This window comes from Camellia sinensis, chromosome 14, assembly GCF_055761805.1.
Source record: "Camellia sinensis isolate YWXY chromosome 14, ASM5576180v1, whole genome shotgun sequence".
In the NCBI taxonomy this organism is placed as follows: Eukaryota; Viridiplantae; Streptophyta; class Magnoliopsida; order Ericales; family Theaceae; genus Camellia; species Camellia sinensis.
In genome coordinates, this window is record NC_138974.1 from 13,908,475 (window position 1) to 13,980,563 (window position 72,089).

At 35.5% G+C, this 72,089-nt stretch overlaps 1 protein-coding gene and 1 long non-coding RNA gene across 7 annotated transcripts; both read left to right on the plus strand.

Annotated features, from left to right (window-relative positions):
- Positions 1–3,025: 3,025 nt before the first annotated feature.
- On the plus strand, positions 3,026–10,058 carry LOC145807450 (uncharacterized). 4 transcript variants are annotated; one of them, XR_014350560.1, is made up of 5 exons: positions 4,228–4,359; positions 4,806–4,976; positions 6,743–7,192; positions 9,081–9,119; positions 9,718–10,058. It is a non-coding gene; the product is annotated as an uncharacterized LOC145807450 (long non-coding RNA). The 4 variants fall into 4 exon arrangements; XR_014350562.1 differs by lacking the exons at positions 9,081–9,119; positions 9,718–10,058 and adding an exon at positions 3,027–3,164 and having other exon boundaries at positions 4,262–4,359; positions 6,743–7,455; XR_014350561.1 differs by lacking the exons at positions 9,081–9,119; positions 9,718–10,058 and adding an exon at positions 3,040–3,164 and having other exon boundaries at positions 4,036–4,359; positions 6,743–7,455.
- Positions 10,059–22,703: 12,645 nt separating this feature from the next.
- LOC114271619 (E3 ubiquitin-protein ligase RHF2A) lies at positions 22,704–36,919 on the plus strand. Of its 3 annotated transcripts, none has more exons than XM_082904452.1 (9): positions 22,704–23,085; positions 25,998–26,138; positions 26,220–26,266; positions 31,306–31,368; positions 31,460–31,568; positions 31,684–32,069; positions 32,252–32,359; positions 32,450–32,786; positions 36,593–36,919. In XM_082904452.1, the coding sequence occupies exons 2-8, from the start codon at positions 26,007–26,009 to the stop codon at positions 32,760–32,762; spliced, it is 1,158 nt and encodes a 385-aa protein (XP_082760578.1). In that variant the 5' UTR covers positions 22,704–23,085; positions 25,998–26,006; the 3' UTR covers positions 32,763–32,786; positions 36,593–36,919. The 3 variants fall into 3 exon arrangements, with proteins under 3 accessions (XP_082760578.1, XP_082760579.1, XP_082760580.1); XM_082904453.1 differs by having other exon boundaries at positions 22,897–23,085; positions 36,597–36,919; XM_082904454.1 differs by lacking the exon at positions 26,220–26,266 and having other exon boundaries at positions 22,909–23,085; positions 25,998–26,173.
- The last annotated feature ends 35,170 nt before the right edge of the window (positions 36,920–72,089 follow it).

A 72,089-nucleotide genomic window follows, 5' to 3' on the forward strand; every position in this document is an offset into this window, starting at 1 on the left:
ACATATTTTCTCCCTCAAGAACCCAAAAACCCAAAAACAAAAATCAAAAACCCTTAAAGAAAAAATAAAAAATATACGTATTATTGAAGATTTTGATTGGATTAAATGATGGATGCATCTGACAATATTGGTTTGGAACAATAGAGCAAGGAAAAGATTCAGTGTGTTTGGTTTGAGTTTTCTGGATTAAGTTTTTTGAAAATTGAATTTTTTGGTTTTCATATTCTTTTGTTTTTAGTGAAATTTTTTAAAATTTTAAACATTTTTTTTACATTTTTAGATGCACCTTAGTTAGATGTATCTAAAAAGTAAAAAATTTGTGAAAAAATATTTTAAAAAATTAATAAATACATAAAAATACAAAAAATGTACTGAATTATTGTATTTTCTTTGTATTTTTGGTATTTAGTGAATTTTTACAATTTTTTTGCTTTTTAGGTGTATTTGTGTTAGATGTGTTTAAAAAGTAAAAAAATTGCTTAAAATATTAAAAAAATTCAATAAAAACAAAAAAACACGAAAAATAAGAAAGTAGAATTTTATGAAAAGTGTTTTTCTGAAAAATGAAAACAAGCAAGCTTAGTTTTTCATTTTTTTTCGTTTTCATGTACTTGCTGAGTGGTAAACCGTTTGTATTCGTTTGGATACCCAAATTTGAACAATGTACTCATGTTCAACTATCTAAAACCAAATAAGTTCTAATTATTCGATTTTCTGGTGTCAAATATAGTCCACATGTTCGGTTAATAAGTTCTGAACTTATAGCATTTGTTTAGTTTTTAATAGTCGATCTTTTCAACTTAGCTCAACTCTGTATTTCCAAACACTTAAAACATTTTTTTTTTTTGGTTTTTCCAGAACTGTACATCCATAGAGGGGGGCGTGAACCAGAGGAAAATGGAATGAAGTCGTCTTCAGCACGAATAGAGATCGGTTTAGACTGGTTTCTAAACCTCTGTGATGACAATGAAACAGAGAATGGAGGGGGACGTTGTGTGTGTTTTTGAAGTGGAGGTATAGAATATGAAAGATTAAAGATTGTGGATGGGGTGTGTGAGTAAGTAAGGGTAAAGATGAAAGATTGTGGATGAGGTGTGTGAATGAGGGTAAAGATGGAAGATTGTGGTATGCATTGAGCAAATTTCTTATTTATCAAATTACTAGAGGTGTGCACTGAGTAATGGAGTGCCTTGAGATGAATGTGGTGTGTAAATAGAGGCACCTAATTAGAAGGGAATGGTTATTTGGATATAATGTCTATTTTCATGTTTGGTTCATTAGAAAAATTGATAAAAATATATTACAAATGAAATCATTATGGGTGATTCTATTTATGCACCTTTAATACTTTCGGTACATATTATTAGGAGATTAAATTCATATTCCAATAATATCCTTTAATGAAATGACCATTAAGGACAACATGGGGTGTATTTTACCCATTCAAAAATTTTGTATTTAAAAACACAAAATACTTTTCGTACGCCATCATCCTTATAGGGTTTAGGGATTTTTCGCTCGGAACGGCTAACAGAACACCTTGGTGATCTCTGCAAGGGGCGCTGCCTTGGACTTAAGGGAGAGTAGAGAGGATTTTCCTAAAAAAAAAAAAAAAAAAAAACCGTATACTCATGATGTCATTCATCATCAATTAGCTCACTTTATTCTTTTCTCCATTATACTTATTTTTCAAACTCAAAACATTATTATCTTTGAAGATTTATGATTTAAGAATATCGAAATCAATTAATTTTGAAGATTTGCACACCATAGATGACACTGAGATCGTTTAAACAAAGAAAACGTTAATTTGAACATTAAAAAAGTTAATTTACGACTCAGCTTTTTAATTTTTTATTTATCTCATTCGTATGCTAGGTAGATGAGTTTATTCATCGTGTTTGGATAATGAGAGTTGAACTTTCACACAATGTTCGATTATTTATATTTGAACAAAATCACTACAACAAAATGCACTTTCGGCTGCCAAAATTGGGGACCAAAAAAATTTAGTCACCAAAACTTGTGCAATTGGCAACCAAAAATTTTTTTAGTCGATAAAAGTAAAATATTTAGCTACTAATTTTTTTAGTTGGAGTATATTGGTTATTGGCAACTAAAAAAAAAATTAGTCACAAAAAATGCCAAAATTGGCCACAAGAAAGAATTTTAGTCGCCATATATTGAGTTTTGACTACTAAAACCATTTAGTCGCCGAAATGAAAAATAAAAAATTATTTTTTACTTTTGGCGACCAAAAATTTTGGTCACCAAAAGTTTATTTTTAGTGACAAAAAAGAATTTTAGTCTCCTTATCTTGAGTTTTGGCTACTAAAATCATTTAGTCACTGAATAGAAAATAAAAAATTATTTTTTACTTTGGCAATCAAAATTTTGATCACCAAAAATTTATTTTCAATGACAAAAAAAATTTAGCCGCCAAAGAACTAAAATTTTTGAAGGGAGACATTTCAAATATTTTGAAGGTATTTATAAAATACATTCAGCGACTAAAAACGTTTAGTCGCCAATAACGATTTGTATAAAATATCTCCCGCTCTCACCCTCTCCCTCTGTGTCTGAATTTTTTTTGGGTGCAACCGTCCATCTCTTCTCCACATGCCCTTCATCAATCTGCAATCTCTAAGAGCATCTCCAACGGTAGTAGGCATTTTACATATCTAAATATTACTATAAAGTATATATTTTATTTTACCTATCAACTTTACTCCAACCATGCTCTTTATTTTAGCTATTTATCCAAATACTATTAATTTTATAAAATGCCACGTCAACAACAAAGATGGAGGAAAATGATCCTAATGATTGAATACATTTTGCCTAGCGTTGAAGGCTAGCTACATAACAAATTCACAATGCCTTTTCTTCTCAACTCTCACGATTTCTGAACTTTTTCACCAACAGTCAACTCTCCCTCTCTCTCACCCGCATTCTCATGCTTTTGCTGTTATGTTCTTGTTCTCATTCTCAATCGATTGATCTTTCACTCTCACCCTCACTCTATCTCAAACAATCAGATGAGGATCGAGATCATGAGAATCCACTCTCCAATCCTGATCTTCTTTACTCACATCTCAGACGATCTTGATGTGGCGAACTCGATTAAAAGATCTCACATCTCGGTCTTCTTGGACGATCAAAAGGTGATTTCAAACCATTTTTTTTTTTTACTGAATATGTACATTTTTTTAAAAGCCCCAACTTAATAACAGAGGATTTGTTTGCTTGTTTGATTGTTTTTTTTCCTTGCCTTCAAACTGTTTGATAAAATGTCTCTTAGGCTTCTCAAAATTCTAAGCCACAAGCCTAACCCATTAATGGGTTCCATCAATTTTTTTGGTTTTCTATTTCTCTTCTTCTACTTTGAGTTCACTCTGTTTCTTTAGCCCCCAATGAATTGTTGGTTTGGGAAGTTGTTATGGCTTTTCCATTTGGACGTCTTTGGAATGACTTCTTTGATGTGTAGAATATGTGTAAAATCCCAGAATTGGGGATAATTGTGTTAGTTTGAATTGTTCCTTTGCTTTAAATTACTTTACAATGCACTTGTTTAACCTATCAATGGTGTATTACTCAACTAGGTTTGAAGAATCTGCTTTTGTTGAGCCTTAATTGGAACTATTAATTATGTTAATTATGTGATTTAATTATGTGATTAAGTGTTATTGGTTGTTATGAGATTTATTGACTTCTATTGTGTGAATAGATAGATTAGAATGAAAATTAAACCTGTCTGATTCACTAATTTTAACAAGTTAGAATTAAATCATTGGATAGGAATTAGAGCCTAATTCACATTAGTATAATTTAATATAGTGTAATTGAGATTATGAGATTATGAGATATAATTTAATTAGAAATGATTGAGATTATGGATTCCTGTTAAAATGCTTCTCTTTGGGAGTTGCCCAAATCTTTCGACTTGTAATTCCATCCAGGCATCTCAGAAAATTGGAGATTGTGTAATCTTTGACATCAATAGTAAGCCTTGGATTGGATTGGACCACATTGCAGGTCTAAGTTTAAGAATTTCAAGCATTGCTTCCCAACCTGGATCTCCATTATTAAATACTACTTCATTTCCTGATTTTCCATAACGTCCACAACACCGCGTACAAAATTGCATCCCCAAAGGATTTTCACCAAGTTGGAATAGTTATTTATACGCTTCGGCCAAACTCTCCAAGCAAGATCACAATGAAGTAACAAATGCTTGGTTGTTTCCTCATTTGACTTACAGAACACACATTTTACAGCAGCCCGATCCATTCTTTCATGGCAAATACAAGAAGGTATCCAAACAAGCATAGCAAGATGGAGCAACATCAGAATAGCAGAGTTAGTAACCTTATAACTTAAAATTAAAAAAGATTGAATCTTTAATTTCCAACAGCATATCCCAATGGGTTATTTGGAAGTTAAATTAGTGACAATATCGAAGCAAAATTTTGACATGTTACTTATTAAATGGCAAAATATCATTATCTCAATTTTATTCAGAAAAAATCAAATATAAATGTCAATTTGTGGGTTGTGTCATTTTGAAGAACCGCTATCAAATTTTGACTTTAACATGAAGAATAGTGCACCATTGAAGAGCAGATTAGTTGGGCAACCCACTTGAAAGATGAATAGTAGCTCACCCATAATTAAGCCACTTCTACTGAGTAGCAATATATTGTTATTCATATCATCTTGGACTCACTACAACAAAATGCACCTTCCCTCAATATTCATTCATTGCATTTTGAGTTAGCTCATCATCACTAACAGTTGTTTTGCAGCCATAATTTCTGCAAATATAAAGCTTGTGTATTTGAGAAGGAGTTTAGTTCAGGATCTTTTGACAGACCCTGAAACTTTTGAAAGTAAAGTAGTGTGAAGTTTTGTGAAAGTCAAATCTGATCCAAATGACTACTTCCAACAAAATTCTCACCAACTTCTGCAAGTTACAGGTATGTTTTTTGTTACATATAAATGCATTCATTATGAATTGTTTAAGAATTGTGTGTGTTTAAAAATTTGTTTTCCCGAGATTTACTCTTTGAGCACAAAGTTTATACATGTGATCCTTTAGTGGTTAATGAAGCCATATTTGAATATGAAATTGATTTTCATGATTTTTGTAGAGTGTGTGGTCCTTGGTGGCATGGTTATGTTAATAGATGAAATTTTATTCAGTATTTGGATTTATGTTTTTTATATTAGTTTAGCAAAAGGTGATGTAAAGAAAATAATTAATGGAACACATCATGAATGATGATTAACATTCAATGAGATTTTTAGTGATTTTGCAGAAGAATATTTGTGGTCTATTTGTCGGATTCATTAGCAACTAGTGATGCAAGATAGGACTATTATTAGTTTTATAATTTTTTGATAGGAATTGCAATATTAATTGACAATATGGATCAAAACAACGAGCTTCATCATGTCTAGTGGTTATAGAGATATGACCTTATGTTATATAGTATTTGAGATGTTACTATTCAGATTGCTACTGCTTTTGTTTCTTGAGGTTAACTAATTTAGCTGTTACCTTTATTGCTCAATAATAGTGGTTCCTTGCCTTTTGAATTGGAACCTAATTATTTCTTATTTTGTCATATTATTATTACCAGAATAATCAGATTGTTGCCCAGCCTTGGTGATTGTTAAGAAAAACACAAAGTAAACAAATCAGATTTTGTAAACTTTTGGCATGTGGGGAAAAAGTCTTGGGTACTTTTTGAACAGAAATAGATTGAGTTGGGATGTGAAAATTGCTCAAGTTACAAATTACTTGAAGGGGAAATTAACTACATTCACATTAAGAAAATTGGTTGAATGCCCTTATATGTTAAATCTGGCAAGAATGAATTAACAGGATTCAAAAGGCACAAAAACAGGGCGACTTGGGTGTTTATCTTAGGTAGACAACTTGTGAAGCTTTGCTTTGTCTTATCTTTTTAAACTCTCAAGCGACTTGGGTGTTTATCATTTTTGGTGATAAATTCTCTATTGCTAATGTTATATATACTACAACTGTGAGTGGTGTGATGATGATTGATGTCTAAGGTTTTGTTAATAATTATATGGCCTTGGCAATATTTTTTGTTTTCAATTTTTTGGAATTTTTTTTTTCCCCCTATAGGGCAATAGATAGAACTTGCTGTTTGATGTATAGTTAGTGTTGTCTTAGAAGCAAAGGCTTTCTACTATTGGCTTCTTCATGCATGGATCTCACACACTTCGTAATTATAATGTTCTTCTGTATGTGAGTTTTATTTGTAGAGTTGTTATTAAACTATTGATTTTCATGTGCAGAGGCTTAATAAGAAGACTCACTTCTTCCATATCTTAGAGAATCACAAATTAATTCATTTCTTGATTATTTTATTTCATTCTTTGGAGGCTGATGAATACTTTCTTAAACTATTTCTCTACTATGCTTTACCTAACCTAATTTTGCTGCCGAGTGAAAACTTAGGCCTCGTTTGGGAAAAGGTTAATTTAGTAACTTTTTGGCTATTTGGCTAAAAAGGTAGGTAGAAAAAACTTGTATGTTTGGGATGGCTTTTTGGCTAATTACGAAAAGATGTGCAAAAAGTAGAGAGAAAAGAGAATCTTTGACTTTTTGATATGAGTTGTTAGCTTTTTGGCTAATTTAGTAACTTTTTGGCTAATTGGCTAAAAAAGTAAGTCCCCAAACGGGGCCTTATTATGTTATCTCCTTTTTCAGTGCACCATCTCCTCTTTATTGGCTTCAACAGCAGCTATGCAGGTAGAGGAATATAGCCTTAGGTCCCATCTCATACAAATGAAACAATCTTTAAAGAGTGGTCAACAGCTAATGATCGGGAATCGGAACTACTTCATGACTGCACAGATGCTAAGCTAATAACATTTTGCTTTGCCTCTTCACCAAAGACAAATAATAACACTATCTGCGTTCAGTGAAGCTTTGTACATCTCTGCATTTTGTGGTTTCTAGGATTGAACAGATTTTTTGGGATCATCTTCTTGTGAATTTTGGATTCAGCATTACAAGTACATGACTCAGAAAAATGGATGTCAGCTCTATGGGCTGATTTTCTATGGGGTGAATTTCTCATCTGTTTTGCTTTGCTGCTGGTGGCTGTCCAGTGTTGGCTTTGCTCTGCCCTGGTTTTGCTCTGCTCCTGTGAAATTGGTAACATCTGAAAGGGGATTCTGCTATTTATCTGCCTATTATCTGTTCTATTAGTTAGAGCTGGAGCTGCTTCTCAGTTGTTTGTTTTTGTGCTGGATGGGTGTTTATTCAGTTGTTTGTTTTTTGTGTTGTGTTGGTCTCTCACCAACTAGGAGGTTGGAGCTCATTATAGCTCCAAGCTCCTCTTTATTGATGTTGTCTATCATATGTTTTTATATGTGGTTCATCAATAAAGTTTTCTTTTGCTGATCAAAAAAAAAAAACTCATTAAAGGTAATTCAGTTTTCTTTTTATAATTGTTTATAATTTGAAATGTCAATTTTATTGAATAAGTGCTAATAGTTAATTTTTATTTATTTATTATTATTATTATTTTTTTCCAGATTGCTTTTGAGTGGGCTATTGTGGATATTTATTTTTGTGTATGAAGAGCATTTGTTCTGTATATAGAAGACATTTATTTTTCTACAACCCTCTATTTTGGAAATCCAGTGTTTTTGTATGTAATATTTAATTTAGATGGATTATACCTGGTTTGTGTGGATTTATATTATATTTGGAATATGAAGTTACAAGTTAAAGTTTTTGGATAGTTGATAATGAAATGAGTATTATTATAATAACCCAACCCTCTTATATGCTTTCTGGTATGCTTTCAGTCTCTTATTATGTGCACTTATATGGTTAATGTGAAATTCCGTGTGGAATTAAGTCTAATTGTGTGAATTATATGATTATGGGTTTATATCTGTCAATTATGAGAAAAATTTATTACCATGGTGATGTTTGGATCGGTAATTGAAAGCCTTAGAAGCTTGATAACCCGAAATTGACTTTATAATTGTGATAAGCATGATTTTTGGATTATAATATGAATTTTTGTAAAAATTTGGTTTGGAATAATTAAATTGATTAATTTGGGGTCAACTTTTAGATGAACCTTTTAAATTCTTAACTTACCTCCTTCTATCACATAGAAATATCTCTTGAGAGAAGGAGAGAGTATAGAAAGGGAGAGAAAGGAGAGAAGGCTTCAACAAGGAAGAGGATTGAAGAATTGCAAAGATTTGTAGAGATTTGAGCTTAAGGTAGATATAACTCACTTTGAATAACCCTCTCTTAGACTTGAGTAAGAACATCTCTACATTATGTAAGTTAGGGTTTATCATGAAGACCAAGTGTGTGGTAATTGATTCATTGGAAGAATACCTTTTGTGTTTAGTTGATTGGGGTTATGTTGAGCTATAAGGAGGGGAATTACAATTTATTCTTTAGTTTACATGTTTGAACTCATTTATATAGTTAGATGGTTATATATATATATATACATATCTTTCATACATTAAAAATAACCACAAGAAAAAGGGTTATAGTTTAATCAAGCTTGTAATTCAAGCTATTGTGGTATTACAACTTGTGATTCATATTATGGTGATGTTATGTTATAATCTTGAGTTGATTTCCCCATTCCCTTTCTTTGTGATATGGTTGTTTTGTTGGATGTTTGCTTTGAATCAGACTGCACAAAACACGGGCTACGACCGCACGTGTGGGGTTCATGGCCGCACGTGTAGGAAGCACCACCGCACGTGCGGGGCTCATAGCCGCACGTACTGAAAACAGGGGAATTCGAAGTTAAGGTACTGAAATATATGCACGTGCGGGGCGTACGTGCGGCCCACCTTTCCGCACGTGTGGTGAGGGGCTTCCGCACGTGCGGCCCAAGGGGAAATATTTTGTGTATTTCTTTTCTTCTGTTTGACTCTCTGGGATTGCTAAAATGTGTATTTGAAGCCTCTGAAATGCTTGTAATTAAATGAATGTTAAACGAATCGGATATTGCTTAAAAAGGAAAAGGGACTAATGTATGAATTGTATGTGTGTGTAGGTCACCTACAAGAAGGGACTATCACTCCGCCAAAGCACTGTGAGTAATAGTACTGTAGTGATATGTTTATTTGCTACTAATAGTTATCGTCAGCATACTGTTATTCGTGAATGAGCTATGTCTCCGTATAACGAACAATTGAAAAACTCATGTGTGATATTGAGCAATGGTATACTTATGGACCTGAGGTCATTCTGTTTTGTCGTTGTTGGGCCCGAGGCCGTTCAGATATAAGTTACATCTTGATGACAGCCTAAGGCTGAGGGAGGTGATGACATGTCGATGTCTCATCGACCCTAAAATGATTTGAATTGATTATGACTTATGGCCTAAGGTCGAGGGAGGTGGTGTGCATGTCGATGTTCTACCTACCCTCCAATGTTCAAACAGCTGTTGATATGTGGGCCTGAGGCCGTTCGGTATAATATTGGGCCTAAGGCCGTTCTGTATGATAATGGGCCTGAGGCCGTTTTGTATACTATTAGGCCCAATGCCGTTTTGAAAATAAATACAAAACAAGAACAAACACGTGAATAATGTACTTACATACGGTGCGAGTTATGTTTATTCACTTGAATTACCCACTTACTATTATTCACTGAGTCTCGCTCACTCTGTGTTATGTATGTCAATGTAGGTAATCAGCCCGGAGATCAGTCTTAGTCTAGCCTAGCAGTTATTTTTGTCAACCCGCGGTGTCCGATCAATTCAATGAAGTTTATTCATTTTTGTAGACTTTCTTTCATGGCTCATAGTGTTGGTCAGTAGCTCTTTTGTCAATTGTCGATAATCATGTATAACTTCCACCCTTGGATGTTTTAGTTATACCCCCAGTTATGGGGTTGGGTTGTATATATTAACATGTATATAGTTGCCACCCATGTACATGTTTCATTATGCGTTGGGTACTGTGATGAATTGTTTTGTGATCCTGGCAATTAAACACTGGCTCGATGGATGACATTTTAGATTAATAATTGCTTCCGTTCAGGCCCCGTACCATATACGGTATTCATGCTATATGATTGTCTAGTTTTGGGACTCATTGCGGGTCAGTCATTAGGGCTGAGCAAGGAATCTGTAAAATCCATAATCTGATCTGATCCAGTCCAATCCGATAGGTTTGGATTGGTTTTTTGAATCCGTGATTTGGTTCTGGATTGAAAATTTCAAAATTCGTAGGCCACGGATCGGTTCCGGATTGAACCCCACGGTTCTAGATTGGAACCGATCCGGACCATCTAGAATAATCTATATTTATACTATGTACCTTCCCACACAATATAATTTCTTGTCTCCTATAAAAACTAAAATGTAACCTAATTCACACCTCACTCATTCACGCCTTATTCAGCTTATTGTCTCTCACTCTCATCTCATCTATCTCTCTGTTGATGGTGTCTCTCTCTCTCTCTTCTCTTTCTCATCTCACACTCTCATCCATCTCAGATCAGATCGATGTGCAGTCCGTCTCTCTCTAGGTGAGGTGTCTCTTTCTCTCTCTCTCTCTCTCTCTCGGCAACACTATTTTTGTTCCTTTGTTCCCAGATCATCCATCGGTGTGCTCCTCCTCTCTCTCTTTCATGTCATCTACAATGGATTCGGTAAATGTAAGTAAGAGATTTTATTTTTATTTTTTCTATTTTCTATTTTTATCTTTCTATTTTCTTCTTTCCTCTGTTTTCGGTGGTGATGGTGTTTTTTCTTGAGAAAAAGTTGAGAGCTTTATTGGAATATGTTCTTTTCTTGATGTAACTGTTCATGGATTTCTTGCTTTTGGTTTATGGGTTTTTGCTTTTTCTGGGTTTAAGGTTCTATTGGCAATTTTGCAATTTTATGTGTACTTCAGCTCAAGCTGGGTCTCTGGATTCATGTAGTTGTTTGATTTTTATTCTGTGTTTTAAGTTTTGATAATCCTAAACCGACACTTCTGGGTTCTGGGTTTTGGAAATATTTTCTTTATTCCAGCTAATTCTAGGATTTGGATTTGTGGGCTTGTTCTTGGTGTTGAGTTTTGAGTTCCAAGAATCATAGCATTCTAAAATTTATAATCAATTTTGTGGAATTTTCGTACTATTGGGAGAGCAAGAGTTTCGAAGTACTAAGATAAATGAATTTCAATAATCAATTTTGCATTTCAGTTTTGCAATTTGGCTTTGAATTTCAATCTTGGGTGTTACTAAGATCTTGTTTGAATTTAAGTCTTGGGTATTGTTTGAATTGATAAATGAATAGACTTGTGTATATATGTATTAATTATTTAAATCTGTGGTCCTAAACCGATTCAATCCGTGTTTCAACGGATTGGTTCCATAATTTAAACGGATTGGATTGGTTTTAATTTTTCAGGAACCGTAGATAATGGATTGGTCCTGGTTTTCTCTCAATCCGGACCAATCCGGACCATTCTCACCCCTATCAGCCATGCCCAAACTTTTATGGGCGAGTTAGGGGCGTGACAATTATTGATAATGGATTTAGATGATAATTGATAGATATATTATTCTGTATATGCACAGGTTGCATTGATAATGGATAATGCATATAATTTAGAAATTAATGAAAAATATTCAATTTATGCATTTTAAAAAATTTAATAAATAGAGCTTTTAGCGACTAAACATTTAGTAGTCAAAAAATAAATAGGGAACTTGTTGGCGACTAAATAGTTAGTAGCCAAAAAAAATGAAAGTTTTTGGCGACTACAAAATAGATAGCCAAAAAGGAGTGCCACATTTTTAGCGACTTAATATTTTAGTCGTTAAAACAAAAAAACATATTTATTAAAAACTTTGAGCGACTAAATTTCTAGTCCCCAATTGCCCACTTTCGACGACGAAAAAAATTAGTCGCCAATACCTTTCCTATTGACGACTAATTGTTTAGTCACCAATTTAGGACTTTCGGCGACTAAATATTTTTTTGTTGCCAATACTTTCCCCGACAATCTTCTCGCAACCAAGCTGGCAATCAAACTATTTAGTCGGGAAAATTTTTCGGCGACTAAAATCTGAGTCGCCAAAAGTGCAATTTCTTGTAATGTATTAAGATTGATCACATATTAAATGCTCATACATATAAAATTGAACATTTTAAGTTTACTCGATTAAAATAAATTAAAATTTTATTCGTTGATCAAATATAAATTTTTGAACACATTAATTTTGTTCAACTCTATATTTTGGAATATGACTAATTTGATGAATTCTTTAAATTTCTTACGGAATTTTATACACACCCAATGTAGCAATGTTAAAACTAATTGTATTGTTGACTACAAAAGTGAATTTGTTACTAAGGAGGTACACTCGTGTTTCATCATCTTTATCATTAAAATACACTCATGAATCAAGGATGGGAATGGTAATATGAAATGACAATGAGAGACGATAGTTCAACACAATGAAGGTCAAAATCGACGAAGATGGAGTCGAATGAAACACTCTGTCTGCAATTTGAAATGACGAGATAATGAGATGAGACACGACGAGAGTTATGGAGATCAACACCAGCAAAGATGGAAGCCGAATAAAACCTCCACCGGCGATGGAGATCAGGACCGACGAAGATGGTCTCTGTTTTGAAGATTGTGGGGGTTTTTATTGTATGTAGTAGTGAAGATGAAAAATTTTTAGTGTGTGTAATGGTAAATATTCAAATAGTTATTGGTGTGTTAATATAGGGTTAATAATGGAAAGTTAAGGTGTAAAATAAGATATTTTTAAACCCTAAAAATTATTTTATGTATGTACTAAATAATAGTGTCCACTGAGAATATTAGTGGTGTGTAAATAGAATTACCCAATCATTATTTACTATTATTGTAATCGGATGGTTATTCTATGAATTTATACTTTATTAAGTCCTAACTAAGACTTTTTAGACCTTCAAGTCCCATTAAAATTTTAATAGTCATAATTGTCCTTCAAACCATAATTGTTCATCATTTATGATTATTTATAAAAAAAAAAAATGATGATTTGACATTTATTTTAATTTTTAAAACTTTAAAATATTAATTTTCAAATTGACCAAAAAAAATAAAAAAATAAAAAAATTATATGCAAAAAAAAATTGAAAAAATTGAATTATTTTTTTATGCAAAACTAAAAATTTTGTGTCTATAAAAGGCGCAAGATAGTGAAATGTTGATGTGCAAAACTGAAGAAAAAAAATGAAAAAAATGAAAAAAAATTGATAATGTTATTGATTTTATTTAGGGATGGCAATGAATAATCTACCCTGTGGGTATCCATGGAGATCCAACCCAAATACATGGGTTTTTCCCCTTTTTTTTTTATCCATTGGGTAGGGTAGGTGATATTCTTTAAATATCCACAGGGGATGAGTTGGGGATGGGTACCCACTAATTTCCCCATATGTTTTTTTATTTTTAAGATTCACAACCAAAACTAAATATACATTCAATCTTTTTTCTTTTTTTTATTTATTTATTTTTTCAGGTTCACAACCAAATTTTTTATTTTTTTATTTTTTACGATCCACAACCAAAACTAAATATACCTCCAATCTTTTTTTTATTTTATTTTTAAGGTTCACAACCATTTTTTTTTTAATTTTTAAGATTCACAACCAAAGCTAAATATACATTTAATCTTTTTTCTTTTTTTAATTTTTTTTAAGGTTCACAACCAATTTTTTTTTTTTTTTTTAAGATTCACAACCAAAGCTAAATATATATTTAATTTTTTTTTTTTTTAAATTTTTTTTTAAGGTTCACAACCATTTTTTTTTTTTTTGAAGATTCACAACCAAAGCTATACATTCAATCTTATTTTATTTTATTTGGCTCAACAATAAAATCAAATACACATTAATTAACATTGTCACATTATTCTTGTCAAATTTTATGCATATCTAGAATTTTTTAAATTTATTTTAAAAAAATTAAGGACACTGTCTAGTGTAGGTTTCGGTTTGCTTTTCTATGTTATTTTATTTTGTTGTGTATTGTAATTTTCAGAATGGTTTGCTTGTTCTGAAATTTTAATTAACGAGTATGAATCTATTTATTTTATGTTATCACACAATTTATACAACATATATATATATATATATATATATATGTATGAATGTATTTGAAAATAAGGAAATTGTAGAGAATCAAAACAAGCATGAGTTGTGATTGGTTAGAAATGATGGGTACAAAGATTTATTTGCTAGAAAAATAAAAAGGGGATACAAAGTCATACTAAATAATTTTTTTTAAATTAAAAGAATTTTTCTTAGTTATGAACAGATTCAACTGAAATCAACTTGTTTCCCAATGTTATGCTTCATTTATTTAGATAGAAAATATTTTTTAATGAAAAATATTTTTTATAAAAAAAATTCAAAATATATTTTTTTTATATTTGGTGGTGGTGGTGATGGAACGAAGGTGAAAGTAGAAATTGTTACATTGTGGTGGGGTGATGGCGGCAGTGATGATGGTAGTGGCTATGGTGATGGTAGTGTGACAGTGAAAGTGAGAATAGTGGTGACGGTGTTGTGAAATTAGTAAAAATTTAATTGAAAAAATAATTTTTGTTTTTTAAAAGTAACAAACAACAAAATTCGTGGGGGACTAAAGGAAGAAGATGGAGGATGGATTGGGTGTGGTAATGCATAGATATCTTAAAATGAGTGGTTCAGATTTATTAAAGGTATAATTATATTTTGGATAAATTAAAATGAATGGTTCAAATTTGCTAAGAGAAAGATGATTTAATGTCTAAATTGTCCGTGGCTAACAATTCCTTGTTTATGCCCTGATGCAATTTAATATGAGTATTATAACACTTTCTTCAAACAAACTTTTTGATTGTCTCAAAATTATATATTTGATTATTATAAAACAAACTTTTTAATTAATTAATTAATGTGTATTTGATTTTGTTGTTGAACCAAATAAAATAAAATAAGATTGAATGTATATTTAGCTTTTGTTGTGAACCTTAAAAAAATAAAAAAATAAATAAAAAAATAAGTTGTTAACATTAAATATATTAAAAAAGAAAGAAAAAAGATTGAAGGTATATTTAGCTAAAACCTTTATAAAAAAAAGACAAAAGAAAAACAAGAAGGTTGTTAACATGAAATATATTAAAAAAGAAAGAAAAAAGATTGAAGGTATATTTAACTTTTGTTGTGAACCTTAAAAAAAAAAAAAATTGTTAACATTAAATATATTAAAAAAGAAAGAAAAAAGATTGAAGGTAATTTAACTTTTGTTGTGAACCTTAAAAAAAAATAAAAAATAAATAAATAAATAAATAAATAAATAAAATTGTTAACATTAAATATATTAAAAAAGAAAGAAAAAAGATTGAAGGTATATTTAACTTTTGTTGTGAACCTTAAAAAAAAAAAAAATAAATAAAAATAAATTGTTAACATTAAATATATTAAAAAAGAAAGAAAAAAGATTGAAGGTATATTTAGTTTTTGTTGTGAACTTAAAAAAAAAAAAAAAAAAAAAGTGGTTGTTAACATTAAATATAAAAAATATAAAAAAAGGGGATTAAAGTGAGTTGGGGAAAATCCATACCCATTAAAAAATGGGGAGGGTGGTACCCATGGGGAATGGGGAATGGGAAAAATTTATTATAGGGGAATGGGGATGGGGAATTAATATCCACCCCATTGCCCCCATTGCCATTCCTAATTTTATTGGATAGTTGAATCAAATCAATAAGTAGAAAGGTAAAAACGTTTAATCTCATGTTTTTTTTTTATTATCAGTTAGGGAAATAATTATTTGGAACATTATTATGCAAAATTGATAATGCTCTTAGTTTTTTAAATTGGAAAAAAATGATAATATTTTCAATTTTTCTAAATGAGACTTATTAGTTCCAAAAATCTTAGATAAGACCTGGACTACCATAACATTTATAAATAAAATTTTTAAGTAATTAACTCAAAGAATAATCATTTAATTTCATATTATTTTATTTCAATGAAACAAATGATATACATTAATTAGGATATAGATGAACTATAACACATTTAGAATATAAAATTAATTATAAATGCTGCCACGGCACTTTTACCATATTTGGTTAGCGCGGCTTGGAATAAAAGAAGAGAAATTACTTTTGACCACCGGCCTATTGACTTATTTTAGTTATATGATTTTTTTATTTTTTACATATATATATATATATATATATATTTTGTAATAAATTAAAAAGCCTGTTTACAAGTCCCTTTCCAAAACAATCCTATATTAACCACGATGAGGATTAAGTTTCTTTTAAATTCAAATATAAGTTTGACAGAATTGGAGTAATCTATGGAATTCATTAAGAGTCCTGTTTTAATTATTCAAATCGTTCATTTTGTATGACTGTTAGTGCACATCATCTATAACAAAAAAAAAAAGAGACAAATTTCACTTCATCATTTGTACTTTTGCCCATATGCAGATTATCCCAATGTATTTAGAAATAACCACATAACCCTTATGGTTATGAACTGAAGTGTACTATTAGATTTTCTTTAATAGCAAGAGTAAAACATATGCCAGATTTAAATGGGTAACATGTTCATTTTCAAATTTCAAGGAGATAAATTGCACATAGAATAAAATACATAGGTAAAATGCATTTTTCATCACAGACAAATGGCAAAAATATGCCATATTTCATGCACTTAGATGACTTATATATAAGGATATGTTAGTCTTTTTCATTAAAGTTCTGTTTGTTTCAATGTAAAATATTGGGGGTTGCTAATTACATATACCTTAATTCTTTCGACTCCCTATTTTTCATTTTTTTTAATTCCAATTTTATCCAAAGATAAAATTTTATTTCTACCCTCATCTTTAACCCTCTAACTAGGAAAGTAAAAATGGCCCGCGGCTCGTAGGTGGCCCGAAGCCCGCCCGTCACCCTTGGTAGGCCCAACCCGTTTAGGCTCATTTGGGGCCAAGCCTAGCCCGAGCACTTGGGCCTGGGCCTGGGCCTAGGCCTGGGCCTAGGCCATGGCCATCATTTTGAGGTCCGGCCCCGCCCGAGGCTCAATGTCTTTTTTAATGAAAAATAATAAAATTTTAGTAGAAAAAATTAAAAAAAAATCAAAAAAAATGGTCAAGCCTGCCCAAGCTCGGCCCAAGCCTGAGGCCAAGCCAAGGCCCACCGGCTCGCTCAAGGTCTAAATACCCTTTGGCCTAGGGCTCAGACTGGGCCTAATTTTTTGGCCCAGGCTGGCCTGAATTTTGGCAGGAGCCCATGAGACCCGACATGGGATGGACCAGGCCTGGCCAGATTTACACTCCTACCTCTAATCTTAATTTCCCAAACCTTAACCCTAATTCCATCACATCCACCTTCCTCGCCACCACCGCCGGTTGTTTAACTACTGCCATTGTTGTAGCATCGCCATCACCCCCCAACCACCGCCATCATTGCATCACTCTCTCTCTTCCTCCTCCTTATTCTTTTCACCATCGCGGCATTGCCATCATCACCATCGGTCACACATTTTTATTCTTCCTCTTCTCATTTTTCTTTCTTTCTCATCTTCTTCTCATCTTCTCTCGAAACACTAACCCTAATTTTATCACCGCCCACAACCACCACCATCGACCACACCTTTCTTCACCCTCACCACTAGTCGCATATCCTTTTCGCAAGTTCTTTGTGAAACCTTAGTCGCCAAACCCTAGTGAGACAGAAAGATCGAGCACCCGCGCGCGCGCGAGCTCACAAGAGAGAGAGAGAGAGCGATGCGACGTAAAGGGAGATGAGGGAAAGGGATTGGATTTCGCACTTGCGGAGGGTTTCACAACGAGAAGAATAAGAAGAAGGTTGGGTTTTGGGTTCACGATCGATGAGGGAGTTTTCGACGGGATGAGTGATAACTATGGTAGATAGTAGCGACGGAGAATGAGGCTGGGTTAGGGTTTTTACAGGTGAAAAAGAAGAATCAGCTTAGGGGTAGTTGGACTGGCAGCTGGCGAGGAAGGGGTCTGCTTGAAAAAAGAGAGAAGAGAATGAGTGGAAGATTGATAAAGTTGGGATTATGGTAGGGGTGAAAAGAAAAATAGGTAAAATGTAATTTTGGATAGAGAAGGACCAAAGAAATAGAGGGGTGTCTCTATTTATACACCACATTTTATCTCAAGGCAAACCATTACTCAAGGCACACTTTTAATTATTTTGATAGATAAATATTTTGCTCAATACACACCACAATCTTTCATCTTTACCCTTTCTCACACACCACACCCACAATCTACCCACAATCTTCCATCTTTACCCTCACTCTGGTGAGGAATTTGACAGAGATGAGGAAAGCGATGTCGGTGAGGAATCAGGCGAAGAATTCGAAGCCTAATGATCAGCCTCGGTGGCCTGGGAGATCACGGGAAGTGAATTTTCTAGCAAGGAGTTTGGATTGTACTGTTGAGAAGAAAAAATTGGGTGGATCTGGAGGTGTAGTTAGGGCATTGCAACAATCCATGATTATCGAGAGCACCAAAACTTCATTTAGTGGCAATACAGAATCGAACTAAGTGCAGTTGTTTGATTGTTTTTAACCAACGAATAGTGTTTGTTTGATACTTAAAAACCGAATATTTGGAGAAAGTTTGACACTATGAAACTGAACATGTACAATTTGTTCGTTTGTAGGTAGTCGAACATTAATTTATTATTCGACTCTAGATAACCGAACTAATACAAATGGTTTACTACTTAGCAAATAAACCAAAACGAAAAAAAAAAAAAAACCCTTTCCTTGCTCCATTGTTCCGAATGAGTATTGCCAAATGAATATCCAATCAAAATCTTAAATAATACGTATATTTTTGGTTATTTCTTTAAAGGTTTTTAGTTTTTGTATTAGGGTTTTTGGATTATTGAGAGACAAGATACGTAAGTAACACATTTGAGATTGTTGATGTGTATTGTATTTATTATTGTCCTTTATGATAGTTATACAAATAGTGTGTATCATAGATTGTCCTTTATAGTCATTTTACCTAAAGTTAAAAATGTAATAAAAAATAAACTAATTAATGGCGTTTCTTAAGACAAAATATGGTGTGTTTCCAGGAGGAAAGTCTATCTTGTAAATTGGTAGCAGGTCTGTAAAAGTAAGAAGCATAGGGGTTTAGGTATTAGACAAGCCAGAGTCCAGAACTTTGCCCTTATTTCTAAGCTTGGTTGGAAAATTGCCACTAACTCTGAAGAGCTGTGGTGTGAAGTTCTCAAAACTAAGTACCTCAAAACCCATTCTCTGTCCAATTGGCCCACTAGGAGACAAGCCTCACATACTTGGAAAAGCATTATAAAAAACAGAGATGTCTTAGATAGAAATATTAAATAGGATGTTGGGACAGGGGAACATGTATCTCTTTGGACTGACTGGTGGTGTGGTGAACAACCATTATGCATGACAACCTAGGGAATTCACACTGGTGACCTAACCAAAGTAAGTTCCATTCTTGATGACGATAGTAACTGGGACCTCACTTCTATTCATAACCTGTTACCACAACAGACCATAGATACCATTCTTAGAATCTATAGACCCAGGTATGTTATATATAATGACACCCCTCATTGGAAAAGTTCCCCCACTGGTAAGTACTCTACTGCAGCAGCCTATCAAGCTTTATCTAACCAAGAAACAGATGGAGTTAACTGGCAAAGGATTTGGAAATTAAAGGTTCCTCATAAACTGAGAACATTTCTCTGGCTTGTCATGTATGAAAGACTTTTAACTAATCATATGAGGCTCATAAGGAATATGTCAGACACAGATATCTGCCCCTGATGCCATTCATTCAGAGAAGACATGCAACATCTTTTCAAAAGCTGCACTAAAACTCAGGCAATTTGGTTGATTCTGAAGAATTCTACTTGGTGGCAACACAATAACAATGCCATCTTTCAAGATTGGATTAAAACCAATATCCATAGCAAGGACCAAGTCAATAATGTTCACTGGTTTACAGTTTTTTTGACAGCTCTATGGATCATCTGGAAAGAGAGAAACAAAGAAGTGTTCGATAATTTCACACAACCTCCTCACACCAGTGTTAACTCTATACTACAAAAGGCTATGGAAACTCAAGAGGCTTTCCAAGCTATCCTCCACCCAAATTTTAAAGATCCTAAACTAATGCTCTGGTCTTGTTTTATTGCAGGTTAGCTTAAGCTCAACACGGATGGATGTTCCAAGGGTGATCCTGGTCAATCTGGATTTGGAGGGTTGCTCAGAGACGAAGTAGGTACCTGGGTTTGGGGATATTATGGCTACTTAGGTAACTGTACAAGCCTAGAAGCTGAGTTGTAGGGCATATACAGAGGTCTCACCCTAATCATGCAGAAAGGAATGGCCAACATCCAAATCGAAATTGATTCTCAGCTGGCTATGGAACTCATTAAAGACGGAGCTGCTACAAATTCTCCATATCGGGCACTCATTGAAGATGCCAACTTCATCCTCCGAAGATGTCAATGCACTATTGCCACAATTCCCAGGGAAGCAAATCACACTGCAGATGCTATGGCAAATCTAGGAGTAAATCAACAGGAGCACCTCCTTTTCCTAGAATACCCACCCAGTTCTATTTCCTCTTTGTTAGCTACTGACAGGATCAATGTTGGTTTAAGAAGGGATTCTAATATCCCATGACTTTAACCTTGTAATCTGTTTTATCTCTTTAGTTGAATCAAAAAAAGAAAAAAAAGAAATAGAGGGCTCAAAGAAAAAAAGTAGGGACATTTAACAGCTTTCAAAATGTTTTAACCAAAAATATTTTATCCAATTTACAATGTTTGGTTGAACAAAATCCATGTACAAAAATATTTTCCACCGAAGAAGTATAAAACGACTTCGTAAGTCAATTGTTGGTTGTTCAGGTTGGAAAGTTCAAGAGCAGAGAGACTCATGTTACCTTGTCTCAAGATGTTGAGATTTGATTTGAATTTTTTTTTTTTTGAATACCAACCAAATATCTGAAAATAAAATAGATGACTATTTTTTTCATAAAATCCTTTTACATAAAAAATATTTTTTTTTGTAAAACATTTTATGTCAAAACAAACAAAACCTGAATCATTAACAGGCCCACTGATACATTTCAGTCCACAAAGTACAAGAAAATTACGTGGTTATTTCCAAATGAGAGAGGCGTGATCCAAATAAGGTCAAGCCATAAGGAATAAAGTTAAATTTACTCACAAAAAAAAAAAAAAGATCAATCCAATAATCATAACTTTTTTGTTTTATCGCGTTTGTTTATGAAAAAATAAACGATAAATATGTTTCTAAAAATAAGATAGATAGTTGTCCGAGTGGTCTATATAGTTATTTCTTGAGATAGTGAAAATGTCAGAAATTTAAGATTTGAATCGATAGAGTGATTACGGTTATTTCTTTAAAATTTAAACTTGTTAATCATTTATCGTTTGCAAAAATAAAAAATAAATAAAAAAATTATCTATTCATTTGAACACCCTTTTCAAAGATGAAATAGACATAATCGTAATAATTTAAAGAATAAAAGTGAAATTAATCCATGTACAACTAAATGAGAATTGCTTAGCTCCATACCTCTATACCCCATATTCTTCCGAATTTTATTTCGTGGATCTTATCCTGAAATTAAAACAATAATCTAAATTATTCATTTCGGACATCTCGTATTGAATACTATTTGTATACAAAATAAATTTTATTAGATATTGACGGATAAATGAATAAATTACATTTTATTTTATAAAATAAACAGATTAAGGTTTAAATTCATAGTTGCTATCTATTTTTAAAAAACCAAAATACTGCAAATTTTTTTTTTCTTTGGTGCGTGTGTTAAGGCCTATTTTATCAACTAAGGGTTCGTTTGGAACGTAGATTGACTTTTTAATTTTTGGCCTATTTTAGTCTGGGACCTTTGGGATAGACTTTTTAATTTTTTTGATTTTTATGAGAGAAAAAATAAAATAATTATGATTTAGATGTGACATTTTATTTTATTAGATTAAAAAATTTATTTTATCTTTTTGTGACTATTTTAACAAAAAAATCCCCGTTTAACTTATGCCAAATGAGGGTTAAGTTAAAAATCAACTTTTTGGTTTTTTAAGTTTTTAAAATAATATCATTTATTTTTATTTTTTTACATATTTTTTTTTAAAAATTTAAAAATATTAAAAATTTAATTTTTAACCAAAAATATAAGTGATATTTAATGAAACGGTGGTGTTATATGCACTAATTAATGTATATATTAGTGTGCCAATTAGTGTTATATCATTATTATTGACCCATCTATTATACAAATTATAAAGAATAATGCTATATGTACTAATTATTGTATCAATTGATGACGTGACATAATTTAAGAGGTTTTTGATACTTGTAATGTAATTAATGAGCAGAGTCAATAATAATGTCATGACTAGTATTGACACATTAGTTAGTACACTAATTAATGTATGTAACACCAACAAATTATAAATACCTAAATTTTTTAAAATGACTCACATTATCATTGATTAGTATGGTAGTTAATACATATAATATTATTCGTAATAAAATTATATTTTTACATGAACCAGTTTATTATTGTATACGGGATTAATGAGTCCAATCATTACCGACGAAATAGAGTATCTAGGGTGTGGTATTGATGAGAGTGATATGGAGGAAGCCATTTATTGGATTCCTAAAATTTATTACTAATATATTTTCCAATTTTATACGTATAAAATGTCTACAGGAAAGCCACGTGTTGAGACAGTAGTGTTGGAAGACCGACTGTGTCTCTGTGGGCTCAGTCATCGCCAAAAAAGTAAAAAGAGATGAAGAAGACCAAGAAAAACCATTGAGAAAAGTCCACAACTCTCTCTCATATCTTCTTCATCGTTAGGGCTTTCTCAGCCACCTCCTCCTATCATCTATCTCGCCACTGATTACTCTCTCTCTCTCTCTCTCTCTTTCTCTCTCTCTCTCTCTGATCCTACCTCTGATCTGTCCGATTAGCGTAAGATCGCCTTTCAATTTTTCTTCAAGTTGATTTCTTCAAGTCTTTAATTTTACCATTAAAGTTGAAACCTTTGTATATGGGTTTGTGTTTGTTTCTGTGATATGTGTTTAATTTCTCTGAAAATGGGCTGATTTTGAGGGATTTGTTTAATTTAGGTTACTGATTAGGACTTAAGGGGATGGTTGTTTGATTTTTTATACTTCGCTTAAATTTGGGTTTCTATGACTGGGTCTGAAAATTCTAGTACTTTTCACAAGTAAACTTTGTTTTTGGCTCTTTAATGTTATTTGAAAATGAGCTGATATAGGGGATATATATATTTTTTTTTTGGGGGGGGGGGGGGGGGGGGGGGGGCGGGGTGGGGGGTGGGGGTTCCTTCTTCTGAATTATGTCTTGATATTGTAATTATACGGTTAATTTTGGTGTAATTATGAGAAAATTTGCCTCCTTTAATAGTGGGTATCAATTGGATTCTACCTACGTTCCAGAATTAAAATCTTATTCATTTGTTTAATGTCTTGAAGTGTGAACTGATTTTGTGGTTTTCAATGCTATATATATGGTCTAGGCCTCAATTTATTGAGTTTATTGATTTTTTTTTTCCCTTGAAAAGTGAGCTAATTTTCTGAATTGCGCATATCTGTTGCTCAATTGATATTGGTAATTCGTGTGTTAAGTGGTGTGATTGTGTGAAATTTTGCATGTGAACAGCTTGATAAACATGTTGGAACTAAGGGTTCTTATGGGGGTAGGCATGAAGACAAAGGTTTTGGCCTGTTCGTTTACTGGGCCCACTAAAGGTGAACAGTAATTAAGGGCTGATATGGCTGATTTGGTGTAGTTTTTGTATGTTATGGTTGAATGGTAGGAGGAGTAATAGGTTAGCCTTGTAAAACATAGTTTAAAGGCGGGAAAAGTGATGAATCATATATGGTTCAGGGGTTCTATAGGCTAATAAAGTGCAAAAAGGAAAAGAAAAGAAGCAAGTAGAAGTAAAAATCTAGGCATCACTCCCGGATCCATCATAGACATCACACACCTTCCTAACAACTGGGTGACATGAATTGAGGGTATGAATGGCATCCCAAGCCCATCTTGCCTGGTTCCATATTTGGTTCACACGACTAGTATGAAATTTCATTCCTTTTACCCATTGGATGAGGGTATTGGCTGATATTTGCATTCTTATTTTGTGTGGATAAAAAATTGATTTTTATATTTATTGAGTCGATCACTAAATATATATATTTTTTTCAAATATTACTATGATAATAAATTAGTAATTGCAAATAATGCTATTAAAAATTTAAATTTTTGCTTCAAAGTGTCATTTATTTAAATAGCTTTGCACTTGCATCAATGGTTTGGTATTTGAGGTAGTAAAGAAGTAATTTGGAGATAACTTTCGCAAATCTAATATTAGATATTTATGGTATAATAAGATAAATTGTTGGAGTAGTGGGAGAAGAGGAGATATTCTTTGATGAATTTACATGTTGGACTGCAGTAGATTGCACATTTACTTGAATCTCTTTCATTTTTAATTTTAATTTTTTTTTTATTGTATTTGTTGACTTCTTTTTGATTTTCCCCTCTAATGACATCATTCTTGAACTCTGTTTTCATCATCTCTTCTTCCACTAATATAAAGTTTATTTCAATCATAGCTTGTTGAGTGTTTGAGGTGCTTTGGCCCCATTAGTCTGATGTTCTTCATCTTGATAATCTGTTTACTTTGGGTTGATTTTGATTATTGTCATTCAGTTGCAAATCCTAGCTCAAACGATGCTGAACTGTTACATTGAATGATTTTTTGGGATCACCATTTGTTATAGTATTGGAGCTGGTTGGACAAAAGCAACTTTTATGCAAGTTCTGTCTCTCATTAAGATGCTCGAGTGACGACATTGTCCATTCGTTGGATGATATCATGGATTATATAATCTTAGTTGCAATCCGTGTGACTAGGCAAATAGCATATCCCTTTTGTGAGAACATAGGGGCAAAGCCTTGAGCTTTGATACTATACTATGGTCGGACAACATGGTAGTTGGTTTTGTGGGACTGATTTTCGTTAGTTTTAGTTGCTGAGGTTAATAATAAAATTGGGTATTTAGGGTTAGCATGGGGGTAACAGAAGGGTAGACATTGGGGTTATAATTAGGCAAGACTTATGAACTGTAAACAGGGTTAAATTGGTTTACTTTTGCGTGCAAATCATAAGCTAGGCTTGTGAGATGGGGTTTGAAGGTAGGGCAAGCGATGAATAAGGCATGATTATGCATGGTTTCGAAAATTCTCAAAATTTATTGTACTTGGGCTTTGTATGAAGGGTTAATTACCACTGTAGGTCCTATTACATGGACTTCTTTACTCACTAGTCTTGAGTATTTTTTTAAAATTTTAGTTGCCCCTTGTTTTGACAATGAGAAAATTTTGAGACTTTCTAGATGTGTGGTGTTTGTGGAATGATTATTTGGTATTGGTGATTATACTGATAAATTTATCAAAATGATAAATGATTGGGATATTTTGGCTTTTGTTTATGAATTTTGATTTATTTGTGTTAGTTTCTATTGAAATATGATTTGGGAAGTGTAAGTAATTGAATTGTTTTTAAAAAAATAAAATAAAATCACAATGATAAATTTATCACTGAAAATTGGAGTAGAACGTTTTGGTAAATAAGTCCGGTCCACAAGACCTACTCGTAACTACTCCTTGTATGAACTATATCAGTATTATCAGACCCATGTACTACCATTTGAAGCTTTGTACTTTTGTACATTGCTCCGCAAAACCATTGTTGCCAATATCCTTCTATTGTTGTACATATGATTATTTGGAAGTGTGAGTTGCTTGGGATCATTTAAAAGTTTTCTGTAGTAAACTTTGTGTTCTTCTTGAAGGTTGGAAAGATGGAAGAGGGCATAAAGTCTGATAACCATTTAACATCGGCTGCGGCCTTTGTGGAAGGGGGGATTCAAGAAGCTTGTGATGATGCTTGTAGCATATGCCTTGAAGCATTTTGTGAAAGTGATCCTTCAACGGTATATATGTTGGAGATTATATCTCTTTATCATCAGTTGAGTAAGGCTTTCCCCAAAACTAACTGTATCTTTCTCTTACAGGTGACTGGTTGCAAGCATGAGTTTCATCTTCAATGCATTCTTGAATGGTAGTCTTATTTAATTACGGTCTGAGTAATATCTGCATCCAACTTATTTTGTTATAGTAAACTTTTTATTGTAAAGATAGATGGTCAACCATCTGGACTGAAGTGAGACTATCTAATTGGTTTTGTAGCATTACTAGGAAACTAAAATATGGAGTGGTATGGTAAGCTAACACAAGGATTCCACCTAGAGCGAAGTAACAAAGATAATATGACCTATATTAATATTTCCAATGATGAAGTGACCCAGGGCAGACAATTTTTTTCTTCTTCTTATCTTTCTTAGCAATGTAAATAGGTTTTGGATAATAGCAAGCACATATGTCATTCCAACAAATGTTTGATATGCAAATATTTAATAGGATTGTACTATATGGATATTTGTGTTTTAAGCACAAGAAATATGGAATTTATTATTCGTTTTACAAGACATGAAGATTGTAAACTTAATTTTGTTGTGGAATTGTGATGCATGTAGTATTTTATTATGACGTTCCATTGAAGAAAGACAGGGAGATGGACATCATTGCATAGGGGACCATGACAAGGCACTGGCATATGTATTTATCTATTAAAGAATATGAACAAGATGGTGTTACATTATAAAACAATCTAAGAAAGTGGATTGGAATGATAAAACAAACTAATAGTTTGTTTGTTTGTGTTTTTTGTTTATATCAACATATGGTGCAAAATATAAATATCTACAATGCCCTGAATATTTTCTAGAAAAGGAAAAAGCATCTTGGACATATTGAGTTGTTCCTATTTTCTTACATGGCATTTTAGAATTCCAATGAGAGTGTTTTGTGAGGTTTTTATTCTGCTTCATTGGTTTTAGAATTAAGACCTATATTGTGTTGGTATTCATCACTTAGTGTCCCTCCTCATTTTCTTCTTTTTCCCATGTTGTTTGGTGTTTGGAATTCACATGTTTTCTTTTCTTAATTCGTTGGATAAGCAGGGATTTTTCCCTAGAGAATTGTGGAAAATTTCCCTGTTCTTTATGATAAAGTTGGTCAAGAGGAGGGGGGTTGATTAAAATTTTCTTAATAAGCAACAACCAGATATGGTTCTATTTCAAGAGTCAAAATTAATAAGTGTGATAGTCGCTTGATTAGAGGTATTCGGGGACATAGGTTGAGAAAATGGGATATGTTGCGATTGTGTGGCACTTCAGGAGATATTTTGATTATTTGGGATGAGAGAGTTGCTTGTGATTGTTAGATTGTTTCAGGGGAGTTTTCATTGTCAATTGGATTTAGGAATTCTGATAATTGTGAGTGGTGGTTGATCGGCGTTTATGGGTCTAATAGACCTAATATAAGGGTGGAGTGGTGGGATGAGTTGGTTGGGCTCTTTGGGCTGTGTTTCCCAATTGGTTTTTTTTTTTTTGGGGGGGGGGGGGGGTGGGGGGATGGGTTGGGCTCTTTGGGCTGTGTTTCCCAATTGGTTTTTTTTTTTTTTGGCGGGGGGGGGGGGGGGGGTGGTTTAAGCTTTTTGTTCATGAGAAGTTTAATACAACTATGGTAACTAGGGTTATGAGGGATTTTGATGCTTTTATAAGGGAATGTGACTGGATTGATTTCTAATGCTCGTTTTGCATGGTCTAATCTCTAGTCTAATTTGGTGGGCTATAGGTTAAAATAGATTTTTGTTTTCTTTGGGATGGGATATGAGGTTTCAAATATTAGACGAGAGGTGCTTCCAAGAGTTGTATTGGATCACTATCGTGTGTTGGTATTGAGCTCCCCTTTTAAGGGGGGTCCTTCAGTTGTTAGGTTTGAGAATATGTAGGTAGAACATCAATCACTTAAGAAGTTTTTCGAAGAGTGGTGGAGTACAAGTAGGAGTACATGTCATGGATGGGAGGATTTTAAGTTTACAAGGAAATTGAAAATGACTTTAAGGAAAAATTGAGGGTTTAGAGTAGGGAGATATTTGAAAAACTTGAATGGGACAAAGAATGAAATCATTAGAAGAATTGAGGAGTTGGATCAAATTGAGCCTAGGGACAATCTTGATGAGACTTTGAGGTAAACAATAATTGAGTTTGAAACAAATATGGAAGAGATTATATTTAGTGAACATATTTTTTGGGATCCAAAGGCTAAATGAAATGGGTAGAGCAGAGTGATAATAACTCCAAGTTATTTCATAGGGTAGTCGATGGGAAGAGGAAAAAGTTCATCAGACAAAAAAAGAACAAAGAAAAAAGAATGGAGGTAGCTAATGGGTTGTTTGTGGATACATAAGACCAAATAGCTAATGAATTTTTTACTTTTTATTCGACTCTATATTTGAATGGGGAAATTGAGAGGTCAGGTATTGATGGTTTGGATTGGGCTTCAATTGATGAGAATAAATCTAGATGGATGGAAATGCCTTTTAATGAATTTGAAATTAGAGTCATTTTTTTATTACAGGAGAGGTAAATCCCTAGATCTATATGGGTTCTCAATGGTGTTTTTTCAATATTGTTGGGATGTTGTGAAAGGGGATTTGATGAGAGTTTTCACGGAGTTTTTTGAGAATGGAGTGGTGAATGCGTGTACAAATGAATCTTTCATTTGTTTGAATCCTAAAAAAGAGGAGTCTGTGAAGATTGATGATTTCAAACCCATTAGCTTGGTCATATCCTTATACAAAATTTGGGAAAAGTGTTATTAAAAAAAGTTTTAAGGCAGCTTTGGGGGAACCATATTTTTGGCTCAAGAAGCTTTTGTGAAGGGGTTGTCAGATTAGATGTAGTGTTGGTTGTAAATGAGGCAGTTGAAGAATGTAAAGGATTAAATAAGGATGGCTTGATTTTTAGTGTAAATTTTGAGAAATCTTATGGTCATGTCTACTAGTAGTTATTGAATTTTGTGATGCATAGAAAGGGATTTGGGGAAAGATGGAGGAAATGGATATGAGGGTGTTTATCTTCTTTCAATATGTCCGTCATAGTAAATGGTAAGGCAGTGAATAGTTGTAAGGCTTCTAGGGAGGGTTCTTAGACAAGGTGATCCGTTGTCCCCTTTTCTTTTCACTTTGGTGGCAGTTGTCTTGGGTTGGTTGGTTGATAGAGTGGTTGCTTTAGTTGATTTTTTTTTTAATATTATCAGAAGGGATAAGGTTTCTGTCCCACTTGTAGTATGCAGATGATACTATTTTTTTTTCTCTTTTGGGGAAGATTCTAAGGTAGTTAATTTGCTTTCACTATTTAGAATATTTGAGCTTGTTTCAGATCTTAAAGTTGGAGAAGTTTGGTAAGAGGTTGGAATAGAGCCTTGTTTTCTAGAGGAGGTAGGTTCACTTTGGTGCAGTCTATATTGGGTAGTATCCCCATCTCTTACTTGTCTTTATTTAAGATTCTGGCTGGGGTTGCAAATATAATTGAAAAAATGATGAGGGACTTTCTTTGGGAAGGATAGGGTGAAAGGAAAAAAAGATCATTTGGTGAACTGGTGAAATAGTTTCTTTTCACGAAGAGAAAGGGGGACTTGCCATTGAAAACATTGTGGCAAGGAACATTGCTTTACTAGGAAAGTGGTTATGGAGATCTCTTTTTGAGTGCAATTCATTATGGATTTCATTATTGAGAGTAAATATGAGGTTCAAGCTAAATGGTAGGGATTCTTTTATGGTTAATAGAGGTAACTGTAGATTTCCATGGAAATCCATATGTAAAATCTTTTCTATTTTTTCTAGGTTCATAGAAGTGAAAGTGGATAATGGTGATAATGCTCAATTTCGGGAGGATGTTTGGGTGGATGATTCTTCGTTTGGTGTGTTGTTTCTACACTTGTATCGACTGGCTTGCTCCCATTCTGTTTCCATTTCATCTATGGCTCATTCTTATTTGGCTTCCATTTCATGGGATTTCAATTTCTGTAAAAATCCCAATGATTGGGAAACTCTGAGTTGTTGTCTCTGTTGGCCATGCTTTGGTGATTTTTCCTTGAGAACAAATGTTAGTGATAAATGGGTGTGGTCTCTTAATTCTTCTGGGATCTTTTCATGAATGTCTTTTTTTGACAAAATTATTGATAATTCCATTGGTCGTCATCTCTTTCAATATAGAAGAAGTCGGAAAGCTGTTGTCTCTCTTAAATATCATGACTAATGACATTTTTCAAAAAAGGAATCCTAATCACAATCTTTATTCTCAATGGTGCATCATGTGTAAGAGGAATGAGAAATCTTTGGATCATTTATTCTTGCATTGCCCTTTGGTCTTGGTCTCATGGAATCGCTTTTTTTATTGGTGGATATTTTTTAGGTGGCTTTGACTATTTGTGGAATTGTGTAACATTCTCATTTTTTTTGGGTTATGTGGTTGTAACAAAATGCTAAGATTTTTTAGGATAAGTTTGAGGACATTGAGTCGCTATGGGATGGAGTGTGCCATTTGGCATCTTTTTGGGCTTCCATTTCTTCTCCGTTGAAAGGGATTCCGTTTATTTTTTTGATTTTTTTATCTCTAGAGATTGGTGGCTTGTGTGCGATTTGTAGTTTTTCTTCTTTTTTAATAAAATGCCTTTTTGTTGCCGATAAAAAAAGAAAAGAAAAAAAGAGTTGGTCAAAAAAATAAATCTCTTGCTTGTAGTTAATTTTTGAAAATATCATATATTTGATCATTAATCTGTTATTTGTTTCTGTCTTCAACAACATTGAGGTTAGCAGTTAAATGAATTTCATATGGTTATTGTTTTCATTGTTTGCCTTTATGCATCAGGTAAATCTCTTACTTAAGAACTAGTGTATTTTTAAAAACTTTCTGGTTTAAGTTAAACATGTTTCTTATTGTTATTTGGTTTCGTGATCCTTGTTCCGATTGATGGGATTCCTCTCAAACTTGTTAGTGTGTGCATCTTGCCCTCCCCAGACATCACTTGACTGGGAACCTGAGACTCAGGCATTGATTCCCTCTTTTTGGTTTTAGTAATACTCAGGCTGCATAGGACCTAATTATTGCTGCTTCAATTATTTTTGGTTGGTACGAGAGAATTTGGTTGAATAGTGATGGCTGTCCAGTATTAATGTGATTAATGTTGTAGGTGTCAGAGAAGCTCCCAGTGCCCAATGTGTTGCCAATCCATCAGCCTGAAGGATCCCAGCAGGTTAGTTTCTCTTACTCGATCCTTTTTCATGATTTATTTGTGTTGCTTGATACTTGATTTGATGGATTTGTTAATGTGCATGTATTGTCAGCCAGGAATTGCTTGACGCAATAGAACAGGAAAAGAGTATTAGAATGAATCCACCTAGAAATACCACGATATTTCATCATCCAACCCTGGGGGATTTCGAATTACAGCATGTTCGTAATCTTTTATGCTAGTTGGAAGTTTTCCATCTTCTTCTTTCTCATGAACATATGACATGGTGAATGTATCGGAATGATTAATTTAATCCAACTTTCTCTGCCAATACAGTTACCAGTTAGTGCAACCGATGCTGAACTCGAAGAGCGTATTATTCAGCACTTGGCTGCTGCTGCTGCAATGGGGAGGGCACGCCATATTGCCCGGAGGGAAGGTCAGAGGGGTAGATCATCTGCTCAGGGTCGTCCACATTTTCTTGTGTTCTCTACTCATCCCAATGCACCTCCCGTTGCTTCTGTGTCTTCTTCTCAAACTCACAGAGGTGAGGGTGAACCAGTTCCTCCGGTCACAGTAGCTGGGCCGGCTTCTCTTATAACTGTGGGAGAAGACTCTACACAACTGGTTTCTCAACCTTCTAGTCAAGCTGATCAGGTTTCTGAGGCATCTGGATCAAGTGTTCTTGTTGCGACTCATAATGGAACGTCCTCAAACAATCAGTATGTTCGATTCTTGAATTTGATCTTAAAGTGATTCTCGTAGTTAATTAACTTCACAAAAGCAGTTTTGGCAATAAAACACAGGGGTTTCCTCCCTTGGCCCATAACTCTTGCCCTTTTTTGTCTTTCAATATTTTTTTCTTCATATATTTACAGTTCATGATGTAATTGTTGTCATGTAGGAGGTCTCCTCCTCAATCGTCCCCAGCTGGTCAGGATAGAGCAGGACCATCCGAGTTCCAATCATTTTCAGAATCTCTTAAGTCTCGGTTGAATGCAATGTCAATGAGGTACATGGAAAACATGCTATATACTGTAGGTTGGTTATTAAATTGTTGAGTTCTTGTTTTCATTTATTTGTTTTTTTCTCCTTCTTTAAGATACAAAGAGTCAATTACAAAGAGCACAAGGGGTTGGAAGGAGAGATTGTTCTCCCGCAACAATAACATGGCGGATCTTGGTTCTGAAGATAGGATGGATAACAATGCAGGAATTGCTACTGTGACACGTATGATGCAGCATCTTGAAACAAGAGACGATAACAGAACCAATACAGCTTCTGTATCAAATGTTTTGCAGGATAGCTCAGTTCCAGATCAAGGCAACCATCAGATTGCAGAGACTGGTGGTAACAATTCGTTAAATGAGGTTAACACACAAGCTTCATGTGCTACAACCTCTGCTTCAGATTAGCATACACAGCTTTCAGGGTTAAAGGTTAGTCTAGACTTGTAATTGCTACTGCAGTCTGCATCTAGGTGTGTGGATTCAAATTTTGAACTCATTCTGTTGGAATAGTATCTTATTTTTGGCCACAGAATGAGTCATGGGATTTTTCATTGTCTTTTGGAAGTCATGCTATCCTTTTATGTGCTTTCATTTCATATTTTATTATTCTTAGTTCTTAGAGCGTTGCTTGATAAAATTTGTTATTTGTTTCCTTGTTGGGTGTCGGTCACTTCTCCTATTAAGGGGATTCTTTCGTTTTTTTTATCAGTAGAGTATGGAGAGCTGCTTGTGACTTGTAATCTTCTTTTTTTGGTTCTCTTTGTGGACTTCTTGTTCTCTGTATTTTATAAATAAAAATTATTATTTTAAAGGGCACCAAGGGGGTGCAATTCCGTATACAAAAGAAATGCACCACAATCTATGTTACATGGACTCGGGTACAGGTTTTTGGGTGTGGTTGCATATCCGGAGGTCGGACTCATCAAATCTCAAATTTAAGGGTACGCGGACTCGATAATAAAGAGTCATATTTTTATATTTTTAATCTATTATATAAGATAAAATGGTATTATATGTAACATACAACGTCAAAAAAGTGTTTTATAGTAATTACACAACAAATGATACGTGTAAGATAATGTCAAATATAAATATATGAAAATGTCCAATGGAATTATGGAAAGTATCGGACATATATCACACACCCTTGTCCAAGTGCCGGGTGTCCGATACGGGAATTTGATTTATTTTGAAGAGTCCATGTAACATAGATCACAATTGTACATTAAAACCTATTTAAAGGCCAATACAAAATCAAAAAATATTGGTTTGAGGAGAACCACCACCAAAAACCAACTATATAATAAACCAAACCAAACTAAGTCTTAAGTCCTATCAAATGGGGTCGGTTGTATAAAAACCAACTATATAATAAAGACAAAAATCTCTCTAATTTAAAAATGCACTCTTCTCTACCATCAAAAGTTTTTTCTTTTACTTTCTCATCACATCAACACCAAGGTACCGAACACCATGCCTTCCTCATCTGCCTCTCTGCTTGAGTCCCCAACTGTCCAAGGTAACACCCACCCAATACCAAACAAGAGAAGGGGCAAAGACCATCACTCCCTCACCACCTTGTGATAGATGAGAAAATGACTTGCTGACACCCCATATTTTTTACACTTGGAACACCAATTCACATGCACTTGTCTTCTTTTAATCAAATTATCAATGTTGGGAATCTTGTCATGTGTCTGGCAGCAATCAAAGAAAGTCACCTTGGAAGGGGTCTTGGTACCGAAATCCATCTGTCCTAAAAAAGGAACCCCCTATGCTACAAGAGGGCGTCATTGTAAGACTTGACCATAAAATGTCTAATCCATAGGGTGGCATCTCTATCTGCACCGAGATTGGTGGCATGGCATACAATCGATCAAACAAATTCATCATTTCTTCCAATTCCCAATCATCAAGCTCCTTTCTGAAGGTAATATACCAAAATGCATCACAAGCCAATATAAGGTAATCACTAATAGCTTCCTGCCTGGGGTAAGCATCCTCTAGCTTGTCATCACCACGCCATCCATGACTCCAAAACTTTACCCACTTCACAAACTGAACGTGACTAAAGAAATAATCCCAAACATTGCGAATGCCCTTCCATAAACTTAACCCATAAGACAAGAAAATCTTGTCTGAAGTCCAATGATGTAATTTTTTATTTTCCCTCACATTTTTTTAATTATTTTATTTTGATCAGCCACAAGAAAATTATATTAATGATAAAAAAGTGCTGAAATTTTAAATTTCCTTTTCATTAATAAAATTTTATTATGCTTATAAAAATAATAATAAAAAACAAAACAAAAAACCAAAAACCGAAAACCAATGAATCAAATTTTGCCATAATTCAAAGAATTTATTTGGAGTGATAAAGTCTCAATGGTCAGGATTTTGTGCAAGTCATTGGCATCCAGAGATTGGTTAGTAATACAAAATTCAGAAGGATCCTTCTTTGTTTGATTTCATAAACTCTGGTATCTTGGTCATCGTGTTCCTTGGCAATTTGAAAAATTGTAGCGCCCACCCCCCCCCCCCCCCCCCCCCCCCCCCCCAAAGAAAAAAGAAAAGAAAAGAAAAAAAGTATCATCTTGTCAATCTATTTTAAGAACTCCAATAAGAGGAGAAAAGTAGGCAATGTTTGCAACATCTAATACTGCACTACATAAGTTGAATCTTCACGCATTTGCTTTTCATATATGTTCCTTTCACGGGTTTTTTGTTTGATAGGTGACAGTCAGTTGTTAGTTGTTGGATTAGTACCCTAGGGAGTTGAAGTCCCAACCTCACTGTTGGAAGAACCTAAGTACTGCATCCATGTCACTAGACTTTCACGTTGATGAAGGAAAACATTAATAAAAGCCCTATAGATGGAAGTGTTTCTGCCATAGAATTAGCTTTCGTTTCCAAAGAATTGGGCCTCAAACCAAAATCACTTTCATAGCTTTATATTATTTTGAAAACGCAGCAAATTTTAGATGAGGCTGTGTTAATAACCATGATGGTCTGTTAAAAGAGAAATTCAGGCTAAATAAAGGTGGGTTCTTTTGCTCTGGTGCCAAACTGATATAGGAAAACTTAGGAAACTGGGCCCAAGGCTGCCAACAATTGGAATTGTGGTTGGTGTGGGTTCTGGAGAGTTTGTAGGATTTGTAAGGAGAAGAAACAATTTAGTGTTCAGAGTGGGAAATCGTTGAAATTTGGTTTGATTTCCAAAATTCCATGTTACAAATTTTCTGATTTGGTACAATTTGAAGTCATGAGCAATGGCGAAATTAGGTTATAGAGTTCAGATTTAAGATGAATAGGTAAGGGAAGGGGTTAAAGTTGACCTAGACATGATCGGCAAGGGGCACTTTTGGGGGCATATAAGTAGTTTTTGAGAATAATAGTTGTGTGATGAGAAGAAGAAAGAAAGAAACTCTAGGAAATCCCACGTATAACTCTCTGGTCATGTTTGATTCACTTCACTATTAGTGAAGCATTAATAATCCTATCAAATTAGTGTGGTGTTAACTATCCCACCCCTACCCCATTACTAATAATCCTACAAATTTGTTGGATTAGTTATCTATTGGATTAATAATCCTAAACCAAAGTGTCAAAACAAACATAGGATAATTGGGCCCACGGATTAATAATCCCAATCCCATGCTTTAATCCCTCCAATCAAACATGCCCTCTAGGTATTATCCCCATGGTAAGGTTACACAACGCCTCAAAATATTCACACTCTAGCGAATAGCTAGATTTATATATAAATTAATAGGCTGCTGGGTTCTCCTAATTCTAGTACACCCGCTCAAAAAGAGTAGGAGACTTTTTGACTTTGATCATTAGACTCTTCCAGATGTAAACAAATGATATATAGCTGATTTTTTTGTGTTCATGTATCAATTGCATGAATTGTGTTAATCTTGTAGCTTCTTTTTTTGTCACTTTCAAAAACCCTAATCTGTCTTTATACCAATTGATTGAGCTACCATCTAGCAAGATTGGACTACTAACATCAGTAGCATAGAACACTAGTTTGCTGTCTTAGGCACCGTATTTGTTAGTTTCAATTACTTTGAATTTAATCAAACTAATTCAAGTTTACTTCATGGGTTCAGAAACTTGCTCCATTTTTATGAAGTATGTAACTGTGAACTCTCAGTTATCATCGTCACACCAATTCTTATTTGTTTTGCTGTTTCACATTCCTCACGAAAAATATATTTCTTTGATGTCAGGCAGACTATTTCTTCTTCGGCTGTATGATGCTTTGCTTCTCTTTGGATTTCGTCAGTTGCAATCCCATTTTCACACAGAAAAGAGCGTTGGTGTGGTTGTGTTCTGACATATAAGAATAAAGATATAGTAGCAAGTCGGCGAGCTCTACAGTTAGGACAAGGGAACAAATACATCACTATTGGCTGTAAATTGGTTTATATCTCATATTAATTTATCTGCGTCTTGAATGCTAGGTGGAGCATGCTTCTAAAGCTTTGAAATTATTTTTCTTCAAGCATCTAGGTGGACAAATTCCCGTTTAATTGATCGCATGAATTTTTCTGTTCCATGAAGTTTTATATTTGCATTTTTTTTTTTTTGAAGCTCATAATTTCTAGTTGAAAGCCATTTGGTGTAGGATGAAACAAATAGATCCCCCCTTATACCATCCTGCAACTTTGCCCTAGCTTCTATGGATATATCCATTTGTGGAATGGTAAATTCTTTTTGTTTGATTCATTATTGCCTGTGAATATCAGACTTGGGACCTAAGAATGTTTTCTCATCAGCTACTTACCAACTCTGGTTTCATAGGTGCCACTGGTCAGACACGACCAAATCATCATGTGATTCAAACGAAATTCAAAACAGTTAAGGGCATTTGACCAACTCTGGGAAGTTTAGATGTCCCAGGAATATTACAAGATCAAAATATTTTTTATTTTTATCAAATCATTTCTGCCACGCCTTTGAACCATGACCATACCATAGCCTTTCCTTTTTCTCTTAGCAACGTTGTTGTCCGTTACCTCTCAAGTGCTAGCCTAGTTGGTGAGTGTGTCCTGCCCAACACAGTTTTGACAATAGACTCTTGTCAACCGTTTACGTTTGGCTGAATCATATGATTACCGGGTATTGCTTGATCCTCAGATTTATGCTCTTGGGTGAGTCCAATAGGCGCGTAGCTGGAACATGATTTCTGGTTATAATAAATAAATAAATAAATGGGAAACATTATGTACTTTTATGTTTTTTGTCTATCATGTGTTGGACAATTTTCACTGTAATTAAATTAATTAATTCTGTTTAGATACTAAACGACAAACAGAATATAAAAAAAAATAGGAAAGGAGAGAAAAAGTTTGATCATAAAAATCAAACTAGAAATAGAATTAAATAAATAAAAATAGATTTTATTTTGTTACAAAAGTAAAATTAAAATAAATAATAAAATAAAAAATAAATAAATAACTTACTTGATTAATATCTTGAATATTATTCTGATCAAGTCCAGTGTTCGACACTGTCTCTTTAAGAAGACATTCATCCTCTCCACTGTGTTTTCAGAATATGAACGTCTATCTCCCAAGATGAAATGATCAATTACAAATAAATGCAGCACCACAATTTATTTGTTCAGCGAATACACTAAGTGTTTACACTCTTTCTCACAAAAATTAAATGCAGCAAAATGAAGAATAAATTTGCAGAGGAGAAGTACGAAATTTCTGAATGTAAAACATCAAATGAGGGTTGCCTATTTATAGATGTAGTGGTGTCTATTGATTTTGAATTAAACAGGTGCTAACCTGTGTTTGAACAGGTATGAAACCTGTTTGGTTTTGAATTAAACATATTTAAATTTGTTGGGTTCAAAATTCAAACAGATAAAAACGGAAGGGACCTGTTTGGGTGTAGAGAACAATCAGAACAGATTAATTCCGGAATTAATTTGAATTCTGGACAGTTGGACAGATTTTATTTTGAAAAATAAAATTAAATCCAAATGTTTCTGGTCCAAAAAGATTAGTATTGGGCCGAACAAGCCCAACCCAACAACACACCCGCGCCCAAGCCCTGCCCGCCCGACCGGATGGACAGCGGCGGCGCGCGCGCATGTAGTGATTTTTGTATCCAATGGGTCAAGCCCATTTTGCCCATAACCTCCCTCTCTACAAAACTTGGGTACCCCTTGGGGCACACTCCAAGTTCCAATCTCATGCCTTATAAACCCATTCAAAACTTCCCACCAAATCAATGTGTGACAAGCCATTTTCCAACCTTAAGGAATTTTCACTAAAATTCCATTCTATGGAGCTCACTTTGACTTCAATTTCTCATTCACTCGATAATGATTTTGAGCAACCAAATATAGCACGTGAATTACAACGCGACATAGAACGCGTTACCACTTTGACCCGCCAAATTTGACGCTCGGGTCCCATCTAAATAATAGACCAACGTTAGCAAAAAATTCTGGTTTTACCAGAATTTCCTAACCATTTCCAGCAATCCCCTACATGAATGGAATTTGATGACAACGGAAATGCAACAATATACAGACTTTATCGAAAGAGTATAAGTCGAAAATATCTTACATCAGGATAGGTAGCTTTCGGTCTTGAACCTTCCTTAGTGATAACCTATCGGACTTATTGACTAACCAATGGACGCGATGCCTTGAATTGTTCAGCCGTTTGTGTAAGCCAAGACAATAGATTTCACACAAAATATCTTCTAACACATCGTGGTTCTCACTGTTGTATTCATTTTGGCCTTAAACGCTTCTGGTTTTCATGAGTGTTTCTAGAGAATTTAGCCTCTTCATTCTCATAGAACCGGCCCCAGTTCGACACTCATATAGGTGATTTTTATTGTAAGTATATCTTTATACTTGTCTTGATTTTTATACCTAAATCAAGATATAAGTAATCATTAAAAGCAAAGCTTATCCTTATACCCCTGCAGACAACACATGTTGCAGATATCACTCTCACCATAGGAATGGGTAGGAAATTTTAATCCCTTGGTGATTTCTGGCGAGCCACACATAACTTAGTTGTCCCTTTGAACTTAGTTCTTGGGATCTCCAGTCATATAAGTAGGGTTACCAGTATGACGACTCTTATGTAATAGGCTTTAATCTCATCCCCTTCAATGAACTATACACTAGCTCTTTTGTCAAACCTTTTGTTAACGGTTCCGCAATATTCTCTTTAGATTTTATATAATTTATTGAAATTATTCCATTTGACAACAATTGCTTTACGGTATTATGTCGACGACGAATATGTCGTGCTTACCGTTATACATATGATTCTGTGCCTTGCCTATTGCAGATTGACTATCACAATGAATGCAAATACCTGGCACAGGTTTTGGCCACATTGGAATATCTTCTAAGAAGTGACGAAGCCATTCTACTTCTTTTCCTGCTTTATCTAAAGTAATGAACTCGGATTCCATTGTGGATCGCGTAATGCATGTTTGTTTCGTGGATTTCCAAGAAACAGCAGCGCCTCCCAGAGTAAAGACATATCCACTTATGGATTTTGAATCTTTAGTATCCGATATCCAATTTGCATCTCAATAACCTTCAAGTACTGTTGGATATCGAGTAAAGTTCAAACTATGACCACGGGTGAATCGTAGACATCTAAGAACCCAAATTATCGCTTTCCAATGGTCTTCTCTGGGGTTACTAGTGTACCTACTCAATTTACTGATAGCATAAGCTATATCAGGACGAGTATAATTCATTAGGTACATTAGGCTTCAAATGATTTGGGAGTATTTTAACTGAGACACTACATCACCTTTATTTTTCGATAAATAAAGACTGATGTCTACAGGTGTTCTAACAACATTCAAATCATCCTTGATAAATTTATCAAGAATTTTCTCAATATAATGAGATTGAGATAACGCATATCCGTCAGATGTTTTAGTAATTTCCATTCCTAATATAACATCTGCGACCCCCATATCTTTCATATAAAATCTTCTGTTAAGCATTTGCTTAGTTGATTTGATCATGTTTTGACTGCTTCTAATGATAAGCATGTCATCCACATAAAGACAAACTATAACATATCCTTGGTCAGTGTTTTTAACATAGACGCATTTGTCACATTTATTTATCTTAAACCCATTAGTAAGCATTGCATAATCAAATTTTTCATGTCATTGCTTAGATGCTTGTTTTAATCTATAAAGAGATTTTACAAGCTGACAAACTTTCTTTTCTTGCCTTGGCATTACAAACCCTATAGGTTGCTCCATATAGATCTCTTCATTTAGATCACCGTTTAAGAAAACTGTCTTAACATCCATTTGCTATATTTCTAAATTAAACAGTGCTGCTATAGCAATAAGAATGCGAATGGATGCTATTCTTATCACAATGGAATATGTGTCAAAATAGTCCAAACCTTCCTTTTGTCTGTAACCTTTAACTACAAATCTTGCTTTATACTTGTCAATTGAACCATCTTCTTTCATTTTTTTTCTCTTGAATATCCATTTATATCTAAGAGGTTTAGAACCTGGTGGAAGATCCACCAATTCCCAATTATGATTTTGCATAATGGATTCAATTTCATTATTAACAGCTTCTTTCCACAAAGGTGCTTTAGGACCTGTCATTGCTTCCTTAAAGCTTTGAGGTTCATTTTTTAACAGGTATGTTAGGAAATCTGGACCAAAGGATTTTGATGTTCTCGCTCTCTTACTTCTTCTTGGTTCATCATCAGTTAAATCCTGTTGGTCAAGACCATTACTAGTCTCTTGTGTTTGATTGTCATTAGTCTCTTGACTTTGTGTACAATCATAAGTTCTTTTCTGTGAACTTAATTCCTGTCATTTCTTGTAAGGAAAGACATGTTTGAAAAACACAATATTCTTTGACTCTATAATAGTGTTCACATTTATATCAGGCATTTCTGATTTATAAGTCAGAAACCGATATGCACTACTATTCTGAGCATAACCAATAAACACACAATCTACTGTTTTTGGTCAAATCTTAGTCTTTTTAGGAACATGAACTCCAACTTTTGCCAAACACCCCCACACTTTTAAGTATTTGTAGGAAGGCGATCGATCTTTCCACAATTCATAAGGAATGATGTTGGTTTTTTTGTGGAGTATTCTGTTAAGAACATAATTAGCAAACAATATTACTTTCTCCCACAAGTTCTGTGGTAAGCCTGAGCTCAATAACATGACATTCATAATTTCTTTTAGGGTTCTATTCTTCCTTTCAACAATCCCATTTTGCTGTGGAGAATAAGGTGTTGTAATTTGGTGAATAATGCCATGTTGTGTACAAAATTCATTTAATGGTGCATCATATTCACCACCCCTATCACTTCTAATATAAATCAAAATATAACATCCATCACTTGTTGTCTATGATGTGCTTGATTCATAAATTTCAAATCATGATTCATAAATTTCAAATGCAAAATCCAAAATAATTATGACTACACAAATCAAAATTAATGTTTTAACAAAATCATATCCTCATAAAAATTTTGCCTAAGAATCAAACAATTCAAAAACCCCATTTGATTATAAGAGATACAATCAAATATTCGTGACAAAAGAAAATTACATTATCTTATCTAATGCAAGAGATACACTCCCATATTAATATAATGGTTTATGGTTTAACAAATTCTACTACGCAAGTAAAATAATAATTAATGACATCTCATGTCACAAATTCAAAACAAACTAATAATCAACATAAAAGATTTCTTAAAATTACTTCTAATTAAATGAAACGATATAACTACATACATCTTCATGTTTAAATTTCTCTGGTGTTTAAACACTCATTCAAAATTGATTAGAAATACTCAAATTAATCTGCTTATGTACAAAGTCAACATATCAATTTATCATTCCAAATCACATGAAATTATTTTTTAAGAAATAACTTGAGTTGATATCAATACATGCATATCAAACGCATCAACTAAAAATAATGAATTAACAAAATGAATTAATCGTGCATGATCCCATAACTTGCATCATGAGATAAAAAGATTCTCAACCCATAAATAAAAACTAACACGTTTTTAAACTTTAAACTCCAAAAATGACAAAACATACCTTCATTTAATTAGTTTGATTTGTACATAAATAAACTAATTATATATACATTTTTCGACTCATGCGCAGAAACTATTCATGACTACGGATCCATACACAGAAATTAAAGAATGAATTAGTAAACCAATATAGAAAATAAACTTGCCACAAAGGTTTCTTCGTAATAAAAATGAAATTAGTTTGTAAAACTAATATTTAACTCCAGAATCAAATGCTTCTATGTATACTCATGATGAACTCTGATAAAGTCAAAAGAACTAACATATTTTCACAAAGGGTTCAAAATTAAGTGGCCTTCCAAACGAAACTGTAAGTCACGTACAAAATTTATAGATTGTGACCGAGACACAAAGTTGCATGATTGATTAACAAAATTAATTTTCTAGTTATTAAAACCAGAAAATAAATTATAACACAAAATAATTTTATTTTCCTTGTTACTAAAACTAGAAAATAAAATACCACAATAATATTCTATGACACCAAATAATATTTTGCAATTGTTAATGACACCAGTATATAACTACTAGTTGTCAAAGAAAATAGACAGTATATTACTACTATCTGTCAAATAGTTTATAAGTACTATTTGTATTTTTCAACCAGAATATCACTTTGTGAAACACAGAAAATTAAATACAATGAAGACACCAAAAATGATTTGTCTTACGAAGACAGTGTCGAACACTGGACTTGATCAGAATAATATTCAAGATATTAATCAAGTAAGTTATTTATATATTTTCTGTTTTATTATTTATTTAAATCAGATTTTAATTTTATTTTTGTAACAAAATAAAATTTGTTTTTATTTATTTAATTCTATTTCTAATTTGATTTTTGTAATCAAACTTTCTCTCTCCTTTCCTATTTTTCTTTTATATTCTGTTTGTCGTTTAGTATCCAAACAGAATTAATTAATTTAATTACAGTGAAGATTGGCCAACATCATGTTGGGTGCAGTTTATTAAAGGAAATATTGTTGAAAAGTCTAATCTAAGGAAAGTATAAGACATTAGGTGTAATGGATATTTTTTTGCTAGTGAGAGGTTTACGTTTTGTAAAATAGTTTGGTGATAAATCTTTTTGTTGATTTTAGGAGACATTTTATCTCTTAATTTATTTGTTGAATTTTTTTTTATTTGTTGATTTTTTTGACTATCTGTTCAAATTACATCTATCTGTTTTAATTTTTTTGACATTTTTTCTTATCTGTTGAAGTTTTTTAATCTATTTGTTGAAATATTTTCTTATCTATTGACTTTTTTTTAATCTATTCAACAAAGCAATTACAATCTTTAATTTTTTTAGGTAAATTACACTTACATCCCTTGAGGTTTGGGCTTAATACATATCACCCCCTGACGTTTAGGAAATTACACTAAACCTCCTGTCATTGTAATTATTTAAACGGAATGAAAATATTGAACTCATGCACTCTCTCTTTTTTTTGCTTTGCTTTACTTTCTCTTTTTTTTCCTTTTCTTTTACTTTTTTTTTAAAATTTAATTTCATCCGTTTTTCTATTATGAGTTGTTACCTTTTATACAAGCAGGGGGGTTTGTGAAATGGGACTATTAACCACGGGTGGAAATGTAATTTTCAAAACGTTAGGGGATGGGTAGTAATTGGACCAAACCTCAAGAGGTGTCAATGTAATTTACCTTCTTTTTTTTTATCTATTGAAAGGTCTAATTTGTTACAAATTTTCATCTATAGAAATTGATTTTGAAACCCACTTTTCTCTCTCTATCCATGGTATCTCTCTTTCTCTCATTGATCTATGAATCTGCAATAAAAACAAAAATGAAGGAGATTAATAGAAATTATATGTATATACATCTCTAGTTCTCTCTGTAACCTTGATGAACATACCAATCATAATAGAAGTAACACGAAGACCACAGGCCTTGAGAATGAGGTGGTGACCACCTCTGTTGCCTTTCTCCTCATTTCTCTTTTTGTCGTTGCCATCAGAAACATCGGCTTTATGATGCTGATGAAGAGTTGCTCAATCAGATGGTCCAAATGGAACTTGGATCTCGCCGTGAACTTAGATAACGTCGTCGTAAATGGAACCAAACTCAGATCTCACTGTCATAAAGTTGGAAATTGAACTGAAGGCGTGTTTCGGCATTGACCCCCTCTACCAGTCCTTCAACTCCGATCTCGACCTCTTCGTCCCCTCCTTAATCTCTGGGATCTACGTCAGTGTGCATGTTTCTCTGCCTTCTTTTGCATCTCTCTTTCTCTTTCTATTCTCTCGCATATACCTTGGGAGCTGATTTTAGAGAGTCGAAGACTGTATTTAGAGAGAAAAATAGAGACTCCTTTAGCGAGAGAAACAAACAATGATAATGAATTTCTCATCAGCAGAAGTGGAATTCTGCGATGGGATGTATCGCCGACGTCAACATTAGGCGACCATTGTCTCACTTGACGAAACAGTAAGGATGGGGAACCTTGATGAGCTCACAAGCATCCCAATCAACACCGGTCGGCTACTACCTTGGCGTCTCCCTCCGGTCCAACACTATCGCTAGGGCAGTGCAAAGTTTTAATCACAACAGCAAGATAAGCCAGGACGATCTTCGCATCTTCTATTCTGGATTTTTCGGCAGAGGAGGAAGAACGGTCTCGGAGGAGGTGGATGCTAGGGTTAGGGTTTTCACAGGGAGAGAGAGAGATATGGGTTTGGGAAAAAAATATGATACAATATGTACATATATATGTGGGTATTTTGGTCATTTTGTTTAGGCATGCCCATAATCCTTATGGATAAAGTTGTTTAGAGTGTGAACCTTGAGTGATTCTATTTACACCACTATTTTATCTCTTTACATCCTCCATTTCATTACACCACTAAAAAAAATGTGATTTTTATTACACCTATTATATTTCCAAAACTTACCCTAAAGTAAGACTCTTCAAAGCCCTTTCATTTCTTTACACTAATAGTTTTTGGAGGGAAAATAAGAGAACAGAGAAAGATGTAACAAAGGAAAAGAGAAAGATGTAAGGAAGACAGTGAGTGGAGCCCACAACGAAGTGCCTGTTCGGTCACACAGTGCTAAACAATTTACATTCCTCTAGTGCTATGTTGCAGGAAAAAATAGATTTCTCCAGCATTTTGTTACTATACATTTAGAGAGCCACTTTCTTTCGAACAATGATTTTTAAATTTATGCCGGGCTTGTTCAGTAATACAGTACTAATGGATTTGAATTAATCCAGTGCCATGTTACCAGACACTTTTTTTTCTCATTCACTTGGATGATAATAAGAAATTAATTCGAGGCCACTTGTGAAGTGCCTGTTTCGGTGATACATTGCTATTGCATCCATCAATCAAACATGTTACTACATCAAGGCTGACAAGCGTACGAAATTGATGAATATGAGTAGCATATGCTTTTTCCCATCCACTAGCACACGAGTGATGAGAATGAGTCCAATTATTTGCTATCAGAGATACTGGATGACCAGGTTGCAGATAAACCTATAACAAAGACATTAATAGGTAGAATTACAAAATAAGACATGGTAATGATCTAAGTAGGCTATGTATATATATGCATGAAATGGTTTCTATTTACAAATCCTATGCAGATATCTTTTCGATCAGGTGTTGCAATCGGTATTGATCTAAGCGGAAGAAATGTCAATCACTGTTGTATGGATAAATGATAAAGTTTATCAAATGGCCTATGTCGGACATAGTCATCCAACGATTAAATCCAGGGCCAGGTTTGAAGTAGGATAAAATGGAGGTAAGTTCATCAACCCTTTCCTGTGAACCAAATAGTTATACGTAGTGCACTACATTCGAATGTAGCTCAAGTGTAAGCCTTAGTTTTCTGCCATTATCTCTTGCATCTAATGTCTTTATAACACTAACAAATCTAGTCTTCTTCCCAACTTCAGAAACCCATTTAATTAATGCTTGATGACTACTAAAAATCTAAAGATAATAAATACATTTATATGTCAAATTATTAATAAAATTCAATACAAATTAAAAATAAAAAAAATTGTATTCATAAATTCGTCTGTAATGAATTTATGACTGGAGTTCGATAATAATGCAGTACTTGCATTGTTACAATAAGTAGAAGTATAATTCTTCCAAGAAAAAATAAATAAAAAATATGACAAAATGAAACTGGAAATACATAGTAATGAGTAGCTGAACAAATTAAAAAAATTCGGGCTTGGGTTACCGGATATGTATCTTTTTTTCGCAATTGGTTGTCAGACATATATAGATATTTTTTGTTCGGCAATGTGATGCCAGACTATTTTGTTTTGTTTGATCTCGAAACAATGAATAAAAGTCAAAGAACAATCTAGAAAAATGAAACAAAAACCTACCAAATAAATAAAAAAATTCACCATTTCACTTTTTTGATGTTCTTCATCACCGTTTCTTCATCCATTACTTTCTTCTATAATCAAATTACTATGATTCTCACTTTTTGAAAAGAAATGTGTAAGAGAGAAGAAAAATTGAGAAAGGAATAAGAAGAATAGGGATTGAAGAGTAAGGGGTGTAAGGAGATAATAAAATATATTTAATTTTAGTGTTTTTTCCTTATAGGTAATTTCACATATGTGTAAAATTGGGGAGGGGGGGAAGGGAAAATCTTATATGGAGGGTGTAAAGAAGTAAAGTAGTGGTGTAAGTAGAATCACTCAAGTGCTGCTATTAGCACTCCATAAATTATTTTGGATCTCTTAATTTTGGTAATTCTATTTTCACACACCAAAACATCTCATTCCACATTCTCTCTCAATATACATATTAACTAATTTTAAATCTTGTAATTTTACTCAATGCACAACCTTTTTTGCCAAAAATATCCCTATCTTTAACATTGAAACCCTAAACCAACACCCATTTGAATTGCAACTCTTCCATTAGAAATTGGATTTTCACACAAGCAAAGTTATATCTTTGTTAATGGACAATATCTTCTCTTCCTTTCCACGACAACTATGGGCAAAAAGTTTCCTGATGCTATGATCTTATGATCAGCCTGGAGATTTTGATTCGTCGTATGGAAAGCATGTGGACACTAAAAGGGATCTAATTAAACTTAGTGCCTATTCCCATGAAAAGACCACAACGATGCTTCCCAAGGACATAAGATACTTGTATGGGACTTCAATTCCATTTTGCTGACTACAACTAATAGAAGAAGTCATGCTGTCAATAATTTATCAAAAATGTCATATGGTTACCAATAGCCACCCAGTGATGAATTGCCTAAGCAATTGGTACTTCCAACTTCCATTCATTTAAGTGTGAGATACTTGTATAGAACATTAGGAAAAAGAAGTATAGGCCATGATATTAAATTGTAATCTGGTTGGAAATGCAAGCAAAGATCTGAATGTGAAGAGAATCACACCGAGGCATCTACAATAGGCTATTAAAGGGGATGAAGAAATTAGGGTTTTGGTGGAGAAGATAAGGACACTTTAGTTATTTTAATTTAGGAGAAAACTGTAATAAAAAAATAAATTATTAAGTGTGTGCACTGAGGTTGGTAGGTGTGTGGAAATAGAATTTCCCCTTAATTTTTAACTTTTTTTTATTACAATAATAACCTCAAATAAAATTACTAAAAAAGATATCATTAATTTTGGGACACCCTATCTCATTAAACCTACGCATCCACTACATCATGAATTGTGGTTTATGAGAGCACCCACCTCCATCACCACCCATCCATCTTCTCTAAATCCCATCTTCAAAACCTATCCATCCTCAAAATCTTAAAAATCCTTTGGCGGCAATATTCCGGCGGTAACAGTGGCAACCATTTGACTACCTACACTTTCCCGACAATGGCAATATTCCGGTAGTAACAATGGCAACCCTTTGGCGAAATACAGGTCCAAACATTACAAATAAGTAATTTTCGGGAATGCAGGTTCAAACATGAAAATTTCTTAACACATTGAATGGTCAAAATTGTTAACGCTTGCAGAAGTTTTCATTTTTTAAGTTCGGGAATACAGGCCCGAACATGAAAATTTCTTAACACATTGAACAGTCAAAATTGTTAACGCTTGCAAAAGTTTTCATTTTTTCAAGTTCGAGAATACAGGCCCGATCATTACTTATTTGTTTGAGAAGGCATTCCCGAACAAATAAATAATGTTCGAGAATGCAGATCCGAACATGAAATTTTTTTAACACATCGAATGGTCAAAATTTTTAACATTTGCAGAAATTATCGGAAGTAGTCCAAATCCATTATTAGATTCAAAAGTTATTTCTTCATTGCGTAGCTTTGATAATATTGCTGAATAGTTCTCTGCTGAACTAACAATTTTATAATATCTACCAACAAAACCAACCAAACCAATTATTATAATTTTTTTCCTAAAAGAGAATAAATTATTACAAGAAAACTAAGAAATTATGTATATATAGAGAGAGAGAGCATACCAATTATGACAATAGTGGATGAGGCAGCAGAGATAGTAATCACATTGGCTCTTCTTCTTCTTGGTGGGTTTTGTTAGGGTTTTTTGGAAGAGGGTTTTTTTTAGAGTGGTGCTATTAGCACCCTATCTTTTATTTTAGACCCCCCATTTCTTTGGACCTCCACTTATAAATTTTGAAACCCTTAGATTTTTTTTTTCTCCTCCCAAATAATACCAAAATTATCTTTGTGAAAACATTCCACCCATTCAATTGAATGCACACCCCCACACCCCAAGAAAACCTCTCTTCCAAAAACCCTAACAAAACCCACGAAGAAGAAGAGTCAAGTGTGATTACTGTCTCTGCTCTCTCCCCCTTCTCTCTCTCTTTCTCCCTATCGTCTCATCCTTTCTTCGGTGATTAATGTTCGGTTACCGATTCTTGAACAAATAATAAATATTCGGTTATTGGTTCCAGAACAAATGTGTTCCCGAATTTCGATCATATGTTCGAGAGTTCAGTTTTGAAAAAATAACGAACATATTTTTATTATTTTTGCCCTTTTTTTTAAAGAAACTTACCCTTATAAGGCCAATCTCCTCTAAGCTAAGAACTTCATCAAAGCTATGAACTTTCTCTGAACTTTTATTGTTGTACTTCTCTTATCTCATGGAGTTGTGGTTGTCGAAAAAACTTCCACTTATTATCATTGCCGGAGAAGTGTACGTAATCAAATAGTTGCTACTGTTATCACCAGAATATTGCCACTAAAGGGTTTTTAAGGTTTTGAGGGTGAGTAAGTTTTGAAGGTGAGATTAGAGGAAGATGGATAGGTGGTGATGGAGGTGGATGCTCTCATAAACCCTAATTCATGATGATGTGGTGTGTGAGTTTAATTGTGAGATGGGCTTCCAAAATTAATGATGTCCTTTTTAGTAATTTTATTTGAGGTTATTATTATAATAAAAAAAAGCTAAAAATTGAGGGGTTCAAAATAATTCATAGGGCGCTTATAGCAGCACTCTTTTTTTGAGGTGTGGGGGGTGTGCATGGGTGAAATGTTTCCATAAGGATAATTTTGGTATTATTTGGGAGGAAAAAAGAAATTTTGAGGGTTTCAAAATTTATAAGTGGGGACCCAAAGAAATTGGAGGATCCAAAATAATTCATTTGGATTTATAGTTCGAGTGCCATTTATTAAAAAGGCTTGTAATTTATTTGTTTTTTTATTTATTTTATATTTTGAAAATTTGTGTCAATGTTTAATGCAATTTTTGCTTATAATTAATGAGAAAAAATAATTTAAATATCTAATATTTTTAGCTTATGACTTTGTTTAGTATACTTTATTGTAAGTTAAAAATTAATATTTAGAAAGTAGATGTTAAAAATACCTCTGGTCTAAATCATTATTTTTAGCTTAATTAAATTATTCTTACTTAATCTATAAGTAGAAATTACACTAAATAACCTGACACAAATTTTAAAATAAATAAGAAAAATATTATAAGTGACTCAACTAAATTGCACTGAACATTTATTATCAATTTTTAGTTTAAGTTTTACCAAACAAATTCAATGATACAGTTAAGGGTGTAAATTTGGCCTGGCCCACTCGAGCCCGAGCTCGGACCGGCCTATGTTGGGCCTCGCTCCCACCAAAATTTGGGCCAAGCTATGGGCCAGAAATTTAGGCTCAAGCCTAGGAGGTATTCAGGCCTTGGACAGGCTGGCAGGCTAGTGGGCCTGGGCCTAGGCTCGGGCTTAGGCTAGGCTTGGGTAGGGTTTGAACATTTTTTTCTATTTTTTTCACCAAAATTTTATTTTTTTCCACCAAAAATGACACTAGGCCTTGGGCGGGCTAAGCCTTAAGTCGAGCTTTGAGTGGGCCTTGAGCGGGCTAATAGGCTGGGCCACAGGCCAGCCCAGACGGATTGGGCCCATAGGTTGGGTGGGGCTTCAAAATGATGGCCCAGGCTGGGCTTAGGTCCCACGTGCTCACGAGCCATTTTTACACTCCTAGATGTAGTACATGTATATCAATTGAATATTGATACACTTATAAGTGACCCATTACACCAAAAGTGATAGTATAAAAAGGGTTATATTAGTTTAGGTTAGGGGTGTTTGGCATATAGCTATTTTATTATTATTTTTTTAGTGTTTTTTTTTTAAAAATTTAAATTGTGCTAATTCTTTTTATTTTTTAAGTTCATCCTGGATAAAAGAATCTAAAATGGTATAATAAAAAAAAAAGTTTACTAAAGAAAAGTTAAAAAATAAAAAGTAGGTTATTTTTGTTTTTTTGTTTTTTTTTGTTTTTTGTTTTTCAAGTTTGGACTCTTTTTCAAATTTTAAATTTTAATTTTTTTAATATTTCTTTTATCAGTCCATCTAGTAGGCTCAAAAGTGTAATGTTTTTCGAAAATTTTTCACTAAAGCCAACAAAAAAATTGTTAAAAAAGTCAACTCCAAACATCACTTAATAATCAAGATATAATAAAAATTGATAGCTTGAATTGAGTTTGCCCGAATGATTTGAATTTGTTCTTATCGAATGATCATTCGGACAATCGATACAACACTTGTCTATCGCAATTATCACCTTGTCAATTACAGCTGTCAGCCTTCTTGCTGAATGACCGGCTAGTCGACTAACAAGCCAAAATTCGAGCCATTCGAGAAAGATGAAATTTGAGTTTCGTAGCATTGTTCGTCAATAAATAAGTGAACACAATTAAAATTATTATTATTTTTAAAATTCGAGTTTAAAAATAAAGGTAAAATTATTAGCTAATCTTATTGGTTTCGAGTCATTACCCAATAAATCTTGAGTGAGCTTTTTTATGAACATATTAATCATGAAAACCATATTTTTTGGTATTAATAATTGTTAAAAAAGTGATAAATTTATTGTGAGAATCATAAATTGTAAGTTAATGAATTGAATTGTGAGAATAAAACAAAAAATGTGATCCTATTAACTTGGTGCACTATTAAGGTAGGTAGGGATGGCAATGGGTCGGGATGAGACCGAGAATCACACTCCCTGTCCCTAATCCCTAATGGTGAAAATTCTCCGATCCCCGACAGGGAACCTATCACCATCCCCGCCTCTGCCCCCTAACGGGGATCGGGTTTCCCCGATGCCAAACATTTCCCAGTCCAAAAAAAAAAAACAAAAAAAAAGAAAACAGCAGCAACAGTACCAATAATGGCACCAGAAACATGAGAAATGTGAGCAGAAGAGTGGCACCAAAAGTAGATAATGTTGTTGGTTCAACTCTTCACAAAGAAAGCACCACCTATAAGAGAAATCAGAGATGTCAAACTCAAACATAACAAAATTCGAGCTCCTCCATCTCTTCCAAATCTGTAACCCCTTGTAAACAAAACTCATATGTACATGATATCTAGAATAACCACAGCACATAACAACAATCCAATCCACAGCACATAACAACTGCATCAACCCTCTCAAAATTCTTCAACATGATATCTGGAATAACTACATTGCCACTACTCAAAAATATATACAACAACCCTATATTTCATCCATTTAGAAACCATAACCTATTCAAGCTCCACACAAAGGAGAATTGAGCAAGTTGCAAAGAGAAAAGAAAGTCCCAAGCACAACTCGCAAAGGATAGGCTAACCCCCTTTCCAAAAAAAAAAAAAAAAACCAAATCCATTACAATATAAAAAAAACTGAACAGTTAAATAAAAGATCCTTATACAATGCTACATGTTTGAACTACCTAGCAAGCTAACAGCCACAAAACTCGATGACAAAATAGAACAAGATTCCCTATAGGAAACAGTAACCCACAACTTTTATCGTCTCCTTCAACTTGAGTTCCTGTTAAGTAACAAAAGGAAAAAAAAAATCAATACTAATAATAAGATGTAAAAAATGTTAACAATTAAAACAAAAAAGATGGCAACTAACACAAAAGTGCCACGCGACTCATCCAAGTCGATCTCATCATCATCATATATAGTCGCATAGTCCACCGATTCCAATGTTGAATTTCCTAAAAAGTAAAGAATATAAATTAAGTATTGAAATTATTCCATAGTAATATAAAATTGAAATAATAATATGTATATTTACTTGAGTACCTTTCATCTCTGCAGCCCACAACTAACTTTGTGCACACATTAATGCTTCTAATGTGTTTGGATGAAGTCTATTACGATGTGGACTCACCAACCTTCCACTAGTGCTAAATGCTAACTCAGAAGCAACGGTGGATACAGGAATAGCTAAAATATCCCTAGCATATTCCTGTAAGGTCGGATACTTTGGTCCATTGGCTTTCCACCAATTCAAAACATAAAAACCTGAAGTTCTTGGCAAAACATCATCTTTTAGATGATGGTCCAACTTTGGTCTTACATTCTACATTTTTTTACTTTTCTTTCTACTAATAAACAAATCATACTCTGAAAGGATCTCTGTAACAATTTTAGGATGCATAGAAGATTCATCAACAACATCGATCTCCATACCAACTCGGTTCTGATACTCTTGCAACAAATCATAACAAATTTGACGAATCCTATCAATTTCCTCTTTAGCTTTGTCCCCATAAAGTTTTTCAAAATAAAACTCTAATACACTTATCTTGTACCTAGGATCAAGTATAACAGCAACTCCAATAACACCATGTATCACTATCCAATATTTATCAAAATTTTCTACCATTTTTTATGCCATTGTTCTAACCACTTCAATTTCACAAAAGAGCCATTGAGACAGTGTCATCCTAATCTCACTTAAAGCTGGGAAACAAACATTGGCTATGGGATACTTAGTACCAGAAAATAACTCGGTGATAGAAAAAATATCTTAAACCTCCCACTGATCTCTCTAACAAACTCTCATTCTTCCTTACTTGGCACGGTCTTATATTGGGGCTTTCTATTTTTCAACCGAGAAAAGACATTCTTTTACAATAAGGCAGTTTGAAACATTAAGTATGTTGAATTCCACCTAGTTGCACAATCCAAGTCCTAATTTCTTAGTATGTGGATTGTGTAATTGATTGACTGTTTCTTCAAATTTTTCTTGTCTTTTAGCTGTTGATGTCCAATAAGCTTCACTCTCTTGAATTTTCTCTACACCCACTCGTATGACATCTAGTCCATCTTTGACAATCAAATTCAAAATATGCGCACAACAATGCATATGAAACAAAGTACCACCCAACAAAAGTGATGTATTACTCAATTTATCCATCAACATGGTAATCATGGCATCATTTGTGGAGCAATTATCAACAGTAATAGTAGAGATTTTTTGTCAATATTCCAGTCCATCATATACTCAAGCAAAGTATCACAAAGAACTTCTTTTGTGTGTGGACATGGAACATAAATAAGCCTAAAATACAATATTCATGAACAATTATTAATAACATGCAAATTGAACTGAATAAAATAGAATTTTTAAATGATTTACAAATTTACAAATATATACCTCAAAATGCAATTTTGCAATGTCCATGAATCATCAACAAAGTGTGTTGTGATAGCCATGAATCCTTTTTTTGATTACTAGCAATCTACATATCAGTTGTGATTGCCACCCTACTTTTATTATTCTCCACCAAACTCAATGTCTTTACCCTCTCATAATCATAAATCTTTAAAATATCACTCTTTATCATATTTCGAGAAGGTACTTTAAATAATGGTTGGAGTGCTGCTGAATATCGTGTAAAACCAACATGATTTACGATAAAGAGGGGATATTCATGCAATATTATGGTGATCATGCCCATCACTTTTTCCTAGTACAACTTTTATAGTGATCATGCAAATGCCTAATTCTATTTTTTGAATCACCTCCAAGATGCTTATTACAACAATTACATATTGTCTTCCACACTCAATTGACTTGTTATTTCTTAAAGTGTTCCCACACAATACTAGGTTTTCTTTTAGTTCCTCCACAGTATTAGACTCTTCTTCTAAATTAATAACATTTTGATTAGAGAGGGGAGACGGTGAGTTGGTAGCTAGCGATGATTGTTGTGAGGCCTCACTTTCAAATGGTACTTGAGAGTTAACATCTGACATTTTTAACCTTTATAAAAATAACATGAAATGAATAAACAAAGGTAGCAAAATTACAGAGCAATTTTTTCTAACACAATTCTAAATCTCAAACATGTAATGTATGTGTGTATATATAATAAAAGTGTTATACAAGCCAACTATATTTATTATAAAGCCATAGAAGTCAATGCTAGTCAGAGAAGGGACAAAATGAAGCATTTCCAAAAGAAATCGAAAATAAAAATTTAAAACAAAAACAAATTAATAAATAATCATCCTAGTAATGTTAAGAAACAAACAAATAAAAAAATGGATTGAATTAATCATATTATACAATCTGAAAACATATGCAACAATTCATTCAGTCAAAACAAAAGAAACTAAAAAAAAAAAATTAAAAAATTAATTAAAAAAAAAAGATTTAACTATAATAGCACTACTACCATGTATGCACATTCAATGCAAATAAAAACCAAGGAAGATAGAAATAATTCAATTTTCTCCATCACAGCATATTACTTGAATACAAATAAATAAATAAAAATTCACAGAATATTCTTGTCATGCTTAAAAAATTGGACAATTAAATATTAAATTAGAACTAAACCCCAATCAATATTCCATCATTCAAATCTTAGAAGTGAAACAAAATCTAAATATTCTCATCTCCATAAAGTTTAAGTAAATTTCAATTATCAAAAAAATAAAATAAAATACAAGGGATAGAAAAAAAAACAAACAAACAAACACCAACCAAACCATCCATCATAAATTCATAACTATCCAATACCTCCAACATTAAAATAGCGACAACTAGTCAAAACAACTTAAATAATGTAAAATTATAAAATAACCCACAATGCCGAATTGTCAAAATACTAAGGTCAAAAAATAAATAAATAAATAACTAAACTAATATCAACCCTAAACTCAGGAAAACACAAGAAATCCAAGAGACATTTCCTACAATCGTAGTTTTTTTTCGTCACCACCGTAGTCCTAACTAATCCTACAAAAGAAGCTCGGTTGCATTCGAGATGTCAACAGACAAAACGAATCAGTATACAAGTATACTGGTATGAGTACAAGATGTGACACCCACGTGTCCACCAGACATAAACAAAGTACATTTAATTCTTGTTGGGACAAGATAAGTAGTTCCACCCGCACTGAGACGAAGGGGTAGTTTCCCGAGATATAGTAGCATTTAGTTTCTTGCTCGTACACAACTAATAATAAATTGAGTATACAAAACAATAAAAAAATATAAATATAAATATGGTGGGTCCGCCCTGCATAAAAAGTTAGTAAGCCCACTATTCTGCAAAAATAAAGTTAGTATAATTTAATCATAAGTAAATTGTTGAGAAAGTATAAAAACGTACCATTTCATACTTAAATCATTCAAATTGACAAAAACTTAAAGAATAAAAGTTATATGGAATCAAATTTCCTAAAAGGTAACATGAATGAATTTAGTAGAACTGAACAGGTTGAGAGAAAAAACTGATAGAAGAACCTAGATGGAATTCAACTAAAAAATCTGAAACTGAAAATGAAACGAAACTGCTCTAAGATGATTTTTTTTTGGAAAAGTTCAAAACACAAAAAATGTTCAGAATAATGTTTTACTATAATTTACGTGAAATCAATCGTTTCGTGGGTTAAAACAGTATCTAAAATCTGCATTGCTAAAATGCATAAAAACTATTGTAACAACGATCATTCGATTACAAGTTCTAATCGATCTTTTTAGTAAAAAGTTAAAATACAAAAGTTATCTAGAATTATGTATACATGCCTCTGCCCAAACTTCATAATTTATCAAGGTCATTTACTATTTTTCAAGATGTACAAATCCAAACAATTCAAACTATATCAATAAGTTTATATTTAATTCTTTGTACCTTAACTCTACCGCTTCGGCCCTTCACTTCTAGCCTACACATATATCCCGTGTGCCTTCCGTATACCTAACACCGCTGCGAAGCCAAACTTGCACGGAGATATCGTCCCGAGTTTGACCCACAATCCCCAGATGGTTAGCATATATATACGCGCGTAAATCAAATCACTCGTCTACTCCTAAGAGCGAGGCAACAATATATATATGCACAATCCCTCATCTATTCATGAGAACAAACATAACAATGCCAAACCTAAGGCATTCAAATAAATCTCATAATCTTCAACTTTTTTTTTATACACTCTTTCTCACCAACACTCAAATAAAACAACAATCCATGGAGTTATGGTGGAATATTCAGAATTTATCTATGGGTTCTAAATTTATTTTAATTTCATATATTCAGGAGTGTGATTACAACCATAAAATAAATACATATAAAAATCCTAAACCTTACATACACAACTAATCAAAATAATTAAAATCAATCCATCATCTTCATATAAATACAATATCAAACGAACATCAAATAAATAAATAATAACAACAAAATAAACATGAACCAAGGAAAGTGGGTTTTGTATTCACAATATTTTTTTGAAGATCAAAGAATCACTTGAATAATTAATGAAGCCACCAAAATAAAACCCTAACCTTTTTTTTCTCCTTTCCTTTTCTCTCTCCCGTTGTCCCTCTCTCTGTTTTGATTAATCTCTCTCTCTCTCTCTCTCTCTCTCTCTCTTTCTCTCTCTCGGCTGCACTGCTGCTACTATTATAAATTCTATAGGCAACCTAGAGGGTTCCTATATATATATATATCTAAACAAAATGGTTATAAATTATTATTATACAAAGACAACATAAATATAACATATATAAATATAAATATGACATATATTTTATCAATATATAAACACTTTTTTTTTAATAAACAATATAAATATATCAATATTCGGATTAATTACATATAATTAAATAACACATTAAATAAATTAAATACCACATTAAATTCTCATGTATCCACACAACTAATAAAGCTAAAAATAAAATAAAGTAATAATAATATAACTAATGACTTAAGACAAAAATCAGGGTCGCTACAATAAACACACCTCAAAAGAATCTCGTCCCGAGATTCGATAGGAGAGAGTACTAAGCAAAAAGCTCCTGGTACATACACTGAACTTTCTCTTCTAATTCCCAAGTGATATCGTTCTCATTTTCGCTCCATAGCACTTTCACCAAGTTCACTTTCTTGCGCCACAACTGCTTTACATCTCGGTCTAGAATAGTAACCGATCGCACCACGTACGTTAGATCGTCACTAATCTCTAACACTTTTGGTGATACTACTTGGGAAGGGTCTTGCACACACTTCTCAATAAAGATACATGGAATACATTGTGACTCATAGCTAAAGCATGTGGTAGGGCTAATTTGTAAGCCACATTACTAATCCTCTCAGTGATCTCGTATGGTCCCACAAATCTAGGTGCCAACTTTTCTTTCTTTCCGAACCGCATGATACCCTTAATTGGTGAGACCTTTAAAAACACAAAATCTCCAACATTCAACTCAACCCCCTTACGTTTTCTATCAGCATAACTCTTCTAACGACTCTGTGCAGTCTTAACACGTTCTCAAATAATGTTCGCCTTCTCTATGGTCTCTCTCACCAACTTTGGCCTTAACAACGACGCATCTCCTACCTCCATCCAACAAGCTTGTGATCGATATGGCCTCCCATACAAAGCCTCAAAAGGTGCTATCCTGATACTAGAGTGATAAATATTATTATAAGCAAACTTCACCAATGGCAAGTGTTTTTCCCAACTACCACCAAGATTGACGACATAAGCTTTCAACATATCCTCCAAGATCTGATTTACCCTCTCAGTTTGCCCATCCGTTTGAGAATGATATGCCTCTAACCTAGGACCCAAAGCATGTTGAAAACTCTCTTAAAACTCTATCACAAACAACTGATCACAATCCGAAACTATAGAATCTGACGCGCCATAAAGTCGCACCACCTTTCGAATATACAACCTAGCTAATTTATTCACAGTTCAGTGAACACTGATAGGAATAAAATGAGCAAACTTGGTGAGTCGATCCACTATCACCCAAATAGATTCATTGCCTCGCTTAGACCACGACAATTCATCTACAAAGTCTATAGAGATGTACTCTAATTTCCAAGTAAGGATCTTAAGAGGCTGCAAAAGTCCAAACGGTCGTTGGTGTTCTGCTTTAACCCGTTGACACACATAGCATTGAGAAACATACTCCCCTACGTCCTTCTTCATACCTTCCCACCAAAACATCCTCTTCAGGTCATGATACATCTTAGTCCCACCAGGGTAAATGGTATATCGAGACCTATATACATTATCCATAGTCTCTTTCCTCAATTCAACAATGTTAGGTACACATAACCTGTCCTTGAATCGCAATCCCCTATCTGAGTCCACAGACCAATCAGTAGGACAATCATTGATCAAATCCATTACAAGGTCATCGGGCTTGCTGACGAGGAATCCATCTAAATATTGCATTCAACGAACTTTACCCAATTACGTCGGTTGTACGGTCAAACTACCAATACATGCCCTCTCGACACTCTCTATTGGTTAAACATTATGTATTGAAACTAACTCCAAGGAATTCTGTTCCTGATCATCAAGGAAGCTATAATCCCATATTGTCAACTAAGTGCATCTGTAGACACCCCATTTTTGACCGACCTTAAGACTCAGACGTCACCGATGGAGCGCTCGGTGATGTTGCATATGTGCTCATTCAGAAGTTTCAGAGTCGCGGCCGTGAGCCCTACCTCCGGACTTCCGAACCCTTTTCTGTGCCTTGTCTCGGTTTGCGAACCAGACTCGATTTTCTCGGTTTCTTTTCCTGAGGGGAGGGAGAGGTCCCGTAGACCATCTCTCAATGTCCGTAGGCTACATTTGGTGGCTGTAGGCCATTTTTTCCATTTCGGAGTCCGGTTCCCGGTTTTCGGAGCCGTCAGGCCGTGTGCCTCGGTTCGGGACCGCTTAACCATCTCCTATTGCTCTGATTTTTGGCATACATCTTATTTTCTCCCTTTTGAGGGACACTGGGGGCTGAGAAACCCACTTCGAGGTCGAATGCCACTTTCGGTGCTTAACAGCCCATTTTCGGGACTCCGAACTGCGTGTTTTGGCCCCGGAACGTTCGTTTTGCAACGGTTTTCGTTCATTTTTGGCAGGTACCTCTGTTTTATCACAGGGAAGGTCACTGAAGGGTGGGAGGCCAGCAATTGTTGCAGCAACCAGTTATCTCTCCTCCCGAGCCTCCCGGCGCCCGTTTTTCGCACTTCCGGGCTAATGTTGAATACCTTAGAGCTAGCGTTGCCAACTTTCAACCACATATCTGTGATCTACACATCTGAGAGGCCCCTAAAAGTTCATGGCCGGCCATTAAGGTCATTTGATCCTTTTGACCCCTTTCTTCCGGGCTAATGTTGAACCCCTTGGACCCTTTTTCTCCAACTTTCAACCACATATCTGTGATCTACACACCTGGGAGGCCACTAAAAGTTCATGGCCGGCCAGTAAGTCAACTTGACCCTTTTGACCCCCTCTTTCCGAGCCATTGTTGAACCCCTTGGGCCCACTTTCTTGGAATTTCAATTACATGGTTGTGTTGTACACACATAGGGCTACCTCCCCAATACCTGGCCGGCCAGAAAATCTGGTTGACCCTTTTGACCCCTAGCCGGCCGGCTAGGGGGTGTGGCCGGCCGGCCACCTCCGGCCAAAGTGAGCGGCCGGCCGTGCTCCTCTCACTGTTCCCCTTCCAGCTGTGAGGCAATATCCCCCAGATATTTTCTGTATCCGGGGGATATTTTGGGAGAGAGTTTTCCTCTCCATTTGACCCCCCTTTTACACCCCCTTTCTTGACCATATAACCAGCTGAAGACCTTCTTCTAGGGGGTTAGAAAAATTGATCTTAAGAACTCCATAGCCAATTCCATCTCCATCTTCTTCAATTCTTCAAAAACCCTAAGTCCATTAACCTCCATTCCTTCTATACCACCAAGCTCTACCACCACTATCTCATTTCCAGCAGCTAGGAAGGGTTCTTGAAGGCCAAAGGAGCAGCAAATCCATCCAAGAAGCGACCAAAGTCTAGATCTTCAAGGGTAAGTTACACTTTGATCCTTTTGACCCTTTTCTTTGATCTATTTCTAAGCCTCATTTCTTTTTTGTTTCAAGCTTCGGTCCTAACTGAAAAAGACCATATTTTGAGCTCATCTTCACTTCTCATTAAGGGCTCAACCTTGTTTGAGCCCTCCATAATATACTTGTTTCATTGACCATGTTGTATGTCATGATTTTGTATGCTTTTTTTGACCTATGAGCAATTTATTTTTGAGCATGTTGTAAACTGATATGAGGCATATTTTGAGCCCCTCTTCAACATTGGAGAAGGGCTCAACATTGTTTGGTATTTCCATGTGTCACTTGTAGTTTAATCCCCTATTTGGCCCCATTTTTGCATGAGGTGATAGCCCTCTTGGTTTCTGTTTTTGGACCTTGATCCGAACTGAAAGTGGTCTTATTTTGGCCTATACTTCATGTTTCATTCACACTTTTTTTCTGTTTGGTGATTGTTTTATACACTTCATGTTTTAGTACCTTTTGAGCCTTATTTTGCATCATATTTTTAGCATGTTTGTATACTGATTTTGAGGCTGCCATATACTGTAAATGTTCATATTTTTGGTCCATCTTCAGTGTTATAGAAGGAAATTTTTCAGTTTGAGTTTTGCTTATACCACTTGCTTCTTTACCCCTCTTTTGGCCCCCATTCTTGCATGCTATGCTTCCCTTACCTATGCTTACTGTTTGGCCATGTTCATAACTGTGAAAGTGCACCTTTTGGGACTGTCTAGCTTCTGTCTTTGCATTGCATGTCCATATTGTGCATGTTTGGCATGGCTATAGGCCATTTCGGGTGCCTAATGTCGCATTTCGGGTCATTTCCTTACATTTCATGTCATTTCGCTTCATTTCGGGACTGTTTTTCCCTACATTTTGTTGCTGAAATTCTGTTAGTATGCTTGCATATCATTTTTGCCATGTTGCATGTCATTTTAGCATCGCCTCGGTTTGCGTGCCTGTGTGCACGCATTTCGAGGCACTTCATTTTCTGCCATCGGCATCTTATGTGAGGGTGGCTGAGGCTCACTCATGTTAGTATAAGTCCATTTATCATTTTCCATGTCATTCGCATCATTTTATCATTGCCTCGGTTTGCGTGCCCGTGTGCACGCATTTCGAGGCATTTCATTTTCTGCCATCGGCATCTTATGTGAGTGTGGCTGAGGCTCACTCATGTTAGTATAAGTCCATTTATCATTTTCCATATCATTTGCATTGCATTTGCATTGCCTCGGTTTGCGTGCCCGTGTGCACGCATTTCGAGGCACTTCATTTTCTGCCATCGGCATCCGATGTGAGTGTGGCCGAGGCTCACTCATGTTGGTATAAGTCCATTTGTCATTTCTGTATCATTTTAGCATCGCCTCGGTTTGCGTGCCCGTGTGCACGCATTTCGAGGCATCTCATTTTCATCATATCTGTCATCGCCTCGGTTTACGTGCCCGTGTGCACGTACTTCGAGGCATCTTGTTTTCATTGTATCTGCCATTACCTCAGTTTGCGTGCCTGTGTGCACGCATTTCGAGGCACCTCATTTTTTAGCACTGTGTATGTTAGGATCGCATCTTAGTTACATTTCATGCATATCATGCATATTGCATCGTGTCCGGAATAGGAGTTAGTCCGGGCACGGGAATCGAGGTACATTTCGTACTCCGAGTGACGGAATGTGTCTCAATTCCCCAGTCACCGACACTCCGGATTATCCATGATGGAGTTAGGTTTTAGCTGTAGTCTCATGTGCATTCATCCTATATTGAGTTGTGCATTTCGACTCCTCGGCCATCATGCCTCGGTATGCGTGATTGGTGGCACGAGGATCGAGGCATGCATATATTTGTGCAAATACATTGCTATGCCCCTTTCCTACTCTCTGTTGCAGCAAAACCAGGAATCAGCAACTTTCCGGGACTTGGCACACTTTTCAAGAATAACAGGTGTAAACAGAGGCTAATTGGGGCATTCCGGTGGATTTCCGCGCAAGACAGTCCGGACATGCATCATCCATCAGAAGCAAGACAGTCCCTGGCTTGCACGCCAGTTTATTTGCTTTCTAGTTAATTTATTAATTAGAATTTTGTAATATTTTTGGACTGTAATATTCTTTTATTTGGGGACTGTAATATTTAGACTGTATGTTTATTCGGACCCTCCGAGTGAGGGCATAACTGTAATAAGTGTGCGTGAGTGTGATGTATGTCTTCCAACCCCACGTCTTTCTCCCTTTTATTTATCCGCTTTTGATGGTTAGATTAGGGCATATTTAAATTAGCATACAGTATGACAGCATGTTTGCATCATCCATCTGTATTGCATGCACCGGACTCGGCACATCATACTAACTGCATTGTACTTTCAATTCTAAATTGAATACATGATAGTTGTAGCATTTCATATACCATCTTAGAATAGCCGAGCCTGCTATAGTTGCATTTTGCATGTGTTGCATTAGGCATTTCTGTACACTTAGGATCATGCATGATTTCTAATATAGTTTCTATTTTGGCTTGGAGTACCCGGTAAGTTTTTATGCTTTAGCATCCTTGCATGCGTGTGAGTGTTGCCATGAATAGCATACTTACCATGAGGCTACGTGCTTATCTGATATATCTGCCTGAATGCCTGTGGGTGAAGGTTGGGTTATGTGAATTGGAATGAATCATCAAAATGTTTCAAGCCTACCTACGGGTAGCAAACCATTTTCAAAAAGCAAACATGAAATGTTTTGTTCCAATTCGGACGACCCGGTCTATACTTATATGCTGTGAGCATCACATAGTAACCTAGGCTAATAACCGGAATAAGAACTCACAATGTTTTCAAAAATTGATATCATGGTTAGTAGAGGCCGGTCTATGACCGGGCGAGCGGGGGTGCTCACGAAGTGACCTTCCCCAATCGTACCCAAGTTCCCGAGCCGAGGCAACTTTGGTGATGACGGACACGTGGCCTTTTGGCACCGAGTCAGGGTTTCCTAAATTTCCCAAAATAAAATATTTAGGTGGCGACTCTGTATCTGGCAAAGCAGTCCATGTTTGGCACTTCTTTCAAAAATCAGTTTTCCTAAAACGATTTGCCGGATTTGGACTCTTTGGTTCAGACTTAGAACCGTGACAACGAAAAGTCGAGTCCGAGCTGTAGCGAGGTCCCCCGCGGGCTTGTTACAGTTTCTGGCGACTCTGCTGGGGATTTAGAGAACTTGACTCGAACTCGTGATATCTGTTTTTGACTACACTTGTGTGTTTCTTTGCATTTGCATTTGCATTGGTGCACCTAGGACACCGTGTTTGCCATCTGCTATTCCTGAACGGTTTGCCGGAGGCTTGTCTTGTCAAGGCATGACCACAAGGCTGACCGGTTGTGGGCTCTGCCAGTATGGGAACACAAACCCCGGTTTCACCGGGGCACCCTCTTTGACCATTCGACCTAGTGCATATTCGGATCCATAGTGACCATTCCAAACTAGGACAGGTTGCTTACCCGTTTATAGGTTGTTTGAAACCGCTGCGTGCGTAGTGAAACCCTAGCTCCTGACAAAATAGGACAGGGAAACCCTACCCCAACATAGGGGTGTTTTGGCTCTCACTTATCTGTTATGTGCTTTAGAGTGCGTCTCTACAGGAATGCATGTATCAGTTGCAAGTCTGGGCATCAGGCCTGCGGGCATTACTATCAGTATTTGGGAGTCAGCTTTACCTGTGGGTATCAGACTCAGATTTGGGCAGAATTTTGGGACAGAATTCAGTAGAGGGCACACTCATTCAACTATGCTCGTATCTGTTCAGATGGAATCAGGCTTAGATGCTGTCTGTTTTCTCTTTTGCAAGGTAGTCTGGGAACCATAGCTTCAGAAGGCTCCGATATTCCCCGAGGTTCATCGGACTTGTGCTGATAGACTTTGTCAGGTCAGAGATTCAGTTCAAAGGCAAATCAGTGTTCCTCCGCCAGAGACAGGGTAAAAAGGGCTAGTTGGGCACAAATCACCGGTTCAGCAGTTACCAGATCAGTGGCCCTTATCCACTCCACCAGTGAACAGTCAGGCTGAGGTCACAGTTTCTATTGCCGGGATAAATACCAATCAGTCAGATGGAACAGCAGAACACGTCAGGGATGGAGGCCATGCTGCGCCAGATGCAAGAAAGTATGAAACTCATGCAGCAGGATGCTGCCCGTCAGGAGGAATTTGCCAAACAGCAGGCTGCGATCATGGCTCAGCAGGCCGAGCTCATCATCAAGCTGCAACAGCAAAGCGATGCATCCACCTCACAACAAGTTCCTCCCCCAACAGGAGCTCCAACACCTGGGGAGACGCCAAATGTCCAGGAAGGTACGGGCATTCCGGCAGGGCCGGCTCCACCCCCAATTTTACCTCAACTGTCCAAAACACCTACCAATCTACCAGACTCTCCCTCCGAGTTCGAGGTCGACCCCACAGCGTTGAAGTTGAGCAAGCTCGAAAAGCTGTTCAAGAAATCCCAGGGGGTAAAGTCCATCCCGGGCATTGAGGACGAGTACACCGACGCGGCTGTAACTCTGCCGGACAGGTTCAAGATGCCTCACATTGACCGTTTTGATGGGTCAGGAGATCCCATGGTCCACCTGAGCTTGTTTTCAGATGTTTTGCGCCCGATGGGCTTGACAAGATTACAGAAGCTCTCCCTTTTTGGCAGGACCCTGTCGGGTATTGCAGTCACCTGGTATGCCAAATTAGAAGATTCGGTGAAACGAAGCTGGGAGGAGATGGCCGAGGCCTTCGTCGCACAATATTCATACAATACCCAAATCGAGATTACGACCCGCGATCTTGAGACAATGAGGCAGGAGCCGAAGGAGAGCTTCTCAAAATTCGTGTCTCGGTGGAGAACGAAGGCCTCAATGATGACTCTAAGGCCTACTGATAAGGATCAAATCCGGATGATTGTGCGCAATCTCCAGCCTAAGCTAATGCAGAGAATGATTGTAATCCCCTTTCCCACTTTCTCAGACTTGCACGATATGGGGGTACAAATCGAAGATGCAATGAGGCAAGGTCTGTTTGACCAAGATAAGGAGCAACCCAGGAGGGCGTTTACCCGCAGTTCGAATGCGACCACCAGTGGTGATGCAGCTACAAGATCTTCTGATGTGGGCATGGTGGCTACCACTGAATCAAAAACAGCTACCCCATTCACCGGTGCGTCCGGAAGTAGCTCACAAGGAACCAAATATCCACCCCAAGCCAAGAAGGTTTTCACCCCACTTTATATGCCTTTGTCAAAGGCTCTAGAGGCTTTGATCAAGAAAGGGCATCTGAAGCCCTTGGAGCCGCAGCCATTACCAAAGAACCTCCCTCTCTCGCACAACCCAGCCGACTACTGTGCCTTCCATCAGCGAGCCGGCCATGACACTGACATGTGCTTTCGTCTCCGCCACGAAATACAAGATCTGATCGACAACGGGATCATCCCCGCGCCAAGTCCTGCAAAGTCTATCGGCACTTGATCAGTGAACTTGTGGGGGATAATGTGATACGATCGAGGGATGAACCACCTGCAGGCGGCACTCAGATTACTCCGGATGTGGCGTATGGCACGCACTGTTTTGAACATTTTGCAAATACTAGTTTTTGTGCTTTCTGACTTGGGTATTGAGTCAGTCTTGTCGTTTTGTTTTGGGTCTGTCTTGTTGTATCGAGTCAGTCCTGTTGTATAGAAGTCGGGTGATTCTGGGGGATGTTACCTCGGGCGTCACCATTTTGTTTTATGCTTGTCTTTTCGTTTTGTTTTGAGTCTGTTTCTGCCAGGGAGCCAGTAACACCAACAGATTTGATTGAAACAGCAGTGTTTTTTCATGCTTTGTGCTTGCTCCTGCTTTGTGCCAATTGTGCCAGAAAGATTTAAATGAAACAGCAGTAATTTTTGCACTTCTGTGTTCGCTTCTGCCGTGTGCTAGATGTGATGGAATCTGAATGAAATGGCAGTGCATTCCACCTGCTCTCTTGTACCCCAGAATCATTGCATCGACCTAAGTTTTTCAAAACTCTTTTTGAACATTGCAGTAAAAACGAAGAGGAAGGAATTCCTTGGGATTTGCAAAACTTTGATCATTTGAGAGAAAGAGAGGCGTGCGAAGCCCTTAATGAATGAAATCATGCTTGTTATCGTGAGTACTGGGAAGGATCCTGGCTTGATCCAGATTGGTTCTACACTATCTTCAGCATGAGTGATTTGTCGCTTTCTTAAAAATTTTCAAAAACAAAATGTTTTGCGCGGTCTTGCGAAGACCTGTGTGGAATCACTCTTGAGATTGTGCAGCCTAGAATCGCTCTCAGCCTCGAGACTCAACCCCTTCGCTTCCAAACCTTGAACTTGAAATCAGAAGGTTCGACGGTCAACTACGATGTGAGGCCTGTGTGGCTAGATTTGAAGCAGCCCTCGAACAAGAGGCGCCAAAGTCAGATCAAGAAGATCAGATCTCATCAGAAGAAGCTTACAAAGCAAAACATCAGCCATTCCCCTGGATTCAGATGACTTCAGGATCTCAAAACCATTTGACATGGACAAAGCTACACTTTTACCCTTGAGAGGCTCGCTGGGCCGAAAATCCGGAAGGGCGACCCAGGCAAAAGTTAGAGCAAGAGAAAAATACAAAAAAGAAGCAATACAAAAAATGCAAAGAAAAGAACAAAAAAGTAAAATAAAATAAAAAAAGGGACAAAGAAATGAAAAGAATTGAAAAGAAAAGAAGAACAAAGCTCGCAAGGTCGAAAACCTGCAACAGGCGCCTTGGCAAAAGTTAGAGCATAAAAAGGAGAGGTTAATACCCGAGTGTACCTTAACCCCGAACTACGTAAGGCTTGATTCCCATCTATGGGATACGTAGGCAACTTCATTCTGAAGTCCAGCCGTAAAACACTTCAAATTCGACTGCGTCCATGTAATGGTTTTGATCATCTTCGCTTTCTCTGTATCCGAGAATTTGGTTGTGTTCGTCACTTTGAGGACTGACTACAATGCACCGCGGTGTCATTCAAACAAGGGGCAACTTTCCGTTGCCATTCAATACACTACGGTGCTATCCAGACAAGGGGCAACTTTCCGTTGCCATTCAGAACGCCGCAGTGTCATTTCAGACAAGGTTGCCATAGAGTGTCTTTCAGACAAGGGGCAATTTTCCATTGCTATGGATCTGAGGTTGTGCATCTCGAGAGTAGGTTCCGTGCTCGTTGAGCAGTGGTCGTTTGCAAAAATAGTTTTTGAGAATTTTTACTGAGGTTGACTAACCTTTTCGAAAAGTATTCCATTTTCAAAACTGGACCATTTCTTGGACCCAAAAGAGGAAAATTTTCAGTGCTCAGAGCCTAACTTGCATGATTGTAAAATCAGAAAATTGAACAAGCATGCTAATCTAACTCTCATTTTGGTCAAAATTTTTTTAGGAGAAAACTAAAACAAAAAAATGGTCAAAATGATGAACTAGGGGCACAGTTGAGTCAGGCTTCCTGTCTTTCCCATTGTCAACATACTTGCCAAGAAGGGCACTCTACCTGCCAGAAAAGGGCACAACTAAGGGCAGAAAGCTCTCACATCCTCCAAGCAACGAGGTATCAAGCAAAGTGCGAAGCACGAACTAGAATGGGGCAAGATATTCCACTCCGTCATCTGGACAGATCTTATCACGTCCAAACTCCCCAACAAAGCATCATCAACTGATGTTAGCTGCAGATTTGCTACACACCCAGCTGTAGCGCAACCTTTCCGTGGGAAGAATTCACTAACTGTGAGCGAAAGAAAGAGAATCTAGCAGAATGCTAGGGGCACGAGCCCACAATTTGCTGTTTATCCATCAACCACCCAGGGGAGGGATGAAAAACGAGAGATTAAAGAATAGAGAGATGTGCGATGAGAGAAAAAGTGAGAAAAGGGCTTTTTCAGAAAAAAACAGAGCCTGAGGGCCGAGTGATGTGAGAATCATAAATGAGAAAGGGTGGGAAACACTACCCGGTGAAACAGGCTCCCTGTGTACGTCTATGTGTCGTTTTTTTTTTTTTTTTTTTTTTTTTTTTTTTTTTTTTTTTTTTTTTTTTTTTTTTTGTCTCGATTCCTGCTTTGAGTCGTCCCGAGCGTATCTCGTTGTGTTTAGGCTGTTTACCTTTTTGTCTTTCGTTGTTGAGTCTCTTTCATTGTGTTCAGTCGTAGGCTCAATACCCGGTTAAGAAAGCTCATCTCTTAATTTCAAAAATAAAATTGTTTTGCGCTCCGAGTGCCGTGCCGTTTTCCACATCTGTGCAAAACAAGATTCGTTTTTTCATAAAACCGCAGGGTTCAACCCAGGTCATGCGAGAACAGTAGAACTAGGACCTATTTGAAGCTATATGGGTTCCAGGCTACAAAGCAAAAGCAAAAGAGGAAATGTCGGGCATCTGAGTTTGTTTTAACTTCAGTAAGTTCCGAGACTACATTCCGTGTGTACTTCTTCAAGTCTTGCCAAAGCTCCGAAGTATGAGTGTGCCTCTACCTCAAGCTCAAGATCAAGTCTGCTTCAAGCTAAAATGGCAATCGAAGTGCTCCCTCAGAAAACCAGCCCCTGCCAGATGCATCTTGGCTGTGTTTGCAATGAGTTCCTAGGAGACCAACTGCGACGGTGGAAACTAGAGTTCGGACGGCTATTGCCTAGAACGCAAAGGTTCGGAATTTCCGAGACTAAAGTCTGGTTTAAATACCCAGGGGTCTATCCTCGGCTTGAAATCTGTATGGCAGCCCCATAGATTGAGATAGCATGTGAATGCACCTCGATTCTGGATACTGAATCAACCTAGTCTGTCACCCCGTTGGAGAATAGGGAAAGTTGTGAACATAACCAGGAAGGAAAGGTAGTAACCGCAGTTTAGGAGTACAGTCAAGAAAGTGCAAGAAGAACCCACTCTTTTCAGCTCAAAAGGTTTCTGCGGAATTTTCAACTCATGACTTCGATGTGTAGCTCATCGTCGGTTGGTATGCACGAGGTGTATCCTTTTTGGAATGTATCATGATCCCTCCGAGAGGTAAATCGGAGGTTGCGTTTGGAAATTGGTCTACTTAAGGCTTGTATTCCCTTGTTCGGCATTTTGTTTCAAATATGTGTTGTCACGCACACTCCACTTGCGTTGTTATGCATCCTTCCACCCGCATTGTTATGCACCCATTTATCTAGCATTGTTATGCTCATTCATTGCATTGTTATGCACATCTATCTAGCATTGTTATGCTCATTCCTTGTATTGTTATGCGCATCTATCTAGCATTGTTATGATCATTCGTTGCATTGTTATGCACATCTAGCTAGCATTGTTATGCTCATTGCTTGCATTGTTATGCACATCTTCTAGCATTGTTATGCTCATTACTTGCATTGTTATGTACACTTCACTTGCATCATTATGCACCTTTTCACTTACAATTCTTATCTTTCCTCTCTTGCATGTGATATGCTGAGAGGTTTTCTCTTGCGTGTGATACGCTGAGAAATTTATCTTTCCTCTCTTGCATGTGATATGCTGAGAGGTTTTCTCTTGCGTGTGATACGCTGAGAAATTTATCTTTCCTCTCTTGCATGTGATATGCTGAGTAGTTTTCTCTTGCGTGTGATACGCTGAGAAATTTATCTTTTCTCTCTTGCATGTGATATGCTGAGCAGTTTTCTCTTGCGTGTGATACGCTGAGAAACTTATCTTTTCTCTCTTGCATGTGATGTGCTGAGTAGTTTTCTCTTGCGTGTGATACGCTGAGAAATTTATCTTTTCTCTCTTGCATGTGATATGATGAGCAGTTTTCTCTTGCGTGTGATACGCTGAGAAATTTATCTTTTCTCTCTTGCATGTGATATGCTGAGCAGTTTTCTCTTGCGTGTGATACGCTGAGAAACTTACCTTTTCTCTCTTGCATGTGATATGCTGAGAGGTTTTCTCTTGCGTGTGATACGCTGAGAAATTTATCTTTTCTCTCTCGCATGTGATATGCTGAGAGGTTTTCTCTTGCATGTGATATGCTGAGATGTTTTCTCTTGCGTGTGATACGCTGAGAAATTTATCTTTTCTCTCTTGCATGTGATATGCTGAGAGGTTTTCTCTTGTGTGTGATACGCTGAGAAATCTCCCTTTTCTCGCTTGCATGTGATATGCTGAGAGGTTTTCTCTTGCGTGTGATACGCTGAGGAATTTGCCTTTCTTCTCTTGCGTGTGATACGCTGAGAAGTTTACCTTTCCTCTCTTGCGTGTGATACGCTGAAAGGTTTACCTTCTTCCTCTCCTATGTGTGATACGCAGAGAGATGTTGTGTGTAAGGCTCCGGGTAGTCTCGGTAGTCGCTTTTAGCCTTCTCCGCGTGAGACGCAGTGAGAATTGCATAATTTTCTTACATCCTTCTACATGAAATGTAATTAGATTGGTATTCACTTGCTTAAAACTGTTGCATGGTATGCTTCATTACAGCTTTCATTTGCATAATCATAAGTTATGATCAGCTGCTTGCATATCATTTTCATTTTGCCCCTGCCTGCGGGCATGCCTGCGGGCACATCTCTGTTTATCTTGCCTGTTTGTCTAAGTCTTCGGCCTTGTCAAAAATGGGTCGTCTCTTGGCTTTGACATTCACTCCCGTCACTTGTGACTTCCGAGTTCTGTCAAAGAGGGGCAACTGTAGACACCCCATTTTTGACCGACCTTAAGACTCAGACGTCACCGATGGAGCGCTCGGTGATGTTGCATATGTGCTCATTCAGAAGTTTCAGAGTCGCGGCCGTGAGCCCTACCTCCGGACTTCCGAACCCTTTTCTGTGCCTTGTCTCGGTTTGCGAACCAGACTCGATTTTCTCGGTTTCTTTTCCTGAGGGGAGGGAGAGGTCCCGTAGACCATCTCTCAATGTCCGTAGGCTACATTTGGTGGCTGTAGGCCATTTTTTCCATTTCGGAGTCCGGTTCCCGGTTTTCGGAGCCGTCAGGCCGTGTGCCTCGGTTCGGGACCGCTTAACCATCTCCTATTGCTCTGATTTTT

Bases quoted from the DNA above. Each gene is read 5' to 3' on its own strand.
- LOC114271619 (XM_082904452.1), top strand. From the start codon at position 26,007: ATGGAAGAGGGCATAAAGTCTGATAACCATTTAACATCGGCTGCGGCC. The intron at 31,369-31,459 runs GTTAGTTTCTCT...ATGTATTGTCAG, and splicing joins AGCCTGAAGGATCCCAGCAG to CCAGGAATTGCTTGACGCAA. The intron at 32,360-32,449 runs GTACATGGAAAA...TCCTTCTTTAAG, and splicing joins TTGAATGCAATGTCAATGAG to ATACAAAGAGTCAATTACAA.